We start from the raw sequence: 69895 nt of genomic DNA, 5'->3' as shown, positions 1-69895 counted from the left end.
AAGGCAGTCCCGGTGAGTTGGTGGGCTGCCAAAAGAACATTGTCTCGATCTTGGCATTCGAACGGCTCGAGCTTTCTCTGGATCACACGCAGCTAGTCATCTGCATCTAAGGGGTTGCTGGATCCGGCAAAGGTGGGCGGCTTGGTCTTCAGAAAAGCTGTCAGCTTGTCATTCATGGTCTGCTCTCGTGGCTGCTTGTTTTCGAGGGCATTGGCCAGTGTTTCCAGTATGAGGGTCTAGTTGTGTATTATCTGTGCCAGGTCCCCGAGGGGTGGTGGTGGTGGCAGTGGCACTTCTTGATTTTCTCCTCCGTTCTGGCTCACTTCATGTTCCTCCTGAGGATGGTTCTGTCCATTAGGCTATCCTCCCGCGCCAGCGGCTGTAGGGGTCCAGTTGCGGGAGGCCCTCGTACCACTTTGGGAAGCCATCTGTAGATTGGGTAGAGTTTTTGTGAGATTGGGATTAAGTGATGTTTTAGTTGTTTAATTCGTATTTTTGAAAAGGCAGAATCTATCTTCCGCCGAAAAACACACAAACTAACAACAAGCACACAAGCTAGCAAGCAACAAGCACAAACAACTTTATTACTGCAAGGGGGTACAACACTGGGGCAAGGCTAAACGCGTACTACACGTCCGGGTACAGGGTCACATTTAAGGGTACAACTTAGGCCAAAGGGGCTGGAGTGGCTTCGGGGCATGCTACTCGCGGGGCGAGCCTTCTTCGGAGTGTGCTTCCAGGGGAACGAGCAATCCTTGCTCGCCGTCCTCTAGGTTTCCGTTTTCCCGGGGTTGCGTAGCAGCCTCTCTTTCAACGGCAGCAAAAGACCCTTCAGGGTTCTCGGGTGGGGCTTGTGGGGTTCTCAAGAGTGGTCCCCATCCTATGACGGGCGTCCCGAGTAGAACATGGTCTTCCCCAATTGCCGAGACTGGCATTCCACTTCTGGTCCATTCTTGCATACGCCGGTCCCGGGCCTGCCTGAGGCTCTCCTGGGCAACCGCTTCACTTCTGACCGCGGCTGCGGCTCTTGCCTCGGCTTGGGCTGCCTGGATCTGTTGCAGTCTTACCGCGAGCTCTGCTTGCTCGGCTCGATGGGTCTGCTCCCTCAGGATGCTGGCTTGCTCGTCAAAGAGCTGATCCAAGGAGGCTAGGTAAATAGCCACTTGGTACAGGGGGTCTTCTTCATGGCGGCGCCGTTCCAGGCTTCTCATACGAGCTTCCCAAACTGGGGTTCTGATGGCCGGAGGGAAAAACCTCATTGGTGTAGGGGATAGGTGTCTTTCAAAAATCCGGCATAGATAACGGAGCGCCTTCCTGACGGCCAAGGGATAGGTGTCTTGGTGCCTAAACCCTGTGGCGGTCACTTGCCATGGCTGAATGTCAGGGTAGTGGTCACTTCTGGCGATGACTAGGATCACCCTACAGCGGAGGGTACCATGGTGCTCGTACTCTCTGATGTAGTACCTTGGGCATTCCGTAACACCAAGGCTTTCCAGGGCATTGATCAATAGGCTGGGGAAGCCAGGCGCGGCTTGGCAAAAGCCCTGGGTCCATCCTTCCTTAGCCATCTGAAAACAAAGATAGGGTGAACAGGCTTGCACAAATATTTGTGTACAAAAGGATAGATGGTACTTATTATTACAACATGGTGGGGTACAGATTCCATAGATACACGATTATTAGGATAGAGGCTCTAGCTTAGGTGTGCTACTCTCCTCTCATGGGGACTCTTCCTCGATCCGGATAGGGCGTTTCTTTGGTGGAAGACACTGCTCCATCACATCATCTTCGGTCTGAGTACCCCTATCCCAATGGATTTCTTCGGGTTCTTCTTCTATCCATCCACCTATTCCTCTGTGAGCCTCGTATTCTTGTCATTGGGCTTGGAGAGTGGCTAGGGAATACTCGGCTCGTGCGGCTCTTGTCCGTTGTTCCTCCAATTCTTGGGTTGCCTTTTCTGCCCTGTGGATTTGGTGCTTCAGTTGTGCCGCCTGTTTGCGGTAAAGTTCATCTAGGCCGGTGAGGTAGGTGGATAGGTGGGAGACCGTATCTTCTAGATCTTCTTCTTCTCTTCCAAGTCCTCTCATCCGGGCAATCCATGAGCATCCTCTTCCTCCGGTAGGCGGGAAAAATCTCATAGGAGTCCGCTGAAGATGATGCTTGTAGACCACACGCAGACGTCACAGGGCTTTACGGGCGGCCTTTCGGTAGGTGTCAGGGAAGCGAAAGCCAGTGGTGGAGATGAATCAGGGGTCCACGTCAAGGTAGAGGGTGCTCTTTCCCACGAAGATCATCAGGTCACATCGAAGAGTGCCCCTGGAGTCGTACTCCCGGTAGACGTACTCTGGTGGGTCCACCACTCCGATGCGTTGAAGGCTGATTCCACCACTCCATCCATTGTCAGCCATCTGGAACAGGGCAAGAGTCAATGGTGAGTGTATGAGTGGAAAAAGGATTAAGCAAAGAAAGTCCTAATGTGGAAAGGCTCGAAAAAGGGGTCTCGATCCTACAGTCACGTCCTATGGCCAACCTACGGCTCTGATACCACCTGAAGCATCCCTCATAAGAGAAGACTTAAAAGTGATACAATATCAGTCCCAGGAGGCTGATAATACTTTTATTACATCATATGGTACATTAACGTACAACTCTACACGAAAGTGGGCAGTGAAGCACTACTATCGCGAGGATAACAACTAACACCCACACAATGATATTAACTACGAAGAGGGGGTCATCAGAGTCTTGTGCCATACGGAACTTCTTGCGGGTGACGCTATCCACAGGCAAGGTTGGGTGCAGGACGGGACCTCTACTCAACATCTTCGGGAACGAAGTCTGGATCTTCCTCTGTAAAAATTAAGAATGGGGTGAGTACAAACGTACTCAGCAAGTCCAACCACACCCACGGAGGGGGTATAAATAGAATATAATGCACAGGGTAATTCAAGGATAAGGCTAGGGTTTAATTTGCGGAAAGCAAATTTTTATGTAGGGGTTCATTTGAAAGAAAGGATTTTCAAAGCAAGTTTTTCTTGTACCGGATAACACGTAGTGTTGACCCACACAGGATCCAAGTTTTAAGCTGCTACTGGACTCCTCATCCGCCGTAGCATACGGCACAACTGCCGGACACTTTACCAAAACCACTCACGCCAACCCGTCCATTCTCAGAAGAAACACTAGTTATGTGACCACACCGTAACTCGCCCAGTACCGTGGGCACGGCTATTCGAATAGATTTTAACTCTGCAGAGGTGTGCAACTTTACCCACAAGCGGGGTACCACAGCTCGATCACCGTAGTGTCGGTGCAGATCCCAACAAAGTCATTACCCACCTTAGCTAGACCTGACTAGCCATCAAGGGGCCATTGACCAATCACTGAGGTTTAACTAGGGCATAAGTCACACATAGCTAATCCCTTCTCCTTAGTCACCCGTTGCTCTCAGCTCTCCTGATGGCTATCAGACTAACCAGTGTGGTTTATGCTAAGCTGTTGCCCATACAATGGTTGAGTGGTTTGCACGATAGTGGAGTTTGGTGAGATGACACACCAACTCGGTCCTTAATTGTGATAAGATGGATATCTCCCTTCCTTGCCCAACCACACAGGTTAGAGCACACCATTCGGCAATTCACACAGAAATGCCATCCATCCCATCTAAACTCATCTTTCGAAAATTCCACATTTTTTCCTTCCCACTCACTCACGCATTTTCCTTTTATAAAACAAGTTGGATCGTGTTTAAGGTCCTAAGCGTTCTAGCATCTATTAATGTCCAAACAATTCACATTCAGACATTAATCTAGGTGGTCAAGGAATGGTTATAACAAATCAAGGGGTGTTTATCCAACCATGTTTTCAGTAGGTAAAACCTATGCAGTTTTGTAAAACAGGCTAATAGGTTGTGTTTATAAAGACTGGGACAAAACATGCATCAAAGGATGAGATTGAATTTGCCGTCTTCGAAGCCTTCTGGGAAATCCTGGTCGAGGTACTGTCCTTTGGGTTCAGGGTCGCGGAACTGGTCCTCGTTCACTTGCTCGCAATACTGCTCGTCGACGGGTTCTCCCTCATTCACACCGTGATCTACGACGCATACAGACAAACACACAATCAAGAAAAAGAAATAAAAGTTTTATCGTTGAGCTCGAATCGAAAACAAATAAGATATGGGGACAGGAGTAATATTTTTGGGAGGTTCCCTAATGGCATGGCCAAAATTATGTCAAGAAGGGCGTGCTAAAGTTTCAGGTCGATCGGAGATTGTTTGGCGCATGAAATGATAAGTTAACGAGGTGTTTAGTGTCTAAACATGGGTCTAGGGACTTGTTTGTAATTAGTGAAAGGGCCTGATTAAAATTCTGGAGAGTGTTTGGGTTATTTTGGAAAAAAAGTAGCGGTTTATTTATAAATATGTTTACACAGTGGAGGGTTTATTTGCAAATAGAAAAGTTGGAATGGTTTCTTTTGGAAAAGGATTAGAGAGTGGAAGGGTTCTATAAAGAATAAAGGGAAGGGGAGTGGGTTTTTGGCAAATGTGCCCTCCTTCTTCCTCCTCACGCACAAAACAGAGGAGGGGGCACTGGGCGCCGGCGGCGGCCCTCGCCGGCGGCCGGGGTCAGGGGGAAAGAGGGAGGGAGGCTCGTGGGGTCGATCCCCCCCTCGATTTCAGGGAAGAAGGCCTGCAGGGAGGGGAGCCATGGCGGCGGGTGGCAGCAGGCGGCGGCGGCCGTGGTGGCGCCGTTGCGGGGCTCGACGGCTGCTCGGAGCTGGGGGGGAAAGGGAGAGGGAACCAAGGAGGTTCTATCCCCTACCTTGGCTCGGGCTGGGGCGCAGCGAGGAGGGGGTTTCCGCGGTGGCCGGCGTCCTGGAGGAGGCGGCAATGGTGGTGGCGGTGCTAGGGGGCTGGAGAGGGAGCTAGGAGCGGCGGTGGAGGCCATGGGGGAGATGAGCTGCGCGGGGAGCCTATTTGTATGCGGAGTAAGGCGGTGGGGGAGCGCTACGGCCAGCCGGTGAGCTCGAGGTCGAGCTTTAATGGCGGCTGGTCTGGTGGTGGCGCTGTGCTGCGCAGGCGTCGAGGCGAGCAGGGGAGGCGGTGGTGCGTAGCGGGGAGGGCGGTAGCTGGGAAGGTGCTCGGTGCAGGGGAGGTCGATGCGCGGCGGCACTGTTGCTTGGCGATGGGCGGCGCGGCGAGTGCACGTGGGAGCAGGGGCCTGGCGCGCGTGGGTAGGGCGCGCGGGTAGGGCGCGCGGGCGAGTGGGAGGGGCTGGGAGCAGAGGCGAGCGGGACAGGGGGCGGCCGGCGTCGAGCCGCAAGCGGCAAGCGGCACGGCGGGTGGCTCGGCCGCGTGGTGCATGCGCGAGGGCGCTCGCGTGAGCAGCAGGCACGTGGGGTCAGCTGGGAGTGTGGACAGGAGCGGGGAACGGCCGGGGTGAGGCAGTGGCCGGCGGGCGGCGCGCGTCGCGCGTGTGGGAGCGCAGCAGAGGAGAGGAAGGAGAGAGAGAGGGAAGGAAAAGAAAATGGAAAAAAAGAAAATGGAGGAAAAAGAAAAAGGGAAGAGAGAGAGAGAGAGAGAGAAAAAAGAGAGATCGCTCGGCGGATTTCGCGGCGGCGACCGCGGCCGGTCACGCACGCGCACCGGTCGGGCGTGGCGCGCGAGACGAGAAGAAACAGGGAGACGCGATAGCGGTTGGATGTCGGGACCAGATTTTCGGGAGATCGGGCGGGGAACGATTTTGAATGGACTGAGCTCAACGATTGAAAAGAGATTTTGAAATTATTTAGCGCGTAATTTATTCTTGTAGATTTTTCGGGATATCACATCGGGGTAGACCGGTCTGACCGGTCCGGGGTTCTGCCCCTGACTAGATTGGTGCTGACCCAATCGGTCGTGGACCGGCTGCTTCAACATGTCAAATACAAGTCCTCTGGAACTTCCCTCCCCCTGTAAGTGTGGTGGATACGGCATCGGATAACATTGCATCCAAAATCCCCCGTTCTCCCATGCGAGAAACTGAGAATCCGACGCCAGTGGAGCCCATGGCATTGTAGCATACATCAGCTGCATCTGCTGAGGAGGGAACAAGGTAACCACATCACCCCTGCGCTTGCTTGATTCTCCCCTAGGAGATGAAGGTGCACCTTGACGCGGAGGTGACCTCAGTCTCTTTTTTAGGGGCCAATCGCTTCGAACGGCCTTTGAGTACTTGTTCAACAGTTGGCCAAAGGTAGGATTCTGGTTTGCAAGCTTGCCCTGCACCTTTGGCTGATTAGTCTTCCGTTTTCGGACGCTTCGGCTTGAATATCCGGGGCTGACCACCGGGGCGGTCTGACCGGCCACCAGGACCGGTCTGACCGGTCGGAGAAACCGGTCTGACCGGTCTCGGCTGAGTAGCAGACCGGTCACCTAAAGAAGAACCCTCTTGCTGCCCCCCCCCCCCCCCGAGCGTGCGATGCTTAAGTATGATCTTCATATTCTTCGTCCCATCAGGAGTCTTCTCCTGAATCACTTCACTGGCCAGAATTTTGTTATCAACAGTCAACAGTCTTTCATCACCAACGATCACATTCTTGCCTTTTGCCCCTTCGGCTTGATCCGGCAGAATCAGCACCTTTGCATTGTTGAGATCAATGGTATGAACTGAAAATGAAGCTTTATCTATCTTCATCTCCGGAAAGGCCAATCGTCCTTCATTTATTGCCGATTATACCTGTCGATGAAACATGTTGCAATCATTAGTTGCATGAGATGAAGAATTATGAATTTACAATAAGCACGCCGCTTTAGCCCCTCAAGCGGCGGTATAACATGAGTAATCTTTAAATGCCCAAGTCGTAATAATTCATCAAAAATGCGATCGCACTTGGACACATCGAAAGTAAACTTCATCTGCTCTTGCCGATTCTTTTGAGTTGGCTTAAGAGATGTACAAGTAGATGGTTTGGCCGAGGTGGGCCAAACAAACTCAGTAGCATATACCTCTTTATTCTCATCGTCCGATGAATCGGAATCATATTCAACAACATGAGTGTTTGAACGATGGGACTTGTAGGTATCTTTATCTTTTTTAAATTTAGTTTCTTGACTCAAAGCTTTAGGCTGAAGTTGATTTATAAAATAAAAACTCGAACCATCAAGCTTCTCTCTATAGCTAGACCGCAAACCTGCAAGAGCCAAATCAACCAAATCCTTTTCAAAAAGTGACAAATTAAAGCATCGGTTCTTAATGTCTTTAAACTTTTTAAAGTACTCATGGATAGATGCATCTCTACCCTGTCTAACCGATGTCAAATCCATCAACTTAGTTTCGTTATCTCCACTATAAAAGTGATCATGAAACTTTTGCTCTAATTCGTCCCAAGAACGAATCGAGTTGGGAGCTAACGACGAAAACCAAGAGAAAGTCATTCCAGTCAAAGACAACGAAAACATGCGAACGCGCAAAGACTTGCTAGAACCGACTTCTCCAAGTTGAGCAATATATTGGCTAATATGCTCCCAAGTTGATCGGTTATTATCACCGCTAAACTTGACAAAGTCGGAAACACGCCAACCAGTGGGGTAAGGAATCAAATCAAAAGCATCAACATACGGCCTACGATATAGCCGACTTCTACCCGCAACAAAACCAAGTTTTTCTTTAAACATGTCAGCCAGATCTTCTCTCATCCTAGCAAGATCGGCCTCATAGTTACCGGTAGATGTTTGGCCAAAACGATGTGTCGTAGGATCAGTAGTGGACATCGCTTGTGCGGCATATTGCGGATTGGCCCTAAGCCAATCATCCCAAAAATCCTTGGGCAAGGGTGGAGGAAAAGGGGGTTCACCGTATGACTTCGTCGTATACGGCGGCACAAAATCCGCCAATTCTCGCTCCAGGCTATAATCAGCCGAAGCAGGAGGAGGCGCGACTTGTGGCTGTGACGCAGAACCGAGCACCATGGCACCGGTCTGGGGGACCGGTATGACCGGTCCACCCGCCGGGGCACCGATCTGACCGGTCGGGGCGACCGATCTGACCGGTTCGGCCATGGACGGCCAAACTGAGCCCGGCAGGGCCGTCTGTCCCGCGAAGAAATTCAGCAGCATACCATAATGATAATTCTCTGTTGATGTGGTCGAAAGACTAGGGTTTAGGGAAAAATTAGAATAAATCGTTGACAGCTCTCTTACCCTTATTTTGCATACTCAAGTCCATAAGTATATCTTGTGTAAGCTTTTGGGACTGATCGAATCTACTCAAAAAGGCATCGGCAAACTGCTTAATGGAGTCGAAGTTAAAACTTACCTTGCTTGGAGTGGAAGCAGATGAAGCAGCAGCTGTAGCCGTAGTAGATGGGTTCGGCAGAGGCGGTGTGAACGTAGGTGTGTTGAATTCCTCCTTCTTGAACACGCCTTGTCGAGTCTTCTCGAAGCATGCAAGCAATCTCTTCTTGGCATCCTCCTGTTCCTTCTGGAACGCAGTCTCGAATTGCTTGCGCGTCTCCTCAGATATGTCTTCGTACTTGATGTCGATGGGAGTTGCATCTACCTTGGGATCAACCTTCTCACCGGCCATTGCGCCCGATGAACTCAAATTCGTCCCCAGCGGAGTCGCCAAAAAGTATGTTGACGCAGAATTGGTCAACACACAAGTGCCAGAACGCGCAGGATCGCAACGATCAGAACCAAACGAAGCTCGCCGGCGACCGGTCACACCGGTCGGACGCAGAGAAGCTTCGTGAAGACCTAAAACCACAAGCTCGGGAGGGACCCCGTCGGAGCTCGCAGATCTAGGGGTGTTTTGAGGTCAGCATGCCACTCAAGACGTCCTTGAATGCCGTCGAGACGAGCAAAGAACAGCACGAGGTTGGAAAAGTTAGGGTTTGGAGAAAATAGGAAAATTGTAAATTGATTGATTCGATTGGGTAGAAGGACCTCAATCGACCATGGTCTTTATATTTATAGGCCGGGGAGGACGTACCCCTTCCAAATCGGGTTACAAACGGACTCTACAACTCAGATCTAACTTGATTCGGACTACACAAGACCAGACCGGTCGGCCTTCGGCAATGCCAATTTTGGCAACCAACAACGATGTGGCACAGCAGCGCTATCGTGCCATGCCGCGTAGTGCCACCATGCCGAGGGATCGACCCAAGCACGACCCCTGCGAGGGCACCAGTGTGTCGTGCTGTGCCCGTGGGCACAATAGCATGATAGTGCTCAGCAGCGGCCGGAGGGGTGGTAGAGGCGGCCGACGCAGAGCATGGGGAGGAGGGGAGGCCGGATGACGGTGGTGGCGGCCTGCGCGGGGATGATGGCAGCGACTGGGGAAGGCGAGGGCGAACTGCGACAACGGCGGCCGGGGATGACCTGCGCAGGCAGCTGTCGAGGGCAACGGTAGACGCGGGCGCTTTAGGAGCGGCGTGTGGAGGCAGGGTAGGCGCGGTGCGAGCGGTAGGAGCGGCGGCGGAGCGTGAAGAGGGCAGGCAGGGCGGCTGATGGAAAGAGAGGAGGGAGAGTAGAAGAAATGGAAGGGAGATAGGTTTCTATGTGTTATGTGGGATGTGGACTATTGGAGGGTTAGATGGCCTTACCGAGCCTTTTTCGTGCCTCCCCCATGCCGGGCCATTAAATGTGCCGCGTACCGTACATGCGGCCCAGGCACGACACTGGTCCGATTGGCCACGGACCGAGTCGTTCTAGGGGCTTGCTTTTTAGGGCCGTGCCGGTGCTGGCCTAGCGGGCCTGGCCCATTTGGCCAACTATAGCTCCTACCCGGAGTCTAGTATTAGAGTAGATGCCTCGATACATGTCCAGCCCCCGACGAATAGATCCATTGGTGGTAGGATTGATCCAGCTATCGATGAAGTCTTTGACCAAAATTATGGATTGGGCTGTATGTTTCTATCTATCTATATATATGTATATATAATTGTGGGCCTAAATTAACTGTGGTAGTGGATGTTAATAGGCCACGACTAGGACCACGGCTCGGGTGGATCTAGTAATAGACCCGCCACTGATCGATGGTAAAAGATCATAACCCTAATGGTCTCTTCGCAATCGAATTTGGCTCATATATATTTAGCTCAAAATTGTACTAAATTTAAGCTCGATCCTTTTAGAATCGGACCCTTACACTATTTAAATATAAACTTTTAAATCTCTTTACCACCCCTAATTTCCATGCTAGCGGCTGGGACCTTCTCGCTCATCCGTGCGTGCGGCGCACAGACACGGCCAAACTAGCACCAAATGTTTCCCGGTAACCTATTTCAATCAAAGAATAAAAAGGCGCAGTGGGAGAAAGAATGACACGGAGCACATGCCACGAGGCAAAAGCAAAACACCGTGGGCCGGCGGTCCGACTGGGAGGCACGTCGTACCCAGTGCGCGCACCGTGCTAGCTGCAGCTTTCGGAGACACGCCAGGACGATTGAATGCTTAACGAAGATCTCTGCACCACGCCCTAATCCCATGCATGGACGTATGTACGGCCTGCTCGACCTCGTCATCGATCGGTACGAATGAATGCGACTGTTCACAGTCATCGTACTGTCGTAGTGGAAGTGTGGAACGCGTGCGCGGACGGATCGGATCGGATCGAGCTAGCACACTTCACACATGTTTTCAGTTCGAACCGCATCATGGGCGCGTCGTCGTCGTCGCCGCTGCAGTGATATGATACAAGCGTGCTCGTCTCTACTCTCTAGTATACGTACCATCATACGTACTAGGAAGAACAAGAAATACTCACACTGGTTCGGCCATGAGCCCATGACCATGAAGATGATCGATGCACGGACTCTGCTGTGCTAGCTGTGCATGTGACAGTGCGAGCACGAGCGGAGACGGCGATCGAGCTCATCATGGGGGCCGTCGCGGCCTGCACGCGGGAAGGCTGCATGGTTGCTGCTGGAGTAGCGCTGGTCCAGTAGTGTCCTGCTGCCAGAGGATGGATGCAAAGGATGGAGATCGACGAGCGCGTGATTCGCGGGTGCTCTGTCTGCTTCCTGTATCTCCCACTTTCCGCCGGTGCGCGTGCGTGCCTTCCATTGGACGACAGGAGCACTCGCGATCCCATCGGCCGGCACACTTGCGCTCCGGCCGAGGCAGCGACGCGCCACCCGCCGGCGGTGCGGGGACCGGCCGGGAACATGAGTTAGAGCCGCCCTCCGATCCCTGGCTGGCATCGATGGTACGCGCGTCGCCGTTGCGCACCCTAAAGCGTACGAACGGCGACTGTTGCACCCGCCGCCGACCCCGGCGGCCGCACAGTGCGAGCGCGCGGAATCGCCGATCGCCGCCGTCTCCGTCTCCGATCGGGTCGGCGGTGCCAAAGCCAGGAGCCCACGCTCCCACCGGTACTTTTGTGTGCTCCCGAAAGCAGCGACCGTGACCGACGCACGGTCACCACTCACCAGCGGGCAGTGGCTTAAATGGGCCTGCGGATCCGTGAAGCCCATGGGCCTTGGATATCAATGTGTACCAGACATATACTACTAGTTGGACCCTAAATGGGCCCAGGCCGGCCTTTCTCCGGTGGAGTGGTCGCAAATCCGACCGAAAGGATCGGGGGCAGCAGCTTTTAACAAAAAAAGGATCGGGGGCAGCGCCAGCACATGTTTTGACGGATTTTCGGCCGCCTGCAAGTGGAGGTTGTTGGGAAACTTGACCTCGCTCCGGTTAGTTTCAAAGTCTACTCGGCACTGCTGGAAGGTCCAAAGGACGCAGCACGCGCTCAGCGAGAAAAATTTACCACTCCTCACGCAGTCAAACGGCATGGAAATCAACAAGTTGACAGTGCCACAAGCATAATTCATCAATCGAATGGGGAACGAGATCTCAAATTCTCAATACGTTCCAACCGCTAACCCTTAATCTTTTGGTACATCTTTTTTTTGTTAAAGAGGTGGGCCAAGGAGGAAGAAACAAGTGGTCGAGTCGAACCGACCGGGCCTCTATAAATGCCCAGCTCCGTCCGTCTTCCAGATCCAATCATCCAACCAACAACCGCAAACAAGCAGGTCATCGAGCTCGGAGCCTCGGAGACGACCGCCAGCGGAGCCGCCGTCTCTCTCGGGAAGGAGGGGAAGCCCGACCGGAGCCATGTGCTACCAGGTGAAGTGCGGCACCTGCGGCAAGCCCACGTGGGCGGGTTGCGGCCGCCACGTCGCGTCCGTGCACGCGCAGATCCCCGAGGGCCAGCACTGCGCCTGCCGGGACTGGCCCGGCGTCGCCCCGCCCGTCGAGAAGAAGGCCGCCGACGCCGACGCGGCCGGTGCCGGGAAGACCTCCGGCGCCGCCGCGGTGGAGGGGTCTGCCGGTTCCACGGAAGGCGGCGCTGCGCAGTGAGATAGATGCGCGTGGTTCCCCCGGAGGCCCGGACGAACGATGATGCTCGATTCGGAACTGCAGCGCGTGTGGCCGTCGTGCTACCAACGATGCCTATTGTGTTGTGGTGTAATTTCGTATTGTACCCAATGGGCTCCGGTGCGGATTGACTGAATAAATTAAATGTAATAAATACTCTTTAACATTTACTATGCGAAAGTGTTTCTTTAGCGGGAACATATCAGGTGCAAATCGATTTCTCCGTGCAAACCGTGCAAACTCTAATCTGTACCACTGGAGCACCATACAAGAGGCTTGGAGTTGGGTAATTTTACAATCTCCCCTCCCACTCCCTCTGCCCCCCCCCCCCCCCCCAATGTTGATCTGGTTGCACGGTTTGTGCGGAGAAGTTGGTTTGCATCTGGTACGTTCCCTTATTTAGCTTGTAATAAGATCCATCTAATTAAAGCAATACCAAGTAACAATTATATAGAAAATGCTTAGTAGATTCTATTTTTCTAGTTCTAATTGATACTATGCATTTACTAAAAACTAGAAATTTAAATACTCCCTCCATTCCAAATTATAAGTCATTCTAAGAATCTTGGAGAGTCAAACCATTTCAAAGTTTGACTAAAATTATAGAGAGAAGCACAAAGATTTATGACATCAAATAGGAATACTATGAAAATATAGCTAACAAAGAATCTAATAATACTTAATTAGTATCATAAATATTATTATCTTGTTATATAAATTTGGTCAAACTTGAAAAACTTTGACTCTCCAAGATTCTTGGAATGACTTGTAATTTGGAACAAAGGGAGTAAATAATACTATGATTTTCAATTACAATTGCTATATTAATTAGGAGCAACCAGAACATTTTTTAGAATGAGTAATATGTCTAAAATTTTCTTAAAAAAATGGTCTTTTTGGATATTGGGAGTAATCTTGTACTTATTGATCATACGTATTTAATTTGTAATAGACGACATCAAGTATGAGTGCAGCGCTACTTTTAAGATATGAAGAAAATATATACACAATAAATTAACGGGTCTCTGAATTAACAATCACATGATTTCACCACCTTTTAGTCAGAATAAACTTATGAAGTTTGGTTATTTCGATTATAGTTTGAACTTTGAACTTGGCGGATTGCTTTGTATCATACACGAAAACTTTCCCAACACCTTTTGATCATTGGAGTCTTTTGACCAGAGACGTGTAAAGGACTCTGGTTTTTGGCTGAATTAACTTCAGAATTGTCCGCACCCGAGTTAAATTAATATAAACCGTAGCAAGAGCCATGTAGAGTTCATTGTTGTAGCTTTTCAAAAAAAAAAAGAGAGAGAGAGTCCATTGTTGTACATTTTCTTTGGGTTTAAACTCAATCGGTCGCCAGGCCGTGAATGTGTGGTTGATACAAGCCGACCTCACATACATACACTGCATATGTTCTTCTTCATCCATGGTGGTCTCATCCTGAGTCCCGAGCCGTACGACCGCGAATTGCCAGCTGGTCACATTTTGGTCCAAAGAGATGGACAATCGTTTTTTTTTTTGGGCACGTTTTGGACGGTTGCTAGTGGCGAGGTCGTCGTCGTCGTCAAACTTGAACGTTTCCTGATCTGCTTATGGAGCGTAAGGTATGGAGCGCTCAACGGGAAACGACCGCCCTGCCCGCAGGTCAACGGAGTTACAGGAGCAGGTTGACACCGTGACAGAGAAGCCAATTGGAACAAGAAGAATTTATACTCCATCCCCAAGTGGCTCGTCCAACGGCATGCCTGAGGTAAGCGATGAGTTGCCTGGCCATTTGCCCGAGAACTAGCAAAGCTGCAAAGGCTGTCAGCATAGGCCAGCCGTATGGGTATGATGATACTCCTATATTCCTTCGTATCCCGGCATCGGTTTCGCCGGTCAAAACGAAAGAGGTTGACAAGCGGACCACGCGAAGGGCGACAGGCTAGGGATGGCCGAGAGCATAAATGATCGGTTCCGCCGTTCGCCTTCCGGCATCAGCCATTGGCCACATCGATTCAGATTTCAGGGTAGCTTTCTTCTTCGAGCAGCGCGATAGCCTTCGGGGAGACGGGGGAGGAGAGGAGGGGGAAGCGCCGGGGGTGCGCCAAGCCGTTGCCATGTGCTACCAGGTGAAGTGCGGGACGTGCGGCAAGTCCACGTGGGCCGGGTGCGGCCGCCACGTCGCGTCCGTGCACCGCCAGATCCCCGAGGGCCAGCACTGCGCCTGCCGCGGCTGGCCGGGGGTCGCCCCCGCCGGCGACAAGAAGGCGGCGGCGGCGGGCGACTCCGCCGCAGCGGAGGGGTCTTCGTCCACCTCCGCCTGCACCATCCTGTGAGGGACGCGGCGGCCTCGGTCATGCCGAAAGGCATCGTGTTTGAAGAAGTACATGGGTTTCTCGTGTGCAGGTCGGTCGGTCGTTCTAGTACTTAGGATTTGTATGATTGGGTCCAGCGATTGCTGCCGTGTCGTGTAACTTCGCTTTGAAATACATGGGTGATTTTGTTCTCTCTTTGCCACCGACGCCGTTCCATCCCGTCGTCTTTGCGCTGTTGACGCGGAGGGACCCCCGCCGGCTTCGGCGGTTCGGCCATCGTCTCGTCTACTCGTCAGACTCCCCCGTTCCCTGCCGGCATGGGCACGGCTGCACAGTTGAGAGAGAGAGAGAGAGAGAGAGAGAGAGAGAGAGAGAGAGAGAGAGAGAGAGAGAGAGAAGAGAGAACAAAAGTAGGCACGCAGCAGGATAAATCGAAAGAAAAAGGCGAACACAATTGTACTGTACCCAAGGAGCGGATAACATAACCGGAGGTGCCAGGCAGGATTTTGAAAGAAACAAATTATGAATTCGATCCTAGTATACCTCAATGTCATTCGAGCGTCAATTGGCGCATCAAAATTTGTACCCTTGCAAACGGGTGATATACTGTATGATTCTCTTCCATTTCTGTGTACCTTCCCCCTTCCTATACGTGCTATGAATATAGCTTGTGTGGTTTCTCGGCCGTGAATTTACATGGGCGGGCGGAATAATGTGCTATACAGCCAGTTCTCTCCTCTGCGGTCTCAAAAACGAGCCCAGCGATCTCACCGCGTTCCGCAGCCGGCTAACAGGGAGTCCGTCCAACGTTGGGTGAGATAGGTCATCATCGGCGGTTTCTTTGCGACTCGATTCACCGGAAGTGCCGCTTCCATCTTCATCTCTACCAACAGAATGTACTCCTTCCAAAGGTATGTCGTCCGTGTCAGAAAACTGAAAGTAGGCGTTATGAAGACGACGGTGAAGGTCCTCTGGCCTACCCATTTGCTGATCTTCCATGTCCATGTCAATTAAATTCTGTGCAACCAAGTATCAAGTGGGAGAGTATTTCAGTACCAAAAGATTCATTTCAAGTGGCTAGTAGACAGTGCGTTAACAGAGAGCTTTGCCATGGAAACCAAGAGAAACATAAGTGAGAGAATAATCATGGTAAACAGGTAAACCAAACAATAAGGTCGTGCATGACTCCTCGACCAACTTTTGCCTAGCCTAGCTCTTGTGCAAGGAAATTTGAACTTTTGCAACAATTCTCTCGCTTTTGTTGAAGAGCCAAATGGAATTTCCACCCAAAAATGGTTCTGTTGCCTTTGCAAGGCTAGGCAAGGACGGGCAAGAGTTCCCCTTTGAATCCTTCAGTGGAAACGTACGTGAACTTCTACAAGCTACTGAAGAAATTGTACTGACCTGTGCAGGGAAAGACTTGAATAATGGAAGATGGCGCTTTCTGCAATACTGGTAGAACAAAAGAGTAAAGATGATAAGAGGCACAGTGAAGCCTGCGGCTACTGGGGATTTTTTTAGGGCAAATACACCAAGACAGATGATCTGAGTCAGGACTAGAGAGAATATTGTAGTATTATGTGCAATTGGCCAATATAGACCACCTGTGTCGTATTTTGTGCAGTAAACATTGAGGAACTGAAAAGGAAGAAATTGTGAACTCGTCAGTTCAAAGAAGACAGAAAAAACTACATCAGTTCAAAGAAGACAAAAAAACTTTTTGCTAAGTTTTTTTCTGTTTAATTTTAATACACTTATGAGAAATGAAGGAAAAAAGTTTTGAGTTATTGTTCACTCCAGAAATAACAAGAAAATTTTGCTACGAAGCACTTTTGTCTTTTCTCGTAATGTAACTGCAAGTTATGTGCAGAGTATCATAAGCATAAACAGAAGTCGTGAAAGCATGTGCAGATATTTTTCATAACATTTTCATCAAAAATATGAAATTTGGAGAATTTATACCATCAATTTTTCAGGTTTACTCGCTACGGAGTATAAAGGAAAACGTGTCCATGGTAAACTATTTTCATGATAATAGTCATAATTAGACATATAATTGTGTTTATGGACTCCAAGAAGAATTTCATCCCTAGTTTCTCACCTGGTTGCGATACACAACATAGCCGAGACAAAAGTATAGCAGTAAAAATGGCAAGATTAGAGGTGCTAGTACAGAGAATGTGAAGCCCAACAATCCAAACAACAGAACTTTAGGCACTTCTGTGTGATAGGGAAATGAGTAAAGAAGATAGTCTTCTTCCATTCTCAGAATATATCTTCTTATGAAGTTCCATGTAAGACCAAAGAGTTGCATAAGTTCTGATGATAGACTAGCCCATCCAGAAGTAAGAACATAGGTTGTAAAGAATGTAGCCTGAAATGGAAAGGAAGTCTTTAGAAAGTTGCAATGAGTTACTGAAGAGAAAATAAAAATGAATATTGTATACATATTAAAAGGCATAATCTTTTTGCCTCCTTCCAAAATAAACAAATAGGTGATTCACCTGCACAGGTACTGCTCTGGCCAACTGCATAGGGATCTCCTTTGGCCGGGATAAAGCAATCACTTGGCTAATTGCAGAACCAGACAAAACATTGACAAAGAAGACATTCCAAATGGTGAAGTATAAAACTTTACAGCATGCACTTTTCTTCCTTTCACTGTGAGAGATAGGCCCCTCTAAAGTAGAAAACAGCATCATGGTTGGGGGGGGCAGTATACAAAAATATTTGCAAGATCACACTGGGAAGGTAACCAGTTATTAACTGCATCATATAGTTCCTACAAACGAAATAATAGTCAATATATGTTGCTGAATTGATGAATAAAATACTACTATACAATGCCTGAATGGAATGCTAGCAGTGACTATCGTGATTTATAGGAGTTCTTTGCTTAGTTGTTTTCTCCCCATTTCACAAGTAAATGGAAATCATCAGTTTGAGCCATTGCCTGCCTCTATTACAATGTCCTATCAGGTGCTCAAGGTAGATTTATCCTAGCTGATAAATTGGGTTGGGTCATTTTGTAACCATACATGTGCTAATAAAAGACAAAAATACTACATCTATAATAAGACCAAGTTTTTATTTGAGAAAATAAGAGGTACATTGTAAGTATTTACAGAACTTACTTTTCTAATATACCTCTCAGGTAAGGGAGCCTTTGCTGCAGCTGCTCCAGCTGAGTCAAACCTTGTATAAACGTCACTGGTATAAGAAATAAAAACATGAAAACAATAGAACCCCCAAGTGTAGCTATGTGCCGAATCCAGATTTGCTTGTAGGGTAACCAGAGATTGGACCAATAAATGTCATCACGTTCTGGAGCCAGACTAGTGACCCATCTCATAGGGTTGGATGTCTGAAGAATTTTCGCTACAACAAGCGCCGCATACCGAGTTTTGAAGAATATGAAAGCAGCACCACATTCCTGTGATAAAATTCACACATATTGATTGCTTATCTACAGTAATCTATTAAGAATAGTAAAAATTATGATTGTTCCTAGTTTGACCTCATCAGTTGAGCTGAAAGCTGAATCATTCACATCAGGTATTTCACTCTCTTGCTCAAAGTCAACGGGCAACAACTGGAATGAATTAGAAGACGCTCCACAAAAGCTACATTGAAATGTAATGGATCTGCATCTCCGCTCAACTGTGGTGCCCTTAGAATGTCTGAACTTCCTGTAAACCTTCTTTGCACCACTCTGCAAATAATAATAAAATTACTACTACAAACAGGAATAAAATATGGAAAGATGCAGTGACGCTTTTTATTTGAAGATTTTCGGATAATTCCACTTTCATATTAGAGACTAAAAGAACAGAGGAAAAGAACTACGACATACAACACATAAATTCCATTTGTCACACATTTCAGTTATTCCGCAGCTTCTGCCTCATGAATATTAAATGAATTTGAATTTCGCCCATTTGAACGATCATCAAAAGACAACAGCCAATACAACTGTAAGCCCATAGGAGCATATTTTTTAATTAAAGACTACGTCATTTATGAAAGGGAAAAACTGCTGTGTAAAATTGCAAGGATTATGGATTAGTCAATAGGATATTACATTGGGTTCAGCATGAATGTGCTGGACAGGCTAATAGAATATGCATAGATGTTTTGCCTAAATACATGTGAAGTTCTTGTTGGCTAGTGGTGAAACCACTACTGATTATACCTAATGGAAGTTCTGATGCGCTTTACAGATAAATTATCTTGAGTGGATAAGCAACAGCATGATTTTGGGACTCTCTTAGAGAAGCCAGCAGGTTTGCATTTCCTCATGTAACCAAACTAATTTTGCAACTTAACGTGATACATAATTTATATGACTACACAGGTATTGCTTACCACTATTTTCTGAACTTTCCCAACTTTGTAAACAACTTGATGAGATAGGTAACTTGATGCATGGTACTTGGTAAAGAAACCCTGAACCGTCCTGCTGAATGATTCTGTACTTGATTTTGGTATTCCTCGGGCAAGGACAGTAAAATGGCTAGGATTACTTGTTGCTCGAGAAATGTGACGTAACCTAAGCCTGGAAATGTGCTTGTACTCCTAAAGGAATATGTCAAATAACACATAAATAATACAAGTAATTTCTTATCATCATACTGTAAAAGAACAATGCCTGTCACTTTTTTAGTAGCCAAACTACTTGATCTTACCAAGTATTGAAGCACGCAAGCTACAACAGATATGATGTACAGTACAACACAATGGACCCAGAGCCTGCAATTATAGCTAGCATGTTAAAAAAATCCAAAGGAATCCGTAATTTTCTAAATGAATGCGCCAACAGTTCAGTGGTCAGTACAGGTATAAAGGTAGATCTAATTAGCAGGGCCTTAATTAATGATAGCAGTGCCAAGTACAAAAAAAATATTATTAACACAAAACTAAAATATATATAAGGTGTCATGTGTAACAACTGAAATTAACCACCTTATAACCAGGTAAGATAAGTTTTAATACTTACCATCTCGACCGTTCTTGCACATTTCCTATTGTAAATGTCTCTAGTGATGCCGAGGGAATCCGAACATGAAGCATATCTTGTCCAAAATAATTCAACGGAAGGACTCCAAATATACAAAGAATGGCAGCTAAAGAGAAGATGCGGATGCTGTTGAAAATAAATGCATCAGCAGGTCCTGTTGTACATTGGGAATAACAAGAACTGGAAAACTACAGGAACACAATATGGTAGGACGTGAAAGTAGCATATTAAATGGTTTTGCTATGTCCTACTGAGGTCACAAGTTTACTTCCCTTTTAGTTTATTTACAGATGTTTAAAATTCAGTTAGAAGAAAAATAACCCACGCATCTGCAAAGAATTGTGACAAAAACCACCTATGCCATAGAAGTGACTAAAGTAGAGTAAAGTGAAACAATATACTTGAATAAATAGGTATGCATATTCAACCTAACAGATCTTCTGAAATGTTTAACTGTTTCATTTTTCCAGTCCATCTGTTAGGATATCGGACCGTAGCAAGAATGATGGTACAAGGTCTAGCTCTGTGTGACGCGCTAAGAAAGCATACCGTGTGAGTGTGAATGATATTCACTCTGTTCGTTTGGCTTGTCAGCCAACCAGCCAGCAGTACTGTTCTCTCATATTAAATCAGCACCAGCCACCAGCTACCAGCCAATCAGCAGTATTGTTCTCTCATAATAAATCAGCACCAGCCACCAGCCACAGCCAAGTGAACACAGCGATTAAGGTGTTTGTTATATTTGTGTATCATAATTTTGTGTGCACTGTTTTGTTTCATTTAAGTTCCCAAAGTTACATTAATTTATGACATTTTTTATATAACTTTACCCACAATTAGCAGCAAAATACAGTGCAGATTTGAAAGCCTCAATAGCGGACTTGTAATTCTCAAAATAGTGTCGTGAACCTTTCAGACCAAAATACAAGCTGATAGCTTCAAGTAACAATAACACAAACAACTTAAAATCTCATGCAGCAACTGTTAGTACTAACCAGAAACTGAAGAAGCACAACATGTTAAAGTAAAGATGCAAGTACCTGAATACTATAATTCTATTGAAAACGACAGCATCCAACCCAGCAACATCTAAGATTTCATCCTCTGTGCACCGCAGACTTTTGACAATCCAGCTAGGTGATGGAACAAATCTCTCCAAGATAAAAGCATCACGGAGCCGGTTGCGCTCCTCAGCAATCCTTCTCCCAAAATAGACCTTAACATTTTGTGGCTGCTTCCTTAGAATAGAGTACAGTGACAGAAAAAGTACACAGAGCCCAATGTTGATTCCAGCAGAGGCAAGGAGACCACCAACTTTCATCTCTTTCTAAAACATGTATCTGAGATCCAAAACTCCTCCTGTCATCCAAATATGAAAAATTTCATGATCGTGTTTGTACCTGCAGATACAGAGTGATTGTTGAAATTTCACATTTATAGAAGTCATACAGAAGCGAACTGTTAATTTTGCATATGTAAATAAAAGGTTTTAGTTCTATCTGTTCAGTATCTGTGATAGCGAGTTCTGCATGAACATTTAGCGAATGTTGGTGATCCTCCAAAAACGAGAGAAGTATTTTGATTTGCAATAGGTCGACTGCATCACAGAAAAGTACAGAATGGAGTATCTGACATATCTCGCGGGAGACATGAATGAAGAATCTAAAGAGAATTCAGAGCCGGCGTTTTGTCAGCTTGTGTCAGAAAGGACAAAAACGGGAATCCCTAATCCACTCTCCAGGCTATGTTGTAGACTTGTACTCTTGTAGTAACAACTTAACTACAGAGTTCATAGCGTTGGGTCGGCATCCAAATCTCTAAATCCAGATATTTTTATCTCCCCCGGTTTTTAACTGAAAACCAGTTCCTTAACGAACCAGAACAGCCCAGTCCGTGATGTCATACTACAAATCATCTTAACTTGTTGGATGCTAGGAGCCTAGGATACTCAACCAAATTAAGAAAACGTAACCCCTAAGGCACTGGACACTCAAAAATCAAAATCATCGCCAGGATCGCAATCTCCGTCCCCGTCCAATTTACGGGACAGCGTACATTACCAGAAGAATCTCGAAACGAAAACATCAAACCGGCACGGCGCCAATGGTGTCCACACTTTGCTCTCACTCCGCACGAAGGAACTCGGAATCCCTCGAACCGATCCTAATCTCAGAAAACACCGGGAGAGAAGCAGCCTTACCTCCAACAGACCAACACCCGCCTCCCCCAGGACTGAATCCGCCAATGCCGCCCGAACTCGACTCCGCAAAACCCTACACCACCATCGAGGAACACCAAAAAAGTCAGGGGAAAAGGCGGCGAAACTCTGAGACTGGAGCCGTGCGCGGAGCAGGGCAACCGAGGCGATCACCTCGAGTCGAGCCGAGCGGCGACGCCCCACCGACTCCGATGGCAATGAAGAACCAACGAAGAAGACGCACGAAGTGGAGAGGCGCCGCGATTGGATTCGGGCGGAGGGTCGGAGGAGCGATGGTTATAGCAGTAGGAGCAGTTGGCGGCGGTCGGGATTTGGTCTGGTTGGTCAGATCGGAATTGGAAGTTTCGATCGGAAGGAAAGGATGGCAAATGGCATGGAGGATGGGCCAGACCCGCGCGGAGGAAAGCGACGGAGGAAGATTTGGCGCATGGCTGGGAGTCAAAATGCCCCCACGGGAAAGTAGAGGGAGGGAGGCGGGCCCCACTGCCAATGGGATGGCAAGGAGACGTGGCGGGCCGTGGTTGGCCGAGGCCGGAGGCCACAGGCGCACGGGATGCCGCCATGGCGGGATCTTTTGAGGATATTGCATGATTATTAGGTTCATTTTGCAATGAAAAACTTGTCTAAAGTACTCCTAAGTCCTAATCATGTAGCATTGCCAGTATAGTGGTTCTTCTTTCACCCTGTATTAAACAGAAAAGTATAATTTGGAGCAAAAAGGTGGGAAATAAAGTGTGGCCAATCGACATTCCACGATAGAAAGGTTGAAAAGAAGTTATCGACTCAAGAAATCTGAGACGTTGGATACCTACTCGACAAATGACATTCTTCTTTTTTTTTCTTGACAAGTATTAAATTCACATTATGTAAACGGGCCTGCAATACTTATTTTGTTTCAAAGGGGTGCTCGGTGTCATGAATAATTACAAAAATCGATCACCTAGGAAATCGGCAACTATCTAGTGTAGTAGAATCACCCGAATACGCTAATTGTTCCACATGGATAGGATTCGAAAATGTGGCTTCATGCATTTTGAGCACCTGATAGAAAAACGCCACCTACTAGGCTCTCCTAGGTCACTTTCCAATAACCTCCCAAAGTGAAAGCACTGCCAACTAACCAAACCTAACATTCATTTTCCTCGTGCCAGTTTTGCTACTCTCTATCCAATCAAAGTGGACAAATCCTGATTATCATAAATAAACACATCAAAACAACCGTGCTCCGTGCTATAGCAAGTCGGAATAATGAGTTATTTTCACTAGAGAGTGCCACATGCGCGCGCTCTCTTACTTTTCGCAAGGAAAGTGTCATGGACCTGGATATCTGGGAAGGGAGAGATAGAAGAATTGGAGAGATTTTGGGGAGGAACTGAGCAAGAACAGGGCGAACTCGAGAAGAGAGAAGGGAGGGGATTCAAATGTTCAGTTGTCTTCTTCTATAGATGATCCCTTATCCAATCCAGTAGTACATATACATGCCCGATATGGGTCAACTCACTCTGGGCTCAGCCCAACACGAAAAAGAGCACGCAGGCCCATAGATAACCCAACACATTGATCCTAATACCGGCCCAAGGCCTGGGTCATGACAGAAAGTAAAGGACTTTTGCCAAGTAGAGTGATAGTCGCACCCAAACCCAAGTGTGTACAAAATATGCAGAATCAAATAGGAATTCCAATCAAATAATATTAGACGGTTACAATTTAGGTATCTAGGCCCAATTCGCCTCGAGGCCCATTCTGTGCTATGGCTGAAACATGTAGGCCCAAATAGAATTTGTTCGTAAAACCATTTGGCGTTGCTTTCAAAATTGGCTTCACAATCACAGTTCACTGACTAGCAAACAGGTTCTCCGATCCTTTAAACGATTTCAAGGAAAAAGTTTTTCTCCGTAAAGTAGGAACACAACTGTTGCCTCGTCAGCATAGACAAACACGGTAACCGCGGTGGTTAGAAACTCACACGGCAAACTTTAGTTGATGAGGTAGATTCATCTTGGTATGTAGTATGCACGTTCCACATGACTCATGTCTTATAATGGAAAGCCTAATTCGATTGTTTGGCGATGCTGCCATGCCACGCATCGTACAGGGTGTTGCTGACAGACGAGGAGCAAGATGCAAACAGTGACACCAATGGCTAATTCTGGGACACTTCTTTTGACAAATTTACAACCTAAAAGTTAAAAATGTAATGCTGATTCGGCCGAAGAGGAGAAATTTGCATTCTAGATTTCTATGGGTGGAATGCAAAAAGGTGCTCCTTTAAGCGTCCCCATCGATTCACTCTACTTTAATAGAACGAGTAGCCTTTTAAATGTGCATTTATATGGATCGGCACGTCACGTTTTTACCAACCTAAATGCTACACGAGAACCCTCTCCGTTTTGGACTATGTGGAGAGCCCTCCTGTTACTTTTATGAATACACACAAGGAAGTAACAAAAGGGGAGAAGAAAGCAACTACGCTGCACTTCTTCTCCGATGAGCACCTTCTTCTTCGGCGAGCTCCATTCGGTTTAAGGTTTTGGGTTTAATTTTTTTTAAATAAGATGAGTGGCCAAATTTGATGTCAAAAAAATCAAACAATATATAGTTTGGAATGGAGGGAGTATGACTCAAATTCACAAATACTGCAAAGCTGAAAAGTAATACTCGAGATCTCGAGGGTGCCACGTGCTAGAGTTGAATTTTCAGACAGTCACATCAGCACAGGGCACGTTGTTACGACAAACTCGTGGCTTGTTGTAAGAAGTCAAGTTGCCTAGCTCCACGGAAGATCTTAGTAACTGATGCCACCGCTCGGAGCAAGGACAAGCCAAGTCCAATTGTCCGTATTTAATTATTATGAGACAGGCGTTCCTCTTCGAGCCATCATCACTCCCGTATGCATGCAGTAGCGTTCGGTTAGAAGCCTACAGCGCGATCGTTTTGCGACGCGTAACCACCCAACTTTTTGCAGAAGTCATCATCATCATCACCATCACCATCTCGAAATCTCTTCAGCTAGCTGGTTGTGGAAAGGGGTGGCACGTACTGATCAACGTCCTCGCACCTTGCAAGCTCGCACCTTCTCGTTCCATGCAGGGTTTGAAATTTCGCCGAAATTTCGCCGAAATTCGCCGAAAAATTTCGTTTTCGCTAGTTACTGGGAAAAAAAATTTCGGTATTTTTCGGAAATTTTCGGTTTTGAAATTCAAAATTCAAAAAAATTCGGATAGAATTCACCGAAATCCGCCGAAATCCACCGAAATTTCGGAACGGAATTCCGTTACCGCCAATCACCGGGATTCGGGAAAAAAACGAAATTGTAAACCCTGGTTCCATGCAATGGGCCGTCGAACCGAAAGCGGAAACCTCCTGTCGCCGCTCGCCTTTTCCGTTCGGAATTCACATCACACACACCTTTTCCCGGCCCCTAGCTACTTGCTACGCGTGTGGGGACCGCTTCGTGTGCGATTCCTTGCGCAAAAGGCAACGTGTCGGTGTAAAGACGATTAATTATTATTAAAGAAAGGGAAAATACGGCGGATGGCGACGGATTCCGTTTCTATCTGGTTTGCAAATGGAACGCTTCTATGTGTCGCGGAAACATGAAACTTTTCTCCCGTGCATCCGGAGAGCTCCACTCGTCAACAAACAAAAACACACAAAGATCATGTGCGACGCGCGGTTCTGCTGATGCACGGGCGAATTATTTGCGCGAGGAACGTCCCCGTTCGACCGCGTGGAAACAAAAAACAAAGAGACGAAGCTGTGACCCTGACCCTCTGAGGATCCAGGGGGCAGGGAACAGCAATTGAGCCACCTGATGCGGTCACGAGTTCAGAGTTCTCGACGCGCCGTGCTTCCCGACTCCTCGTACTCCATCGGGGCGCCGTACGCCCGTGCCACGCCGCGGCGGCCCCGTGCACACGCGCCCCGCATGCAGGCGACGGAGCCGCGCCGTGCGCAGACGGCAGAGCACCGAGATGTTTGTCCCGGGCGCGCGTGCTGACGCGCTCCGGTCTTTTTCCGGCGACGGAGTTTATCGACTTCAAAAATACTACGGTACCAGTACCGTATGCCGCACGCTTTTTGATTTTGAAGGAGATGCTCGCCGCCAGGCGGCCGGGGGGCCACCACCTGTCAGTGGACCGGGCCCATGGAAGCGCCGGTGCAGGTCGGCAGGTGTCTTCCAGCAATTTCTTCTGGTACCCCGCGTGACGAACGGCTACTTATCACTAAACTTGTGTTTAGTTGACGGAAATTTTTGAATTTTGGTAGCGTAGCACATCCGTTGTTATTTGACAATTAATATTTAATCATAAAATAATTAGACTTAAAAGATTGTCTCGTCATTTACAGTTGAATTATGTAATTAGTTATTTCTTTCAACTGTATTTAATATTTTATACATGTGTCCAAAAATTTGATGTCACAGATGCTATAAGAGGAAAAATTTTGGGAACTAAACAAACCTTAAATTAGAGCCCGTTTAGTTACAAAAATTTTTCACCCAAAAATTTTCAACTCCCCTTTGAACACATGCATGAAGTACTAATTGTAATTAAATAACAAAACTAATTACACAGTTTGGATGTACACGACGAGACGAATCTTTTGAGCCTAATTAGAACATGATTAGCCATAAGTGCTACATTAACCCACATGTGCTAATGATGCGGTCAAAGGCCTCAAAAGATTCGTCTCGCGGTTTTCAAGTGAGTTCTGAAATTAGTTTTTTAATTAGTGTTCGAAAAATCCTCTAATATCTGATCAAACATTGACGTGACAACCCATTTTTTTTTTACGGCCACGCCTCCGCCACCCCCACCACGGTCCCACGGCACCACCTCACTGCGCAGCTGACACCCACCCACGCCCACGCCCACGCCCCCGCCCCTAAAATTAAGAAGGGAACTCGGGAATCGCTCGAGGTGGTGGGGCGAGAGCTCGCGCGAGGAGGGGGCGAGAAGCTTCTGGCGGTGGTGGTGCGGACCCTCGCCGTCGAAGCGGGCGGGGGAGAGAGAGAGAGGAGCGGGGATCGCGCGGCGGAAGGGGGGAGGCGGTGGATGGCGGTGGAGTACCACTGCTGCTCGGCGCCCTTCTTCGAGCACATCGTCATCATCGTCGTGCTCGTGCTCTTCGCGGGCCTCATGTCGGGCCTCACCCTCGGCCTCATGTCCCTCAGCCTCGTCGACCTCGAGGTCCTCGCCAAGTCCGGCACCGAACAGGACCGCAAGCACGCAGGTACCTACCGCCTCGCCGCGCGGGTCCGTTCGCTAGCGCGTAGGTGGGTCGCGGGCAGGCGCGGCGCCTGATTCAGATGCGCGGTTGCTCGGGTTTTCGCTGATGCACTGTTACCCTCGCTGGTCTGGCATTTAGTCGAAAAGTTTCCGGGTATCGGCTCGATCGATTTGAGTTATTAAATCCATGAATCATAGAATCAGCGTGTGGCTTACTGGCTTTGAGGACCCAGTGGATGGCGAAAATAGGAATTCATCAGACTATTGAACATTTGAGCTGATGGGCCGTTTCCCTTTGGTTTTTCAGTTTTCACAAGCTCCTCCTAGTCATCTGGCCCTTGTCATTTTCTCTAGACATTATGAAATGCTGCACTGGCTCGGCTTTAGTGTCTCTGGAGTCTAAACAGACAAATCTATACAAAGCTTGTTTCAAAATAACAGACAGATCGTGTTCTTGTTGCTTTCTAGTTTACTGAGGCTTATCATATTTGTTGGTGAAGATATGTGAGGCTGTGGGGTTTTATTACATAGCAAAAAGCTGTGGTCGCCGGTTAGGTTTTGTTGATTTTTTGTGGGATTTCACCGCATTAAAATAGTTGGAGATCAGCCCTAGGATACACTTTTCACAGAACTAGGTGCACAACTATTAGATTTCTATGCGACAGCTCCACATTATCTCGTTGAATGCCTTCTCCAGTGCTACTGACACACGTATTCCCCCCTTTATTGCAGCTAAGATTTTGCCTGTTGTGAAGAACCAGCACCTTCTGCTATGCACTCTTCTGATCTGCAATGCTGCAGCCATGGAGGTTTCGCTCTTCACTTTCAGTAATTCCCAGATGGTTCGAGTTTAAGACATCCCCATAAATTACTAGTGATGAAATGGTTCTGTCTGTATATTAGGCTTTGCCCATATTCCTTGATAGCTTGGTGACTGCTTGGGGTGCGATTTTGATCTCAGTGACACTGATTCTACTGTTTGGTGAGGTGAATCATCCAAAATTCGCTTACTGATGCTCTGCTTCAAGCCTCAAATTTGGTGCTGTATGCTAATATTTTGGTATGAGCAGATCTTACCACAGTCCATCTGCTCACATTATGGGCTGGCTATTGGTGCTTCAGTTGCTCCATTAGTCCGTGTGCTTGTCTGGATCTGCTTCCCCATTGCCTATCCTATAAGCAAGGTAATAAACATTTGGACAAATTGATCATGTTATCTTTGCTTAACATATTCTCCAATATATATGGGCTCAAATTCTGTCCTTCCTGTTGTAGCTACTAGACTGTGTACTGGGTCATGGTCAAACAGCTCTCTTCCGCAGAGCTGAGCTAAAAACACTTGTCACTCTGCACGGAAATGAGGTATGCTGACCATTTCATCTTCCAAATAGCAAGTACATGATGTAAATGTTCCCATGCTGTAATGCAGCACTGGTCCTGGACCTCCCGATAGGATATTTATGTGTTTATCATATGTAGCTTTTGAGGCATGATTTCTTATGGACCCACTAGGAAACAAGCACATGGGCATCCACAATGTCCACTTAGTATATCACAATAACAAGCCAGTCTGGGAGAGTTTGTACATCATCTTAATCAAATTTTCCTTGCTTTAGTGAAGCATCTCATTGTGTGAAGGCAGAGAATGATGTAACTCTATATTATGTGACCCATCAAGTCTTCACATAGCTGATATTCAGCGTATGTCTAAACTGTGGTAGGGCATGAAGAAGACCACAGTATGTCTGTGATTATTTGTGATTATTCCAGTTTGCATCACAGTGAACTATGTGTGATAGGTTTTACAGTGTATCATAGGCTTATCTTGCTATTTTCATTCCTCAAGGTTTAGTAATCTTTTTTATGCATTATCTGTATCAAGGAATTAGTGAAACACGCTAGTTGTTTGGGGTGTCGGTTTTGCTTATCAGCACACTAGATTGTTTTAGAAATGTATGAAAACCTGTTATACTTTTTCCATCATCTGGCTAAATCCCAGTGCAATTTGATGATCAACAAGAGATAGCTGTTGCATCTTTCTCAAGGGAGATAAACTGCTGATACATAGTGTAGACATGGTTATTGATTTGAAGTGTTTCAACTTCTACTCTAAAAATATAAAACTACCTTACAACAGTGATTTAACTTAGGATATCATTTGCATTCACTATTATCTTACAATTTGAGACATGTCTGAGTGGGTAAGGATTGACGTCTGAAGTGTGCTGGATAGAAGCAGAGGCCCTAACAAACTCTGCTAGATTCCGAGTCTAAAGTGTGCTGGAAAGAAGCAGAGGCCCTTAATGAACAGACTGTTCTAGATTCTGAAGATTGTAGATGTAAGATGACAATACACTATTTAAGTAACCTCTATTTGCATAGATCTATTAATTGATAAATTTATTTATGCTCTTGAAGCCATATATCCTAGGCAGTAAGTCTGTAGAAGTTTTTCTGCCAGTGGATGATATGTTCATGTAGATGCGTATTCAATGGAAGACAGAAATTCTGAAAGTCAATCCTACTTTAAGTATCCACCTAGATATGGCTAGGATGTATATGCTACGAACAATTTATACTAGCAGTATATTGTTTTGCTTGTTAGGAATAGGATAGTTTTTGCTTGAATCCAGCTGGTCAACTGGTTAGATACAAGCTCTAGGTTAGTGATCAGCTGATGGTACCATGTCTGTATCATTAATTGATTCAATGGGATGTCAAAGACAGACCAACCTAGGGATTTATTACATGTGTATGCACTATCATAGTATATTTTAGATTGGATGTCTCTGGTCATTTAGTTGTGCAAGTTGTCTCTTAACTGTATTATTTGGTAATTCAAACAGGCTGGTAAAGGTGGAGAGTTAACCCATGATGAAACTACCATAATTGCTGGAGCACTTGAACTCACTGAAAAGAAGGCTAAAGATGCTATGACACCGTTATGTCAAACCTTTGCAATTGATATAAACGCAAAGCTTGACAGGTACTATGTTATATTGAGTTTTATACATGATTTTTGTTAAATTGTGTTACTGTTTTGCAGAAACTTTTTGGGCTTTCCTATTGCTCACATTGTCTTTCGTACAGAGAACTGTTGCAAGAGGTCCTCGAGAAAGGGCATAGCAGAGTGCCAGTTTATTATGAAAAGAAGACAAATATTATTGGATTGATATTGGTAATGTTATTGCCTGTCAAAAATGCAATCCCTACCTCTCTTTCTTATTGAATAATGATCTTTGGGTAGCATACATTCTACATTGTCATTATCAATCCTGCAGTCAAGTAGGTTGACAACCAAATTATTTAAGTATGCAGAGTTGGTTTGGAATGAACTGTTACTTGTATCCAACAAGGATTGCGACCTTTGGAATGAGGAAATTATGAATCGTGCATGTTCCCTTACGTAAACATAGCTTCATTTGTAGTTTTCTAGAAAATACATACTTTGAATTTACCTTGAATTCATGCAGCTATAATGCAGAGACTTAATATTTATGGCATGGCTTCACTCTGATTTGGAAAAAGCTGAAACATGTTGATATGTTAATTGATATGATACCAATCAACACAATCAGAATCAGCACTGGCATGTGTGGCACTTACAACAAATGCATAATTTGCTGTAGTTTCTCTTGTATAATCAACCAATACAATTTAAAAGAATGGGTGTTTCAAAATATATGTTACTGTTAGTTGGTGTTTTGTTATTTAGAGTATATTCAAATTGTATTTTTGTTAATCCTTGAGAATATAGTTGTACTGTATTTTTCTAAAATATTATAAATTTTCAGGTGAAGAACTTATTATCAGTTAACGCCGATCACGAGGTTCCCATAAAAAGTGTGACTATCCGCAAAATTCCTCGGTAATGTATAAAATCTCTTTCTTCGAAGATATATCTGTGCAATTCTTGTTTGTGATTTCTGTAACTTACTATAACACTATTTCCTTTTACATTTGTATTACTGGAAAATACAAAGAAAGACATATAACACTACCCATGATGCTCCATGAGCAAACCTGTTTCCTCTAGTGTTGGGCTTCTTATAATATGGGTCCTAATTTAATTATCATGGTATGTACTACACTAACAGCTAGTTTGGTTTTTTGTTATTGTCGTCATCTACACATAATATTGAAAGACATACGTATCTCTGACACGTATAAGTTAGTTATGATTTAAGTCCCAATAAGTAGCTGATTATAAAGTGGCTTGTAAGTGGGTTATTATACAGGTGGTGGCTATACAGCCTATATATTAGGTGCTTTAGTTTAATTTTGAATATAGGAATGTAAATAGTTTATTGAGAAATTCTAAAGTTGGAGACCTTTTGCTCCTGTCATCATATTTTGGAACATATTATGATAGGAAGACCTTTCTATATATTCTACTAACACATTTGTGTCTTGTTGAATGTCAGTGTTTTTGAAGATATGCCCCTCTATGACATCCTAAATGAGTTTCAGAAAGGCCACAGCCACATGGCAGTGGTCATAAGGAAAAACATTCCCAATGAATCAGCTGAACAACCTACCAATGATGGAGGAACTTATGGTGAGCTCCAACGCTATTTTTACTCAGCATCCGGTGTGCATTATCTTCTCATTGTCAATATATATTAACTTCTCATCGCTTTCCTTTTGTCGGGTGAAAAAAAAAGAGGTGTCCATTGCTATTGATGAAAAGAACAACGAAAAGGTCGTGAAGAACCTGCCGCCACCACTGCGAAGATGGAAGAGCTACCCTAACACTCAGAACGTATCAAATAGGGGAAGCAGGCCTAAAAAATGGTCCAAAGATCAATCAGATGTCCTGCAGATACATGAAGAGCCCCTGCCCACATTGAGCGAAGACGAAGAGGCTGTCGGTATCATAACCATGGAGGATGTCATTGAGGAGCTTCTGCAGGTCAGTGGTCGCAAATTGCTTAATTTTTATTCAGACTGTTGGGTGAACTGTTCCATCGTCTATAATCTCTGGCATAGATGTTTATCATGACGTTGTGACAGTCTTGACAATGATTTTAAAGACATTCTGAACTTCAATGCCCTATGTTCCACTCAACGAACTATAGTAAAGTTCAGGGATACTAAAAAGGAAAAAGTCTATTTTTGACCCCTCAACTCTTCGCAAAATTCAACTTTAACCCCCAACTACAAAATCGGGCACAACAGACACCCCAACTTCTAATACCGTGCAACTTTGGCACCTGTGCTCGTTTTAGGTGGTTTCGTGCTGACGTGGAGTGGGTTTGACCCGCCACGTTGGCGTTGACCCACCACGCTGGCTCTCCCCTTCTCTCCCGTCACTTTCCCTTTCTTCTTCCCCATCTCCACCCAACCCACACCCCCTCCGCCCGATGCTGCAGCTGGCCAGCGCGCTCCGCGCGCGGGGGCTCGCCGTCACCGTCCTCCACACGGCGTTCAACGCACCGGACCCCGCGCGCCACCCTGGCCTCGCCTTCGTCGCGGTGCCCGACGCCATCCCGGAGGCCGTCGGCGCCAACGGCATCGCCAAGATCCTTGCCCTCAACACCGCCATGGAGGCCTCCGGGCGCGTCCGCGCAGCGCTCGCGTCTCTCATGGCTGCGGCGGCGGCGGAGGGGGAGCCCCGGCTGGCGTGCCTGGTCCTTGACTCCACCCTCCCCGCCGCCCAGAAGGCCGCCACCGCCCTCGGCCTGCCCACGCTCGTGCTCCACACCGGCGATAAAGGAGCTGCCACCACTGAAGGTGAGCGACCTGTTCGACCCAAGCAAGCTCCCGAACAAGAAGATCGGGCAGAGGATCCTGAACCTGGCCACGGAGACCACGACGAACTCCTCCAGCGCGATCCTTAACACATTCTAAGCCCTGGAGCCCCACGAGCTCGAGATGATCCGCGACAAGCTCGCCCCCAAAGGCATCCCGCCCTTCGCCGTCGGCCCGCTCCACAAGCTTGCCGGCGATGGCGCCGCCGCCGCCGAGACCATCTCCAGCCTGCTCGAGCAGGACCGCAGCTGCGTGGAGTGGCTGGACGCGCAGGCCCCCGGGTCCGGTCCGTGCTGTACGTGATCTTCGGCAGTGTCGCCCGCCGACGAGTTCACGGAGGTCGCGTGGGGCCTGGCGGCCAGCGGCGCGCCGTTCCTGTGGGCGGTCCGGCGCGGCCTCGTGCTCGAGGCGGAGCCAGAGCGGCCGCCGGAGCTCGTGCCGCCTCCGCCACCGCGTGTGCCGCCGATCTACCTGCTCCGCGCCGCCGCCCGCGCCGCCTCGCCGTCGAGCGAAGATGGTGGCGTCGGCAGTGAAGAAGGGAGCGAGAGAATGGGTATGACATGTGGGCCCGGCCACGTCATAGCTTAGTTGGAAAAAAAAGCAAAATCGCTGCCATGTCATCACAATACCACCCAGAAGGGGTCGGGGGGCCAAAGTTGCACGGTATTAGAAGTTGGGGTGTCTGTTGTGCCCGGTTTTGTAGTTGGGGGTTAAAGTTGGACTTTGCAAAGAGTTGAGGGGTTAAAAATGGACTTTTTCCTACTAAAAACATATACATATATGTCCTTGGTGTTGTACCTAGTCCTAAAAGGATGCTCCCATCTTGCGCCCCTAACACTTGAGCAATGCTATTGTTATAAACCCACTATCCTTATCCCTTTTTCTTTTCTTTCCATGTGATGCAGGAGGAGATATATGATGAGACAGACGTACATGAGGAGCAATGACACTGGCTTCACGGCCCGCTGTTTATAGCTGCTTACTGGACAGAGAAGCAGCTGTTAGAAAAGTGCGGCATACGTAATATCTGTACTTTATGTTGATAGGTATATACATTGAGAGAGACTAGCCATCCATTGTAGTACCAGGTGGCTGTCTAGGATATCATATTGGTAAGAATACTGTTTGGACTTTGGAGTATTTCGGTCTCAGGACTGCAGGATTGCCCAGGTCCGGAAATTATGCCGGGTACCCTGGTAAGAAACGGACCGGAAACTGTAACGAGCATCCTGGTGGTAAGAAACGGATGCGTTTGACGGATCCGTTCGGTTCAGAAGCCCCAATAAGATATCAGTTTCTTTACGGTGGCTCACATCTGCAGGGGATTCCGTCAGTATTTGTAGAGATCTCACCTTTTCAAGCACCAAGGCAGGTACTGTCAAATGGAACACAGCAGCGAAGTGGGGAGCCATGATGGATCGCCGCTGGACTGGAGCCGCAGCAGCCCGCATGTACCGCGCGTGCGCCAAAGTCCTTTGAGCACGGTGAATTATGGTACGTGTGTTCTCTTCATAATCCAACTTAACTTTTATAATTTTTTAACTTAAATTTGTATAAGATAAAGATTATCTAGATTAAAATTTTGAGACCCTTTACACCACCTCTTCGGTGGATACGGACGGTGCAATTGCATAGCCCCCCGTACGCCCCGCGTCCTGTGTGTGCTCTTCTCACAGGTGACACACAGCTGAGCTTCGACGGCGGCGAACCAGACGGTGAAAACGATTCGTCTCAAAAGGCAATCATACCTTTGGCATCACCTAGCACTAGCAGATGCCACTACAGATATCAGCGCTGTTAGTTTGTGCTTGCATCTTTGCACCCGGGCCGGCAGCTCAAGTGACCTCATGACGGTAGCGTGCTAATAACAGCTTCTCCGTTTCCGGCATGATCTATCTTGGCCATGAAAAATCTCCCGTGACTCTCACCACCTGCAGGCAGCAGCCCTCCTGCTGCTGCATTGACGGCCTGAGACCCTGAGTTGTACCGGCCGCTGCTGCCGCCGCCGCCGCTAGTGCCAGTACCAAGCACGGCTGTACGAGGGCCACGGGGCCCGCTTCTCATCCGTCAAATTTAAATTTCTCGTTCAGTTCGAGCACACATAATTCAGCCAAAAACGACGTCAGCAAGGAAGCAAGCGTTCATCTGTTGGGGGCGACTTGATGAAAGGCTAATCAACATTCAGCCGTGACCTGACGCAGTTCCGGTTTTCCTCGTTGGATCGTCTCATCGAGAAAATAAGCTGGCCAGCACTGTACTCCATGGAGTGTCGAGTACCCTGGCGATCTGACCAGTGAGTAAGTGACCAGTGCCCCCCACCACTGTCGTTTCACAAGGCGCAGGGGGCGCGCTCGGCCTGCAAGTTGATGCTGTGGCTGCCGCGTGCGTGCGCGGCCCGACGAGGCCCGATCGACCTGGGGCGCCTTGCTCCCCGGCCGGGCACGTGCGCGGACCGTGTCGCGTGCCGGCCGTGAGGGTGCGCGCGTGTGGAGGTGTACGTGCCGCCGGTGCGCCGTGCACGCACATGGACATGGGCAGTGGCGAAGCTAGAGTAAATTAGAGGGGGGTGTGCTTGCCTCGTGAGTGCATACATAAGGTTGAATTATGGGGCGTGCAAATATGATGAAAATTTAAGCGTGATCACTATTTTTTCATTTTTAGGGGGTGCATTAGCACCCCTAATGACAATATGGCTTCGCCCCTGGACATGAGCCTCTATAGGATAGCGTACAGGCTCCCACCGTCGCAGAATAAGGATGCGTTTGGTTGGAGGAATCAACCAGGACGGAGCCGCTCCATTCCGTTTTTTGCAGTGTTTGGTTGGAGAACTAGGGATGAACTCATCCCCGAAAGAGGAATATTCCTTTAAGATTCGGGATGAGTTGGTTCGACAAAAACGACCGAACCAGTTCATCCTACTTCGACGGCGTTCAACTTCCGTCACGCGCCCCTCCCTCTCTCTGCTTCCTTCCCTCTCCCGTCCGGCAACAAGATGCGGGCTCCTGTGCGATTGAATCGGCGAGAAGTGCGGCCGGGGCAAGCGGCGCGCGGCAGGTGGGGCAGCCGAGCGGTGGCGCCGCGGTTGGGACGACCGTCGCGGCGCAGGGGCCGGGCGAGGCAGGCGGAGGGGCCGCGCGGCCGGGACGACCGCCGCGGCGCAGGGGCCTGGCGGGGCGGGCGGAGGGGCGGCGGCGAAGCTTCTAGCGACGCGAGGTGGACCCTGGGTGGTGCGGTGGAGGCGCGGCCGGCGCGCGTGGAGCTCGGAGGCGCGGGCGGAGTGCGGCACGGGCGCGTTGGAGCTCCGGTGGAGCAGGAGCTTCTTCCGCGGGCGCGAGCGGAGCTCAGAGGAGGGCGGCGCACACGGAGGTCGACGGCGGGCGGAGTGCGGCCGGCTCGGGCGGAGCTCGGCGGCGGGCAGGGCGCGGCCAAGCCCGCGACGGCGGCGGGCAGCGGGTGCGCCGGGTGCAGAGGCTCACGGAGGGGAGGGGAGGAAGAAGACCAGTGCATGACATGTGGGTCCCACCAAACGGGGGCTAACGGAATAAGAAGTCTGTTAATGCTCATCCTTCCAACCAAACAGAAAATGGAGCCACTCCATCCCTCCAACCAAACATAAAAACGAAGCCACTCCATTCCTCCAATCTGGAATGGAACCGCTCCATTCTACCTCGCTCTCCAACCAAACGCACCCTAAGCGAACAGGCTCCCACCGTCGCAGAACAAGCGAACAGGCAGTATGATTCGCCACCGTTTCAGAAAAAAAAAACACGCTTGGAGAACAAGAAAGTAGAGTACATGTATTTTTTCACCTGTTTTATTGGTTTGTGTGAGGAATGCTATAGTTGCATTATTTCTAGGACAGAAGTCCTACTAGATGCAGTGGCGGAGGACGGATGAAAATCGAGGTATGGCGAAATTGAAAACTTAAATCAACAAAGTAAGATTTAAACAAAAACACCTATACACATGTAAATGCAAGATGTGATCTGATAAATGTGAAATTGCCGTGCTTGCTAAATTAACCAGCCAATCAATAACAATTAAATAACTAAAGCAATAAAGTACTACTTCCGGTCTTAAACATAAGTCGTGGTTGACTTTTTTTCAAAACTCTAATCATTCGTCTTATTTAAAATTTTTTACAAGTTATCATTTATTTTGTTGTGAATTGGTTTATCACTAAGGTTAGTTTGAGCATGACTTTTTATGTGTTTGAATACATTTTTTGAATAAAATGAATGATCAAAGTTTTGAAAAAAATTCAAACGCGACTTATATTTAAGACCGGAGGGAATACTAAATAAGATTAAAAGAGTCATGAGATTAGGGGTGTGAATGTGCGTATGGGGCACGTATGTGCGTGCTGCTGCGTCATCGGCGGACAGAGGATGGCTGCGCTGCTCATCTTTTCTCATGTCGAACTTGACGGCTAGCAGCACACTCACACGCCGGCTTGCGGCCCCAACCGCCAAGCAGACCCACAAGTTTACATGGGCTGCAAGAATAGAAGCCGAAATAAGACAAGCAGTCACTGAGCCCACGGCCCACTATCCTGCTGCCTCTCTTCTTCATCGAATCGTTTTCTGCAGCCTTGAATCTATCTCCAGGACCTCGTCGGCCAATCCATGGCGGGCGGACGCCAGCTTGGAAGCGGAGACCAGCTATTTGCAGGGGTGTCCGCGCCAAACAAGGTATGGCGAGCGCCATAGCTCGCCATAACAGGTCCTCCGCCCCTGACTAGATGCTACCTAGTAGTAGGTACTAGCACCTAATGGTCTGTGCCTACTCCGTATGCGTACGCGGCGTTACGCGTAGCCACGTATGTGTGCGCGCATTCTCGCCCCGGCCACAACGGCGCGTGATAGACCCGAACGAGGACTAGCATGGCTGCGCTTGCCGCCTCCGCGGCAACGCCGCACCATCAGAACGCTAAGGTGCAGCACTGGAGCTAGCGCTCTGGCCGTAGCGTTTGTTTTGTGCTCCTGCTCCCCTACCACCCTAGCTCCCATGGAAGTGCCCGAACAAATTTTGATGAGTAAGAAGAAAAGGTGAGGATCGGAATTTTGGGGAGCAAGAAGAGGAGGGAGGATGAAGGAAAGAAGAGCCCCCTAAACCCTAGCTTTGGAATCACATCGCACTGGCAAATTCTGCGTCCAAAACTGTCCAGTTTTGCAAATTTTGTATCAAAAGTAATCATATTATTGATGCACGCTCCAACTGGCTTTGCTGATTGGCATGTCACGTGGAACCGTGCACACGCGGCACGTTAACTTTGCCGAGGGCCGGACCTGAGCAGCACACATCAGGTCGTCAGCAGGAGGCCGCCTGGGCGTCAAACCACACGTCGTTCGAATCAAATGGCCGAGGACTCGGCGCCGGAGGAAAAGCAAGTACCCAATTGAAAACTAACCCATGAATGAACCACCACCGTACTGTACGAGCACCCGAGCCGAGTGCCCCGGTCGGCTGTCGGAGACGCGGCAGATGCTCGCAACGCGACGCGATCCTGCCGAGATCGATCGACGACGCTGACGCCGGCCGGGGCGCGGCGCCGATACAGTCCCGTACCGATTTACGCGGCCGCGCCGCCCGCCCGGCCTCGTTGACGACACCAAGGTCGAGCACGACTGCACGAGCAGGGGGGAGGGGAAGAAGCAGGGACGACAGGCCCCGCTAGCTGCGTGCTTGCCGGCAGGCGGCAGGCACCCACGAGCGATCACATCGCACTGATGGCTCGTGGGTCGCCGTCGCCACGTACGTACGTATCGTATACATATACGTACCAGGTACCATCCTGCAATGCAAGGCGCGGGAATTGAAAGGGGGAGTTAAAACGGGGGGCGTGTATCCAAGCGCGCCGTGCAGACTGCAGAGGTTGCGTCAAATCTCCCCTGGCCTGCCTGTCCTGCTGCGGTCCCCCTCGCAGATACTAGGGTCGCTGACCGGGCCGTCCCAACATATAACAGCCAGCTTGGCCAGGCCAGCCCAGCTAGGTCCCGCGTACGTGGCATCGCTCCCTCACAGATAGTCACAGCGTCGACGCCACCTGCAGCTGCATCATTGTTTTTCGCTACAGCCAAACTACGCCGTTCCTTCGTAAAAATGCCGCCGAAAGCGACGCGTGCCCCTACCGCTTTCGCAGGTACGTACTCCTGGCCTCGGAGCGTGACCGCCGCAGCGAAACTACTCCAGCCGCGGCGTGCGCCACGGGGACCCCGGCCCGACCGAAGAATGCCCTCGATCCCTGGCCTAGCCTAGCCCCCCCTTGGCAACTCACATGATGCTTGGCTGCTCGCCAGAGCGCGGCAGCAGCCAGCCAGCCAGCATGCAGGCACCGCCGAGGCACGTACGCCGCCGGCCGGACCTGGGCTCCCGAAGCAGCAAACTGCCACGGCAAAATGTGTGCTCCAGCTTTCAAGAGGATCGGAGTCGGAGCCACTGGTCCATCCGCTCCGCCTCCGTCCCCGCCTGGCGAGCGCGCGCCCGGCGCCTCCCTGGGCCTGGAGCCCTGGACCTGGAGTGAATAGCCCCTACCACCCGCGTGCTCCCGCCCCCAACCATTTCGCCCGCCCCCGCCGGCTTCCCGGTCGCGGCAGCAGCGGCACGGACGCGAAACCGGCCGCGCCGCGCGGCGGGCAATGAATGAAGCCGGGGGGGCTTTGAAAAGCGTCACCTCTACCTCGTGACCGCCCCGCAGCGGCAGCGGATGGATGCCATGGCATGGCCCTGCACTGCACCCCACCCTGTGCGCTGCCAAAGCGGCCGCCGTACTTTGCCTCCACCGGGCCGCCCGGACCCATCGCCATTGTTGGCGCACAGCGCCGGGCTGTAGCGTATCTCTGGAGTAGGATGCGTCGTGATTGCGAGCCTACCACCAGGCGGCCCACTATGTAAGAACACCTTATTAATGACACTTTTTAAACCTCATCACAGACTCAGAAAATCGAGCGTTTGTAAATTCATGTCTGTGATAACAACGCATCACAATGCGGATTTCCATGTGATGTGACCACATCAAAGACGCGTCTAGTAAATACGCGTCTCTAATGATGCATATCAGAGACGCAACCAGTTAAAAACAAGCTGTTTAGATCTGATTACAACAAGCGTAGCAAATCACTGTAACTCCCGATGACCAGCACGACTTGTTTAGATCTGATTTTTTAGATCTAAATGTTGTGTCGATTATTTAAACACTAGAATGATTCTAAATAAAAAAAATTTGAATTACAAAGCTGTAGATCTCGTCGAGATCTATAATTTTCGTATAAATTTTATCTCCATCCGAATCCATATGAATTTGTTATAATTTTTTGAAAATGTGCTACAGTGATTTTGCTGCAGCAACCGCCGGTTCAATTGGCGGTAATCTGCTACAGTGCCTCTGGAAGTCGTTACAGTAACCATACCGCCGGTTCATTCGGCGGCACCTACCTTCCGCCGGATGAATTGGCGGCAGGATGACATTTTTGCAAAAAAAAATTTCGACATATATTTTTGATAAATCGGAAAAAAAATAATTTAAAAATTTAAAAAACTCCACCTTATTAAAGACACTTTTTAAACCTCATCACAGACTCAGAAAATCGCGCGTCTGTAAATTCACATCTGTGAGATGTGATCACATCAAAGACGCATCTAGTAAATACGTGTCTCTGATGATGCATATCGACTAGTTAAAAACGCGCTGTTTAAAACGCGTCTATGATGACCCACATCAGAGACGTGGCTACAAGAAAATGCGTCTGTGATGATGAGTTAAAAAAACAAAAAAAAGAAAAATAGGACATGAAATAGGTCTTATTTACATCACAAATATATAGGATCTATCCATATATACATTACAGATACACATACACATACACAATCTTTTGAAGTCATTCATATCAATCGACAACTATCTCTAAAGTCACCATAATTATCTAATCTGCATCCTTATTTCCAGCCAGGGACTTCTGCTTAAATGACTATTGATGAACATCATGAACTTCAAATGAGCTTCAATAATTATTGAACTGGTAGCCAAAAGAATAATCATTTTGTAGATGATTAGTTAGCTGCAACTGCAAAGGCATGAAATAACCTAACCTACAAGACCACAAAGTTCAAATATAAATTCAAGCATTCAGTTCACTAAACAGAACCAAAGAGGAAATACAAAATCCAGAGATATGATAGCGTGGAGATAAGGCATCGAACTTTTGTTACCGACTGCATCAAAAAATAATGATCAGGTGATAACTGAGCTATATATTTATGTGTTTGTAACGACCCGAAAAATTCACCAAATAAATCACACGCTAAACATATTTTTTTTTCAAAACTCTTTTTCATTGTTGAGCTCAGTTATCTATAAACCCAATACCTTCCCAGAATCTTTCGCCGTTCCAACATCTGATTCCATTCGTCGTGTCCATCTTTTCTTTTTCGCCGACCGTACCTCGCTCTCTCTCTCTTTCCTCGCCGACGTCCCGTCCCGCGCCGCTCGGCGGCCTGTCGCCCACGCGCAACCGCCGACCGCGATTAGCGCCGGCCGCACGCGCCACTGCCTCCCCTGGCCCGCGCACCCAGCCGCGCACGCCTCCCCTGGCCAGCGCACCCCGCCATCGCCGCCGGCGCGCACTCACTCCCCCTCTCCCTCTTTCCTTTTGCTTTTCCCCATTTCACTTTCCTTTTTCCCTTTTCTATTTTCTTTCTCTCTTTTTTTCTCTCTCTCTTCCCTTTTCCTTTTTCATTTTCTTTTCATTTTCTCCATTTTCTTTCCCTCTTTTCCCTTTTTTTCTTTTCTCACTTCTCCCTCCTCTGCTCCACTCCCGCGCGCGCCCCTCCCCGAACGCCGCCTGCCCGCGTGCGCCTCCTGGCCGTGCGCCCCGCCTGCCCAGCCCGCACGCCACGCCTTCCCTGCTAGCGCTCGGCTCGCCGCCTGCCCGCGCGCACACCTCCCCTGCCCGAGCACCGCGCCACGCACACCCACGTGTGATCACGCGCGCGCACGCTCGCGCACCGTGGCGCACCTCTGCCGCGCACCGCGCGCTCCCGAGCGCCGCTCAAACCGCCGCTGCCCTTGCCCCACACTCTGCAGTGCGCGTCCTGGCCGACCCCATGGGCCTGCGGCCACGCGCACGCCGCCGCTGTTGCCCGCGCCGCTCGCTGCTCCCGGCCCCGCGCGCCACTGCTGCTGCCCACGCCGCTCGCTGCGCAAGCCACTGCTGCTGCCCGCGCCGCTCGCTGCTCAAGCCACTGCTGCTGCGCGCGTGCTCCCCGCTCCGCTCGCGCGCACGCGGCCGCACGCTGCTTCCCCCTGCCCCGTCCCCGCACGCGCATGCACGCCGCGACGCCTGCCGCGCCGCTCGCCGCGCACCGCACCCCGCCAAGCCACTCGCCGCCACCCTCTTGCCCTCGAGCACGCGCACGGCCGAGCCGTGACGCGCGCGCACCCGCACGCCGCGCCGCCCCTGCCCTACTGCTGCTCCCACGTGCGGCACCCCGCCGCTCGCGCCGCCGCAGAGCCACCGCCTCGCCGCTCGCGCCAAGCACAGCGCCCGACCCCCCCACGTGCCACAGTGCGCGACACACCGCTCGCCGCTGCCCGAGGGGTCATGTCACCCCTGTGCCGCCGCGAATCAGGCTGCCGCGGCTCCAATCGCCATTAATGGCGCTCGCGCCGCTCGCCGGCCGTCGCCACTGGCGCACCCCGCCCTCTACCGCCTCACTTGCCCTATAAAGGGACCATCGCGTCGCCCTCGAGCTTCACATCCCCACCACCACGAGCCACACCGCCAACCCTAGCCCCCTCTCCTCAGCTGCAGCGCCGCCGCCGCTAGCACCTCCACCCGCCGCCGCTGGCCGCCGCGGCCAGGCCGCCACGCGCCACCTCCGCACGAGGTGAGGCCGGGGATCGGATCCTCTCTTTCCCCTCTCCCTTTTCCCTCACTCCGCAGCCACCCCCGAGCCCCCAGGCCACCGGAATCGGCACCGTCGACGCCCCGATCCCCCTCCCCTGTTCTGTTCGGGAGGGAGGAGGAAGAAGGGGGGCATATTAGCCCAAAGCCCCCTCCCCTCTCTTTTATTTATTAAAGAGACCCTCCACCTTTTTGCCCCTTTTCAATAGAAACCCTGTCTAAGTTTCTATTCCCAAATAAACCATTTCCCATATAAACATAATTCTAAGTGAGCCCTTGACCCTTTTTAGAATAACCCAAATAGTTTCTAAAATACAAACCAAGCCCCTACCTTCTCAAATATATTTACAAACAAGTCCCTGGACCCATATTTAACCCCTAAACCTTTATATAACCTATCATTTCATGCGCCAAATAATCTCAGATCGATCTGAAACTTTACCACACCTCTCATGTCATAGTTTTGGCCATGACATTAGGAAAACGCTCAACAACCCCGAACTCCATATCTTAAATATTTTCGATTCGAGCTCAACGATAAACCTTTTATTTCTTTTTCTTGATTGTGTGTTTGTTTGTATGCGTCGTAGACCACGGTGTGAACGAAGGAGAGCCCGTTGACGAGCAGTACTGCGAGCCAGCGAACGAGGACCAGTTTCGCGACCCCGAGCCCGAAGGACAGTGCTTCGACCAGGACCTCCCCAAAGGCTTCGAAGACGGCAAGTTCAAACCCATCCTTTGATGCATGCTTTTGTCCTAGTTTTTATAAACACAACCTATTGGCCTGTTTTATAAAATTGCATATGTTTTGCTTGCTGAAAACACGGTTGGATAGCCACCCCTTGATTTGTTATAATCATTTCTTGACCACCTAGATTAATGTCTGATTTTGTTTGGACGTTAATCGCTGCTAGAACGCTTAGGATCTTATACTCAACACAACCTGTTTTATAAAAGGAAAATGTGTGCGTGTGTGGGAAGGGATAAAAGTGGATTTTCGAAAGATGAGTCTAGACGGGATGGATGACATTTCTGTGTGATTTGACGTTTAGTGTGCTTGTGCTTGTGTGGCAGAGCAAGGACGGGAGATATCCATCTTGTCACCACTAAGGACCGAGTTGGTGTGTCATCTCACCTAACTCCACTATCGTGCAAACCACTCGATTGTTGTATGGGCAACGGCTTAGCATAAACCCCACTAGTTAGTCTGATAGCCATCAGGAGAGCTGAGAGCAACGGGTGATCAAGGAGAAGGGATTAGCTCTGTGTGATGTATGCCCCGGTTAGAACATCTGTGATAGGTCGATAACCCCTTGGTGCATCCCGTGATGGCTAGTCAGGTCTAGCTAAGGTGGGTAATGACTTTGTTGGGATCTGCACCGACACTAAGGTGATCGTGTTGCGGTACCCCGCTTGTGGGTAAAGTTGCACACCTCTGCAGAGTTAAGAATCTATTCGAATAGCTGTGCCCACGGTACTAGGCGAGTTACGGTGTGGTCACATAACTAGTGTTTATGGTGGGATGGGTTGGCGTGAGTTGTTTTGGAGATGTGTCCGGCAGTTGTGCTGTGTGCTACGGCGGATGAGGAGTCCGGTAGCAGCTTAAAACTGGGATCCTGTGTGGATCAACCCTTCGTGTTACTCGGTACAAGAAAACTGGTTTTGGAAATATTTTCTTTCAAATGAACCCTTGCATAAAGTATTGCTTTCCGCAAAAGTAAGCCTTAACCTTATCCTTGAATTACACTGTGCATTATACTCTGTTTATACCCCCTCCGTGGGTGTGGTTGGACTTGTTGAGTACGTTGTACTCACCCCATTCTTAATTTTTACAGAGGAAGACCCAGACTTCGTTCCAGAGGACGTTGAGTAGGGTACCGTCCTGCACCCAGCCTTGCCTATGGATTTGGGTCACCCGCAGGAGATACTGCATGGCGCAAGACTCTGATGACTCTCTTTATGTTTAATATCGTTGCGTGTGTGTGGATTGTAATCCTCGTGATAGTGGCGCTTCTCTGCTCACTACTGCGTAGAGTTGTACGGTAATGAACCATCTGATGTAATAAATGTGTCATCAGCCTCCTGGGACTGATGTTTGTAACACATTTAAGTCTTCTCTTACGAGGGGACGCTTCAGTGTTCGATCAAAATTAACTGAAGCTGTGGAATGTTCAGACAGTTATGAGCCAACCTTTCTCCGAGCAAACGTCTTCTTGGAAGAAACCATTTTAGGTACAATCCTCACAGGAAAGGGAAAACTTAGAACAAAACAGCAAATTGAATCCAGTACCAAGCACCCAGAGCAACTTAATTGCAATTCACTATCCCTTAACCTGAAAAAAAGATTGCAGTTCACTACAATAGGCATCTAGACTTGTTAAACTGGTAATTTAACCAGTACTAAGCAGTACCAAGCACTAATTATCTTGCAAGGAGATCAACCCAAGTAGCTATTGTCAATCTATCATGAACACAAGAAAAATCCATGAGAGCTACTTATCAAGGCAAGACAAACAAATAAGTGATTTAAGTATTAGCTCGTGCATTCAGGTTACTTGTCCTGTAATGAGTAGCTGAATATTCACTCAAGTAAACAAGCAACATGCTACTACGCAGAACAGAGATATAAAAAAATGCATGCTGCTCTTGTACTACTAACCTGGTGACCAAGGTTCACTAAAAGTTGTCAATATCTGGTGACCAGGGCATGCTGCTCTTATGCTGCTTACCTGCACGAAATTCAGATATGTTTAGTTAATGGACAGAGATGCTACAATTTCAGAGCTACGGTGCATCACTAACTTCAACTCCATAAGCAGAAGCACGGAAAACATCTAGTTTACTGGCCCACAGGAGGCAATCAAGTCCACATATAAAAAATCTGAAATCTGAATCACATCTCAGTTGCACTAATTCATCAGCTACTCCTCTCACCAGGCAACTAAACACAGATAAGAACTACCTATAAAGAGCAGAAGGCATACCACTGGACAGGACTGAATCAGACAATCATAAATCTGGAAACAAATCTACTGCAGCAGCTTAGGTGACTCCTAGTAAAGAAACCATTCTGAACCCGCAAAAATCATCTCCCTGATCCAACAGCACCCACTTTGGAGTGGGAGATTTGCACTAATCACAAGTGGGGAAACCAAATCTAGCACAAAATATGCAACATCGAAAAGGCTAATGCCTGGCCTATCTCGATTTTTGAAAGGGATAACGTTGCAGGAGATGAAGGAACAAGATCTCAGTCTCAATTTGGCTAGGGTTTCGAAAATTAGAACTCCAATCCCACTATCTGAACAGTTCCTAAAAAGCTAAGCTACACAAGACTCGAGGTTGAACTCTCCATGATTGAAAATTTCATCGATCTGACGTAGAATCATACCCCACGTAAACCCAATCCGGCGATTGCTACCAGAACCAACCCCAATAAATTGTAGTGCCAAGCTGTCCCGAAACCATTCAAACCCTAGCTTATGCCGACATCACAACCACCACCTACAAAATTAACTCCAGGATATGGAACCTCTGATCCAGCAGCACCGTGCCCAGATCCGCAGATCAGGACGCTCAGACCACAGGATCCAAAGCCTCGAGAGGCCGCTACCTACCTACCCCCCGCGGATCGAATCGAATCAGAACGGAACGAGCATAGCAAGCAACCTACGAGCCAAGCCGTGGACGGACGGGCGCACGTGTTCTCACCTCGGCAGCGGGGCGGAGATCCGGATGGGGGCGACGGCGAGCCGGGGCCGGCGCGCGATTAGGGCGTGAGGGGCCAGGAGCAGGGAGGGGAGTCTCTTATCCCGGAGCGGAGGAGGATGAGGAGAGGCGGAGGTCGGAGGGCGGCGCGTCCCCAGGGAACGAAACCCTAGCGGTTGCCTGTTCGCCTCCCGACCTCCGGAAATGAAGACGCGGGGGGTTCGCGGGGGAGGAGGAGGAATGACTGGTGGGACCCATGTGTAGGTGAAAGGGAAGTGGGATGGGAGAACGGTTCGATATACACTACTTCATCATAGACGTGTTTTCAAACTGCGTCTGTGATGACATCTCAAAAAAATCACAGACGCGTTTTGACTACACGCGTCTCTGATTTTTCACGTACATCCATGGGAAACCAACACATCAAAGACGCGTGTAGTTGACCCGCGTTTCTAATAATAAATTACAGACGTGTATTGATTCCGCGTCTCTGATGAAGGTGTCTTTTTTGTTACTTTCTTACATCGCGGTAGGCAGCGCCCCAAAGCTAAGATGCTACAGTGCTACTGCTCTTGCTGTTGCTGTGGCGATTACTTCTCGAGTCCTCTCTTCGATGCATTGAGAGGCCTAAGGCTGGATATCGAGCTGGATCGGCTCGGCTCGGCTCAGCTCGAGCTGGCTCATTATGATAACGAGCTGGCTCGGCTCGGCTCATTATCAGACCGAGTTGAAAGTCAGGCTCGGCTCGGCTCGTTTGGCAGCTCGAGCTGGCTCGTTTGGCTCACGAGCCAGCTCCAAAAAAGCCAGCCAACTAGCAGAGCCAGAGCCTAGAGCCACCAGCAAGCAAAATGCATATATGAATATGGTGCAACAATATAAATTACAAGTATCCAACACACATACAACACATCTGCGGATCTGCCAATACATATGAACATAACAGATAACACTTAACACTTTAACAGCAAGTCCAAATGAGTGAATGACCAATTGTTTAGGTCCAGTCCAGTCACAGAACCAGGTCAAGGTGCCCACTGGCCACTGCCAAGGCCCAAGGCAGCCAACATAGGTTCAAGTGTAGGAGTTCAGGAGTTCACACAAACAAAATTTAACAGTAGCAGCCAACAAAATAATAAGGTCTTCTCCTATTCAGGTGATAAGGTCATCGGGTGTCCGCTCCTCTCCATCTCTCCATCTCCCCATGACTCCATTGGCCAAAATTAGTCTACAATTAATACGAAAAGAGTTCAGCAATTATTTACAGAAATGTACAATTCCAAATATAAGGTAATGAGCAGCACATAATGGAAATATCATGGCAGCATAGGTGTACTACGTACATATACGTGGCAATACCAAGTTACTAGTTGTCTAGTTGCTAGCGACTATGCATTTTGGAAACTCCACGGACTCAATGTCACCATCATCACCTTCTCCCATTAAAAACAGTCCAATATTAGTATCTTATAGCACAAATTAACAATAAATAAAATTAGTTGAAGATAAGCAACACACATTCACATACCAAAATAATAGGAGAACTCTGAGAACCCCGTATCCAACTAGAAGCACAAACTAATGCTTGAACTGTTGATGATTTCAAAGAGCTCCTATAGTCATCAAGAATTCTTCCTCCAGTGCTGAAAGTAGACTCTGATGACACACTACTAGCAGGGACAGCCAAGAACATCTTTGCCATACTAGCCACCACAGGAAATCTATGAGTGTTGACCTTCCAATAATTGAGTAAGTTGAAGTTCTTCTCTTCAACGAAGACATTTGGTTCATCTAGATAGATAAGTAACTCTGATTTTGAACTTTCTGTAGCACTAGATTCTAGAAAGGTTTGGAATCCACTTGGAATAATAGATGCCAATGAGCTGCTAGTATCTTTTGTAGAAGAGGATGATTGAGCATTGCTTGGGGTAGTTTCACTTTCACCCAACTTGCGGCGATATATAGTCTCATACTTCTTGTACAACCTTTCTAACTCCTTATAAATGTCCTCTATCTCTCTTTGAAACCTTAAGCTGCCATAAATCTTAGCAAAGCACCATCTAATGTACCTCATTTTGAACCTAGGATCAAGAATTGTAGCAATAATCATGACATTATTTGTTTCCTCCCAATACTTATCAAATTTATCCAACATTGCATCAGCCATACTCATCACATATCTATCACCTGACTGTTGTGCCTCTTTCAATGCAATCTTTACTTGAATTATATATGGATAAAATACATTGGCAGTGGGATAAGTAGATGCTGAAAATGCAGTTGTTGCTCCTGCCATTGTTTTCAATATTGGTCTAATTTTGTCATACAATTCCCATTGAGATTGTGAAGGTTTCCACACATATGTGTTATCTAATTCACAATAGTAACCAAATGCATCCTTATACACATTGCAACAATCTAGCATTTTGTATGTTGAACTCCACATTGTTTTCACGTCAAGAGTCAACTCTTTTCCTACTTTGATAGCATATTGGTTGCAAACTTGCACAAACTTGTACATACGGGCTGGAGACCTCTTAAAGAACTTCACTGTATTTCTAAGATCACTTATCAAAGACTCTAGTGGCTGCAGCCCATCATTAACAACCAAATTGACTATATGGGCAGCACAACGAACATGAAAATAAATGGAGTCAAAGTTTGTGTTCCTTCTAGCAAGAAGCTTTGCCTTCAAATTTGTGATAGCAGTATCATTGTTTGAGGCATTATCAAGAGTTATAGTCATCACCTTATCCTCTATTTTCCATTCCACCATACACTCAAAAACAGCTTGAGCTATTACAATCCTTGTGTGGGGAGGATCCAACTCCATAAAATTCAGGACACGACATTGCAAGACCCAATCAGCATCAATGTAATGTGCCACCAAACACATGTACTGAATATTTTGATTAGATGTCCACAAATCAGTAGTTAAACTTATCGATTCAGCCTCTCTCAGACTCTTTTTGAGCAGTTCTTTCTCAGACTCATAAACCTTCATACATTCATTCTTAATGGTCTTCCTACCAATAGATTCATAGTTTCTGTTCATCCATTTCATCAAGATATTAAACCATTTATGCTCTACCATCCTAAATGAATACTCATAGACAATTATCATCTTAGCAATCAAAAGTCTAGTGTGATCATGATCATATTCAGTAGGATTAACAACAATAGAACTGCCATCCGGAGAGAATGTTAGTGTACCTTGAGCAAGATTAGCCTTAGCCTTAGCCAACTTGTTCAAATATTGTGTGCACTTGGTTAGGTGTCGATTTAGCTGTGATGTTGCCCCCCCTTGATGGTACACATAGCTTTTGGAACAGAACTTGCACTTGGCCTTTGTTATTTGGACCCCAAACTCTTTTTTTGATGCAACACTGATTAACTTAAAATACTTCCAGCAATCAGCCCGCTTTACTCTACTTGCCTTGCTCTTGGAAGGAGACAATTGAACACCAGCCTTCGATCTCTTTGCTCCTCTCTTTCCCTTCTCTGCCTTTGACACCTCATCACCATCCCCTCTTGAGTTATAGTTACACCATCAGCTGAAGGTAGGCTAATAGATAATTCATCGTCATGGTCAAAGCTGTTCTCCTCCTCCTCCTCCTCCGACAAAACCTCTAATGCCACCTGCTAACCATAAGACATAAAACTCAATAATGCACTACTGCATACAGTAAGAGCTAACAACGCATTTCAATTTTCTATTGCACTACTATCTACATGCCTAAGTGGCTACGTATAACAGATCGAGCAAAACTTGCACAATAACATATCAATCAAAACTAGCAATAGAACACTAGATGCATAGAAAGAACAAATACCTTATCTACAGATACAGATCCAGCACCAGAAGGGGTTGCTGAAGGAGTTGCAGCAGAGGATGGGTGGTCACGGTTGCCCGGAATCACCCTCCGCACTTGGATCCGAGTTCTCATGCGCTTGGATCGTGATTCAGAGCTTCGCGGCGGTGGTGGCGCAACAGGAATGTGTCCAGGGTCTTCCTCCATGGCTGCGAGGAGAGGGGGCCTCAGCTAGAGGTGCCGTCATCGCGCTAAGCAGGTCCTGCCGTCCTGGCGAGGGGCGAGGGCGCAGAGGCGCCGGCCCCCGGCCGCGACCTGCGAGGCGCGCAGGGGCGCCGGCCGTGGCGCTGCCTGCCTGCGCTGGGCGGCTAGGGGCTAGAGCCTGGAGGTGGGTCGGGCGCGGCCAGGGACGGGCGGACAGGCGAGGCAATGGGGCGATGAGGTCGGGGGAGGCGGAGGCAACAGGGCGAGGTCGACTCGACTCGCAGCCGCCGCGCAGGGGCAGGGATGAGGGAAGGGAAGGGAGTGGGAGACTGGGAGTCTCTGGAGAGCAGCCGGAGAGGGAGCTTAGGGTTTCGTCGAGTCCAAGCTGGGCCGTTGGGCACTTGCACTTGGGCCGGCTTTAGATTTGAGCCTTGGCTCGTTTTGGCTCGCGAGCGGCTTGCGAGCCGGCTCGAGCCAGCTCGATAAAAGACCGAGCCAAAACCTTGGCTTGGCTTGTTTATATTTTTCTACGAGCCGAGCCGAGCCGAGCCACTACTGAGCCGAGCCAAGCGAGCTACCGAGCCACGAGTTTTTTATCCAGCCTTAGAGAGGCCTACTACTACTAAGGCCTCCTCCAAAGGAGTAGCTTAAAGCTAGCAAAAATAGTTTTTTTATTTTGTAAATAGTAGCCAAAGTGAATAGCTAGCGAAAAGTTAGCAGTCAGTCTATAACGTTTTTCAATGTACTTCTCTCTCACTGCACGAGATTCAATACTAACTTACAGCTACTCGCTGACTCTAAATTTATTGGCTTATAGATAGCTGCTGACTTTTATCATTGGAGGAGGCCTAAAGGCGTCGCATTTAGTGCAAACGGTGGTTAGACTGACCTCAGCAGCCTACGGTGCTCTTGTGGAAGTTGTGCATGTCAGCAGGTAAGAAGACAAGCAACACAGGCTCCCGCCGGATGTTTTCAAATTTGGGCCGCTCCACTTCCATTCCGTCGCTGACAAGGGCTGCTAGCGTGGACAATATACACGCCTGCTAGGTAACCTGCTGAGGTCAGTCTTACCTAGTAGCGGTACCTGGAGATCTCCAGCCATCCTATCCTCAGCATCTTATCTTAAATGGTCAAGTTAGCCTTCTCCAGACGGGTTTAAGGCCCCATGTTACACCTTGGTACCCTGACTACTAGTCTACTACACACAAAGTCTACGAGCTCTTCTTTAATATGTCTGCATTTACGGTTACACAAGGGTAACGACGACGCGCACAAGCACCAGACATGCACACCACACTCGTGCACCTGCACTCCTGCAGGGCACTCCTGCAGGCACACCTTGTACACACACGCCTTTGAAGTAAACCACGTTCGCGCCCAAGAAAGCATCTCTAAATATATGCATGTAGTATGTTTTTTTTTTATAAATATACGGGAATGTTTGTCTTTTACCATCTAAAAAGCAGTCACTGAAGATCCATCGTCTCACCCTCTCGGCCTCTCCAGAGGCCAGAGCCCAGAGTCAATAATGCCCCAGTTTACGGCGTGTGAGCGTCACATCTCCCCTCAAGCGTCCTGCGCCCGTCACATGCTCCAAGCCCGGCCATTTACTCTCCTCATAGTAGCAGTAGTATTTACCTGCAAGGATACAAAAGAGGGGCTCCTTACTGAAGTAGAAGTACCGGTACTAGCTCATAGAAATTACTCGCACGCACGTACCCGCCCTGTTCACAGTTATTACCCACACGTAATTGCTCCAATCAATCCGCCTCATTACCTCACAACAGTGATGCAGTTAGTACCCCTCTACTAGTACTACATCACAACCTTTTTCCTTGATTGAGGTTGAAGCGAGTACCACACAGCACAGCACATCACTCGGCTCACATGCACCAATGGCCTCGCAAGAAAGCCCAAACCATTTCAAAAGGCAGTGCCGTCCATCCGGATGGATCTGATCACGGTACTACCCCCGTGGATGGAGATTGAGATCCTGCTTTAACAACTCACTGCCACACCGGCCGTGGTACTCGCCGGCGGTCATAAAAAAACCCTAGGAAACATTTGCGGTGGCATTGGGCTCAAAAACTGGAAACCCTCTCGAAAAGAATCTTTCAGAAAAACTCGTCTCAAGGCCAGAAGAATGGGTGAAAGAAAGGACTGGTGCTATTTAAGGGCCATCCCCTAGTTCCCCAAAGAGCCACCACACATACCCCTGACTGTGCCTCTGCCTCCCACCAGAAAAGCACACCCACCTTCTCTCCCCCCATCCACCATCCTCAAAAACTAACCAGGCTGTCTGTCCCCAACGATGCGCACCACTTCCACCTTTGTTCCGCTCACTCTCATCAGCCTGAGCCTCCTCTCCTCCCCCAAATGAGTGCCACCGAGTTCCGTTCTGCTGGTGCCGCGGCCATGGAGTTCGGAGAAGTGATGGGGCTGCAGCAAGGCATCGCCGGCACCGCGCCTTCACCCAGGGAGGGCGACCTGGGTCTCCTCAAGCGAGCAGGCCTCACCCAGGCAGCAGCTGCAGCGGCTTCCCACCCCTCCCCCTTCCTTGACGAGCAGAAGATGCTCAGGTTCTCCAAGGCTGCACAGGCATTGCCCTCAGGTGTGTACGCCTCTTAGCAACCAAGCCTTCTTTCTTGTCCATTCCTCCTTCGTTTCGTAAGCTGCATAGAACAAAGATGTTAGGCTGCATGTTCTTGGATGGATATGTTCTCTGCAAATCATGATAGAGAGAAGTATTGCCATTTTTTCTCTCTCCCTGTTGCAATGTTCAAAAGAAAAGCAAAAGTAAAAGGAGAACAGAGGTGCAGCATTCATGGAACTTGATGAGCTCTCATGAATGCTACGGAGGGGGGGCCTAGCCTAGCGGCCATAGGGATTTGCACAGCACTACACCGCTCACTGGGCCCCTCCCTCCCAGGCCAAGGCTGCCTGTAGCATTTCACCTGCTTTTTCACCTTTACGCTTTTGTCTTGGCACTCCCTTCACCATGCACGTCTCTGGAGATAAGGTTGCTGCTCGCTTCAGCATTTCAGGTTTCGTCAGACTAAATATTCTCCTTGTTTCATCATCATCTAGGCTTGGATCTTGGAAGGCCAAATGAGCAGGCTTTCCTGCTATCCAGGACCAAGAGGCCCTTTACTCCCTCCCAGTGGATGGAGCTGGAGCACCAGGCTCTCATATACAAGTATCTCCATGCAAAGGCCCCAATACCTTCCAGCTTGCTCATTTCAATCAGTAAAAGCTTCAGGTCATCCAATAGAGGTATGCATATTCTGAAACAGAAAGCTACATTTTCTTATCAACTACTTAAAAACTATAGTACTTTCAATGAACCAAGACAGAGAGACACTTTGCACAAATCGGTACCTTTGCAGTATTACCTGTTGAATGACACTTCGCACAAATCGATACCTTTGCAGTATTACCTGTTGAATAAAATATTGGAACTGTGATAATATCTAAAACTAGCAATCATCTAGTTCATTATATGCATGTCATTCTCTTCAAAAAAAGAAGAAGCATGTCATGAGCTACAAAGATATTAATTTGAACTGTTGCCACACCAGAATACTGTCATTAATCTGTACACAAACAAGTCATTATGCCATAGAGGATAACCACATTAATGTTCTCGATATAAATGAAATCAGAGCTTGACATACTTCTCCAATGCAGTGAGCTGGACACCTCTTTATCAAGGGTACACCAATGCAGACTCTGATCCAGAACCTGGAAGATGCCGTCGAACAGATGGAAAGAAATGGCGATGCTCCAAGGAAGCAATGGCTGATCACAAGTACTGTGAGCGGCACATCAACAGAAATCGTCATCGTTCAAGAAAGCCTGTGGAAAACCAACCTAAAAAGACCGCCAAAGAGGCACCTGCTGGCTCGCTGCCATGTGCTGTGTCACAGGGTAGTTTGAAGAAGGCAAAAGTTAACGACTCGAAGCCAGGCACTGTCAGCTATTGGACAGATAGTTTAAACAGGTAAACGACCTCACACATCTCCTTGTACGAAGCAGAACTACTTATTTATTACTTGTGCATCACATTAATAGAACTTTTAAGATTTCAGATTATTTTTCATAAGAGAGAACATCAGTGACTGGTTTAGAAAATGTAGCTAAAGTGAATAAAAAAGTGTCAAAAATATCATACTCTGAAACACAAAATGTTATAACCTTACAATTATGTTGTTTTAGTTGGCACTAGGCAGCCATAATAATTTCCATTTGAACCTTATTGCAGGACAATGTTGAGCAAAGAGAAAGCAAACCAGTCAACAGAAGACAACAGTGCTCCATTGCTAAATTCTACAAATCGACAACCCACCTTGTCCCTGCTCTCTCAACTGAAGCAGCATAATAAACCAGATAAGTTCAGCCCTGCAGTGCATAGTGATACAATATTGAAAGCCTGGGAAAGCAGAAACCAGCCAATCCATAAGAGCATTTCCTCCACACAGCTGCATGATGCTGAATCCCTCCAGTCAGTTCTTCAAAACTTCAGCCTGGAAAAGAATGAGAACATGGATTCTGAGAGAAACAAATATTCTGATTCCATGCTAGTTTCATCAACTTCCTACCACTCCACTCAAGGTCCACAGACAACCTGCCTTATACCTAACATGACCCAAGTGCAGGCTGATTGCATCTCAAGTTCTTGGGAGATGCCTCAAGGTGGACCTCTGGGCGAAATCTTAACAAACTCCAAGAATAATGACGACTCAAACAAAAAGTGTGAATCTAGGTCATATGGTTGGTTATTGAATCTTGACCATTCACCATGACTCCTCAATTTATGAGGAGCTTGACATAGATATCTCACCATGCAAGTGACTCAGAAACGAACATTAAGATGACCTTGAGTCCTTGATAGTTGTTCCATGCATGCTCGCTACTTTTTTTGCTTTCGTTTTGTAGTTTTCAGCTAGTTGAATTATCTGTAATTCTGAATCTGTTTGTATCTTAAACTAGTTTTGTCACATATTATATCTTGCTGGACTAGTTAGCTGCTTAGTGGTTTGACTTACATTGAGAAAACTTGAAGAAACAGCTCTAATTTGAAAAGTTCAGGAGGACCACTGAACTTCCGCACATTTTTCACATAAATCAAACTATTACATTAAAACGATGAAGTTACCTTCTCAAGAGCACCATAGGATTAGAATGATTAGTAACAGAGTACCAGTGGTAGGAAACCCTAACCCACAAACAGTCATCTGCAACCACATAGTCACTCATTTCGAAATAACTTGAAAAGGTAGTTGATAACTTTTAGATCACATGTTTCAAGACCAATCATGCAGGGTTCTAAACAAGTTCTTTATGACAGATAGTACCAACATATAAATTCATGTATGGCAATTCAATGCTAGAAAGAGATTGCTTTCCATAGCTATTTTGCTCGTACTAATCTGATAATTCAGAACAGCGATGATAGTATTTATGTTATGTAGATGGATATTTTGGGGTAACTAGGCCTTATGCTTTGCCAAGAGCTTGAGAGATTGAGGGGGACTAGAATTGTTTCTTCATTGTTCCTTTCTTCCTTAGATTGATACATCTCCTCTCATTATATAGAAAGGGTTACTTGACCTTGTAAGCAAGGCTTACTTGACCCCTAAGTAATATCCTAACCTAATCAATCTATCTTATTCCTTTCCTAACAAACCAAATCCATCTAATCTAATTTGACGGGTACTGTTCACGCGGTACTGTTCCGCGTGGGCCCTTGGGCTGGCTACGCCTGCCATCTCGGTGGCAGCCTGCTGGCTGCCCATGACATCTCCCCCGCCCTTGGAGACCCAGCTCGCCCTCGAGCTGGATAGTTACTGGTCGAGGAAGGAGCCGACAGCGTCCTGGATCCCATGGGAAGAGACGAGCAGTCAGCTGGTCGCCCTGGTGGTTGCTGTGGCCTGAGCCCCTTGAACCAGGGAAGGATGCCCACGCAGAAAGCACTTGCAGCAAGGCAGCGACCTGTCCTTTCGAGTCACTGGTGGGTGCGGTGAGGGAGTTGATGAGCTTGGCCAAATCAGGCATGGTGGGTGCTGTCCGTGGCGACGAATTGGAGACAGCAGAAGGGTTGGTCGGCGCGACGGCAGCTGGAGTGGTCGGCGCGATGTAAGGGGTGGTCGGCGCGACGAAGAGGGTTGCCGGCGGCGGCGGTAGGTGGAGATGGTGAGCGGGAGCGAGTAGGGTAGGTTGGATTGCTGCACGCAGCTTCCTTGTGGCGTGCCTCGCCAAGAATCCTCGCGCTGCCGCCTGTAGCCGCACCGCAGCAAGGCGTTCACGGCCGGACTTCTCCAGAGATTGCATCCGCCGGCGTGACAGGAATCCCCGTGCTGCTGCCTGAAGGCGTACTGCCACGAGGCATTCACGGTCCTCCTTATCCTTCGCCTGGAGACGCGCCCTGAGGCGATCCAGCTGTGTGAACACATCAGCAAAGAGGCGTGAAGTGTCGTTGGCAGCAGGGGACACATGATGGAGCAGGTTGGAGCGTGGGGGTGATCCGAAGCGTAGGTGCAGTAGCTTGGTGAAGCGGCGCCACGCCGGGGTGCCCTCATCCCGCTGGACTTGGAGGAACCACATCCGGGCGTCCTCCGCCAAATTACGGGAAGCCATCCACACTTTTTCTTCCTCCATGATGCGCTCCCGGTTGAAGTAGGTCTCGCATTGGTTGATGAAGGCGAGCGGATCAGATTTCCCATCAAATTGAGGAAAATCCATCTGGAACTATGGCATAGGTTGTGGTAGTGGTAGATGGCGGCGCAGATCGATGGCCGGCCGGGGAGGATAGATCGGGCGGCGTGGAAGAGGATCGCCGGCTAGCTCTGATACCAGATGTTATGTAGATGGATATTTTGGGGTAACTAGGCCTTATGCTTTGCCAAGAGCTTGAGAGATTGAGGGGGACTAGAATTGTTTCTTCATTGTTCCTTTCTTCCTTAGATTGATACATCTCCTCTCATTATATAGAGAGGGTTACTTGACCTTGTAAGCAAGGCTTACTTGACCCCTAAGTAATATCCTAACCTAATCAATCTATCTTATTCCTTTCCTAACAAACCAAATCCATCTAATCTAATTTGACGGGTACTGTTCACGCGGTACTGTTCCGCGTGGGCCCTTGGGCTGGCTACGCCTGCCATCTCGGTGGCAGCCTGCTGGCTGCCCATGACAATTTATCACCATGACATGACAATAATACAAGACTGGCGAAGTGGATCAGAACAATCTACTCCGATTCAGAAGATTCAAACATTCATTTTGGCATAACGGATTTTTTTTTTGTAGTGCCATACTGATATCTTCATTCAGAACAGTGCGATGATGTGGACCAGAGCAACTACTCCGGTTTGAACTACCTAAAAAACACAGGAAACATGCATCCACTAGCATCATTTGATAGACAAATTGTCACCACAAGTGAACCAGAAAAACATAATTGAGCCCGAGTTCGGAATGGATACACCATGGATAACAAATAAGGATCATACTGTTCACACAGTGAATAAAGGTGCACTGGCTCAGACACGCACAGAGCTCATCAAAATTTGGTCCTTGAACAATCAAGAACAATGATGTTTCAGCATCGAGAAATGTATGTTGTTGTCATCACAGCCAAGCAAAAACAACACGGATGCATGAGGAAAACATAACAAGAAGATAACTTAGGAACAGTGAATAAGGAAAGCATGCATTTGCACTGGCTCAGACACGCACAAAGGTCATCAAAGTTTGGTCCTTGAACACACCAAGTATCAGGATCGAGAAACGTATGTTTTTGTCATCCCAGCCACGGAAGAACATCCAAAGACACACCACCAAGGAATCCAAGCTGACACACAGAGAAGGAAGAGAATATCTGTCTCCTTGCCATTTAGCCTCTCAGTTAGAAATACAAGGCTATTTGCACCCTGAATCACCCATCCAATGAACAAACTCGAATACAGAAGTAGGAAATCCTCAGACAAGCGCACAGAACACAAAAATCAGACACCAAATTGCCTCGAATATTCAGCACTTGATCAGGAATAAAGATAAGCGATAATAAAAACAATAGAAACAGCTTGAGAAACAATGGACGCTGCACTGCATCGGCTCAGACACGCACAAATAAGGTCATCACAATTTGGTCCTTAAATGGCATTAAGAATCAGAATCACCAAATCCTTTTGTCGTCACAGCGACGTAGCAGCAACCGCAGATGCTCACCACCAAATCCCAAATAACATTGAGGGAAAAAATTGCATGTTTAAGGGTGCGTAACCAGAAGCCCATTGTTTGGTCGGGCTGCGGCTATTAGAACCCCAAATTAATCTAGGAGCGATTCGATGAAGAACGCCATGGCTATCGAATCTGGAAGGCACAGTTCGCGGAAACGACCAAAGCTACCATGAATAAATCGACGACGATAATAATTAAGCGAAGCAACTGGAGTGAATGGAAAAGAAAATACGATCGATTACAGTATTAGAGCATCTTCAAGAGACAAGCTAAATTAGGTTAGCCAAATTTCTATTTAGCTAGCCAAATTTCGCTGGAGGTCCTCCCCTTCCCTCGCGCTCCAACTCCGATCTCGGCCATCGCTGGAGGAGGAGGGGCGGCGGCTCTCGCCGGATGAGAAGGGGCGGCGGCGATGACCAGCCCCTCACACCGACCTCTCCCGCCGCCGAATCGAGCTGCACCTCCGCGTTGGCGGCCTCCAGCTCGGCGGGAGCAGCAGGGCGCGGCGGCCTGTACACGGTGAAGCGGCTCAGCGGTGTGCCAGGCAGCGGCGGGGCGGCGGAGAGCCGGAGACGTGGGTCGGCACAACGCGAGCCGGCGCGCAGCAGGGCGGAGCAGCGGTGTCGTGGCTCGGCACCACGGAAGCCGGCGCACAGCAGGGCGGAGCAGCGGCGCCGTGGCTCGGCACCGCACGGGCCGGCGCGCGGTGGGGCGGAGCGCGGCGCGGAGGGGTGCGGCATGCGGGCGGGCAGCAGCGGCGCGGAGGGGTCCGGCGTGCGGTGGGGCGGAGCGCGGCGCGGAGGGGTGCGGCGGAGGGCGGCGGGGCGAAGCGGAGGGGGGCGGCTTCGGCGAAGGGTGGGTGGGAATATTTAATTATAAACTAACTAGATTTAAAATATTCAGTTGGTGCTAATCAGTTAGACTGTGTAATTAATTATTTTTTCAACTGTATTTAATACTCATATATATGTCCGAAAATTCGATGTGATAGATACTGTGCAAAATTTTTTTAGAAACTAAACATGGTCAGTGGTTTCACCGGCAGGCCGGCTGAGAAGTGCCAGGTCACGCGCAGCAGCGGCGGCCCCACCAAGATTTAATGCTACGCTGTGATGTGGACGGATCAGACTGGAGAGTAGTTCTCTTCGTCCGCTTCTGCTGGCGTGTGGTGAACCGTCTACTCCTGTTTTCTCTCACCTCCCGATTGAATTTCGCCAGCTTCTCACCCACTATAATACTTGCTTTAACGGAGGGGGATGGATAGCGACCCAGATGACGAGCAGATGACTTTAGAGAGACTGTTGGATTTAATTTTTACTCCAGTTTTGTTATTTTTAGCTAGTCAATTTGTTTTACAAAGTCTCTTGGAGATGCTCTTCCACGACGAACTGAGCTCAAACTCCTAGTAATCTGTAGAGATGACGGCCGAGCTCAAAATCCCAGCAAGGTGGAGGCCTGGAGGGCGTTGGGCGAGATTTAGCTGCCGACATGCGCCCGGTGAATTTATGCGAGAGATTTGGCGATCTAGGGTTGGCATTTTGCAGTGGCCACAAGACCCGATGCCATCCAGAAACTTCCGAAAACCTAAGTGTGGCTGAACTATTCAAATTAATCTAACTTAAGTGCATTAACCATTATCATAAAGATAATCAGGACTAACTTTTTTCTTTTTTCTTTTTTCTCAAACATGCAGAAGAGCTGTGTATTATTGTATTAATAGAAGAAGAGAGTTATACATAAACCCGAACACACACCCACACTCTATTCCCACAAGAACTTAATTACCTGTGCTTTTCAAGAAAGACCTGACCACACCACCCCCTAAGGCACAACAACTATACAACACTAGTTGTGTGTAAGGGCAGCCCCTTAGCACCAGCTAAACTCCACAAATGGGCTTCCTCCCTAGCACGGGTAAGAGCCACAGAAATGCTAAGAGAAGCACCGCTGAGCACACAATCATTTCTAAGTTTCCAGATGGTCCAAGCGTCGAGGATTATGAGGGAATTCAGGACCTTTCTTGTATCTCCATCAACCGTCAAAGCTGCCTTGTCCCACCAGTCATCAAAGGAAGTAACATCAGATTGTGGAGTAAGAGCTGCAAGTCCAACAATCTGTAGGAGTTCAAATCAGAATTGTCTTGCAAACACATGTAGGTGTTGAATGTTCTCCTCTTGATCACACAACAGACATCGGTCTGTATGGGTGAGGCCTCTCCTAGCAAGCCGGTCTAGTGCTGTCCAGCACCAGTTGTGAGCAGTCAGCCACATAAAGAAACAACACATAGGTGGTGCCCAAGATTTCCAAACGCGCTCATAGGGAGCGAAGCTGATGGCGCCCTCAAAAAGTGCATCATATGCAGATTTGGCTGTGTAAACACCCGAGCTAGAAAGTCTCCAAATGTGCTTATCCGAGGCTCCATCCTGTAGCTCCACCTCTGTCAAAGTATCCCAAAGATCCAAATATTTCCAAAAGGTTTCCAAAGAAACCCCCCCTGAATGTCTTCTACCGAGTTCTCATCAACCAGGCCATCCACCACCTTGCGTCTATTTGCTTTTCTTTTCGGCACTAAAGAATACAGAGCCAAATCCTGGATGCTTCTTCCAGCCAGCCATTTGTCTTTCTAGGAGAGAATATTGGCTCCTTCTCCAACCTCAGTAATTATGGCCAGCGAGAGAAAATACTCGACCTCCTTACTAACTTGGAGTGGCAAGCTCGCCCAGGGTTAATCAGGTTCAGATTTTTTGAGGCAAGGCCGTCTTTCCCACAGAGCAATTCCTAGTGATTTCAAATCAGAAATTCCTAGTCCCCCAAGTTTCTTTGTTCGGCAAACTTTGGGCCAAGCAATTAGACAATGCCCACCTTTTGCATCCTTGCGCCCTCTCCACAAAAAAAACTTCTTCTGATTTTGTCAATGGCCTTCACTGAGTCTAACTCCTGCTCAGTCTATCCGATAATATCTCGATTAAACCACTTGAATTTCAACCAAATCCAAAACATACATGTAGCCCACGCGAAGGCAAACCTAAAATTTGCAACAATCCGTAACTTTACATCACAGGGTCCAATATTAGTTATTATTACAAATCAATTTCAAAATAAACGAAAGTACTTTAAAGTTCAAGTGTAGAGGAAAATAAATGATAACTCTAAACAACAATATAAGATATCATGATGAAACCCGTACATGATATCATTCAATGTTATCATCATTGGCCAGGACACATCCCATTCCATCGATCAACTAAAAGAAAGAGTACACGGTCAAGTCAAACTAGTAACTATGCCCCCAAACTTTTATATGAAAACAAGCCATAAGTAAGGTTGTGTATACTAATACTCATCAAACCTTATCCAACTAATGAAATATACTTAGCCGACTTCTAACATGCAAGGCTTTTGCCTAATGGGTTTATTTTTGCCAAAAAACGTCTAAGAGTGAGCCCTTCCTTTCAAGTTTTAGCATTAGTTCTAGATTATTAACCAGTCGTAAATGACTATTCAAATCACACATGGTGAAATTATTTTAAATATACAACGATATTAATCATCATCATCAATATTTCCTTTCTTACTAAGGGGTCAAACAGTCTCAATGGCCGCGAGAAACATATGATTCAAATTGAATTTCTTAATGTTGCAAGACAAACCTAAACATACGTCACGTGGTTACTCCAAGAGTCACACATGCAACTTTTCCCCTTTATTCCTGTTTCATAGAACAGGGCCACCCCCCTCGAGTACAAGAGGTCCACGAACCACGGAATGAAGCCAGGCGTGGATGCTCCTCTGCGCCCCCCTTATGCTTTGGCTCTCGGAATGTTTGACGGTAACTCTGATTGCTGGATCCTGAGGAATGATCACCAGACTCCAACCACTTCATCCCGACACTGACCGATTGGAGGTGATCGCCAACCTCCGTCATAGCCTTCTGCAGATCAAGAACCATGCCTAGTGGATCCGCCAGATCAGCCACACTCGAGGCCTGAGGCGCCAGATTATCCAGGGTGGAGTTCATTCGGGTCATCATGGTGTTCATGTCATCCATCGCCTTCTGCAGGGATTCCATGGTCGCCATGGAGGAGGAACTAGAGCAATCTGATACCAGATTGTCATGTGGTGGGATGTTTGGGGAGGAACACTATGTAGATCGTAGCTATGCGATGTAGAGGGGCGAGGACCCGCACCTCGGCGCTTGGGCGCCATCGGGGGATGGCTGGAGAGTCACAGAGGAGGAGAAGATGGATGAGAAGCAGGGATAAGGGAAGCTAGATTCAATTCATTGCTTAAAGTTCTCACAGTACACCAATCCTTTATTTAAGCTAATCAATATCTTCCTTCCTAAGGAAATAAATAACTAAACAATCTGATTACAAGGAAACTAATCCCCTCCATTGTGTGCTTCTGCATTCTTTCTTTCCTTATTCTTGCACCTTTGATAGTATTTTCCCGTCATAACAATCCACTTGCTCGCGGCAGGTGAAAACCCATCCAACATGATTTTTTCTTACAAGATGTGAGGTCATGAACACAAGATTTTCTGTCTCATTTAGTTTCTGTATCCCTTATGTGTGACAAGCTACATGGTATTGTGGTATTGTACTAACTCTATGCTAAACCTGAGAAGAATACATGATCCAAGACATCCATGAAATTTGGCAGGAGGCTGCCTATTAGACTAGCATGCCGCGACAGTTGTGGAGTAACTTCAAACAGCACGACATGATATTCTCTGTTCTGCAGCAACAGCTAGTAGAGAAACAAAATCTGAATATGCTAAATGGCTGCATGATTTGATATCTGAAGACTCTGTCGGGAACCACAGTGGTTCAAATAAGAATTTAGAAGGCACAAGTCGTGTGCAACTAATTTTGGTGGTGTTTGGATCCGGAGGGCTAAAAAATAGCTCTTCGGAATTGTAACACCCTAGGTATCACGCAACCCTGAGATATTACACTCTACACTACTAAATGCTGAAAATTAAAATTTCAGCAACACATACCTATAAACAAGCATGACGCGGAATCAACAATATATAGATGTATATGAAAAGCGTGATTATCCAACTAGATAACTCTACATCATGTACAAATATGATTTAAGTTACTATAAGATCTAACAAACTCAGAATTGTGCACTAAAACATTATGAGATCCTAGAGAAGTGTATGATGTGCAACTAACCCATTTCCCTTCATGCTAGCTTCAAGGATAACCTGAGGAGGGATAAATAAGGATGAGATTGAATAATCTCAGCAAGTGAACTACTTTAACAAGTTATTTAAAGTGCAATAGATTAATTAATCATTTGACAAAGTAGCAAGTATCAAAAGATAGTTCCACCATTCGTTAGATGTACCAAGAGTATAGCAAGGATAAAATGATATTATTTTGATATAGAGCTGCTAATAATGAATAATCTAAGATCCAAATACGGTGATGGTAGTAACCCTCAACACAACCATAACATATAGGTCTCCGTAGTAACTAGAAATAAAAGTAGCAATGTGCTTATCATATAATAATAAAAATGAAATAATATTTGTGATCCAATTAGAGTTCAAAGGAATGCAAGGAAACAACAAATGCAATATATCCATAATCCCGTAAGTCATCCAAAATGCCCATCACCATGGAGAAGTATCACTATCAAATTACTTTCATTGCAATCTTATCCACCAATATCCAAATACCCATAGAATAAAGCAAATAAATGTAGAAGGCACACATATTGTATATCAAACACTCATAAGCCACATCACAGTGCGTGTCACCATAGGCCACAATATATGTAGGTAACAACATATCTCCATCATGTCCAACATTAAACCCAAAAAAATGCATATGAACTCCTGCCTTCATACCCATCAAGGTATGTGTCGGTACACAGTAGCAGGGATACCCACTCTTACTGCAGCAAGGCAGGACTCGCGTAATCATCTGTAACTACGTGGTAAGGGGCGGAGCAGCCGGGCCCCACGGGTCAGGCACTTACCTCCCCGGGCCAACGGCCCCGGACCCGTTCCCCGCTCTGGGACAGGTCCGGTGACGCCACGTGTCCCTGAGGAGGGGAAGCTCTGAGCCAACCACCGAGATCTCGGACCCCCCATAGGGTTCCGGGACCTCCTCGCGCCCGTCCGGACCTCCCACGCGCGTAGAACCAACATACCGCCGGGGGGGGGGGGTCCGGAGCAGCCACGTAGGCGCGGGCGCGAGGCGCGGGTCTTCCGCTGGAAGACTCGCCCACCCACCGCATTCAATGAGGGTGGTTGAGGCGTGCTCTGCCGCCGCGGCAAGCGAGGCAACCTTTGTCAGGCCTCACTGTAGACCGCGTATTACCGAGGTACACAGTGGGGCCGCCTGCGCCGCATCCGCTCAGGGCCTGTCTGGCGCATTAATTGGATACGACGGCACAACACTTTTTCATCATGCCACCTACGCTGCAAGCTACACGGCCCGTTCAGTTGCGTGGCAGGCGACGCCGCAAGCTACGCCTGGCGCCGTTTCGACAAGACAGCGCCTGGACATGCTGAACGGGGGATTCCAGGAGCAGGCAAGGAAATCCAGGAATGAGATCTCCTTCGCCTGCAACACCATAATGTATGAACTGTACGTTATTTTATACTACACCGTTTGGGCCCACCTGTCGGGGACCCAACGGCCATGTACGCGCCTCCCTTGAGATATAAAAGGGAGGCGCTCGCTGTACACGACAAGCACACACAGACGCGCGCTGGACTCAGCTCCGAGCTCTTCCAGACTCAAGCAATACGACACACAGTGGACGTAGGGTATTATGCTCCGGTGGCCCGAACCACGATAAACCTGCTGCGTTCATCGTGTTCCTGAGCGAGATCGAACTAGTCCTAGCTAACCCCCGAGTACTCACCCTCTGGGCTTAGGCGGGTGCTTTCCGCCACCCGGCTGTGGATTGCCACACCACGACATTTGGCGCGCCAGGTAGGGGCACATTTAGCTGGTCTCAGTTCATCTCTTGCTCGTCTCCATGGTTCGAGTGGACGACGTGGAGATGACAGAGGGTGTGGCGTCCTCCACGCCTCACGCCTCTCGCGTTCCTGCTCCAGGGGCAACCGTGCCTGTGGAGCAGTCACCGTCGGCGGCGGGGTGCGCTGCACGTCGGCAAGAGTCAGGGCGCCCGTCAAGGGCCCCCTCACAAGCTGTGAGCGGCGGAGTGTTGGCGGCGGCTAGGGAGTTGCTTCGCAACCCTCCGGCTGCTGCAGCCTCGCCAGACGCCCTGAGGCAGTGGCGGGATGACATTGACCGTCTCCTCCATCTGGCTCAGGCCTTCCCCAGTTCTCCAAGGACTGGGCAACGACCTCCGCCTGGCAATGCGGTAGTACCCTACCACCGGCGCTAGGGCGGTGCGTCGGCATCCGTGCGCTCCCCCACAGTGAAGGGTGCACGAACAGAAGACCTACGGGCGGAGCTCAACCGCAGGCGCGCGGGTGAGGACGCCCTCATCTCCATGGGGAGGGCGCGAGAGCACCGCCTCAACATTGAGGGCCGCAACCTCAATGCCGACTTGGACGTGGCAGCACCCAAGCCTCTGGTGAATGCCCGGATACAGGCGGCCACCCCCCGTGGCTGGGGTGGGCTGCACTGCGCTGGCGGAGCACCTCCGCGCGGTGGCCTGGCCATCAAGTTCCGCCCGCACCTGCCGGAGAAGTACGACGGTACCACTAACCCATCGGAATTCCTGCAGGTGTACGTTACCGCCATCACAGCAGCTGGTGGTAACGATGCCGTCATGGCGAGCTACTTTCATGTACCCTTGACTGGGTCAGCCCGGACTTTGCTCATGAACCTCACTCCCTGGACGATTCAGTCCTAGGAGGAGCTCTGTGCGAGGTTCACAGCGAACTTCGCCAGTGCATACCAGCAGCATGGTGTGGAGGCTCACCTCCACGCCGTGAGGCAGAAACCCGGAGAGACGCTCCGGGCATTCATCTTGCGCTTCACCAAGACAAGTGTGCCAGGGCCGCTGAGGGCCACGCGTGGCACTCAGCCCCCCAAGACGGAGACGCCAAGGCTGGTGGCTCCGGTGCTACCGCCCAGGGCGGTGGTAAGAAGAAGAAGAACAAGAACCGGAGTCGCGGGGAGCCACAACCCTGCGGTCCAGCCGTTGCAGCAGCAGCACCAGCTGCTGCGGCAGCGGCTGGGGGCCAGAATGCACATGGCAAATGCCCCTGCCCACAAGGTGGCAGCGATTGTTCATGCCCAGTGCATCCCACCGCTCGCCACAGCACCGCTGACTGTCGCGAGATCCAGAAGCTAGCGAAGTGGGTCAGTGGGCGGCATGAGCAGTCCTCCAAGGACGGCTCACCCCCTCCTCGCCAGCGACCTGGCAAGGAGAAGGCCTCCGACAGCGAGACCGCTGCCAGGGAGAAGGAGCTGGGGTACCAATCCCCCGCACGGGAGCTGAAGGGCGTTTACCGCCCCGACAACTCCGACTCCGACAACGAGGAGCGCTGCAAGAAGCTGTACGTAATGTACGGCGGAAGCTGGGAGCTTGTCTCCCGGCGGGACGTGAAGACCCTTCGCCGAGAGGTCCTTTCGGTGAAGCCGTGGATCCCGAAGGCGGCGCCGCACCACAGGTGGATGAACACCACCATCTCTTTCGGCCCATCCGACTGCCCGGAGAACATGGCCGGGGATGGTGTGCTACCTCTAGTCACCGCCCCTGTCATATCCAATGTCAGGCTCTATCACGTGCTGATTGACGGTGGGGCTGGCCTCAACGTCATCAGCTATGCAGCGTTCAAGCAGCTGCAGATCCCGGAGTCCAAGCTGACTCCCTCTCGCCCATTCTCCGGAGTGGGCCCACATCCAGTGTTCCCTCTGGGGAGCATTGCCTTGTCGGTCACGTTCGGGACCGAGGAGAACTTCCGCACAGAGAGCGTTCAGTTCGATGTTGTGGAGGTGAACCTGCCGTTCAATGCCATCATTGGCCGACTGGCTCTCTACCGCTTCATGGCCATTGCCCATTACGGGTATTTGGTCTTGAAGATGTCTTCCCCTGCCGGTGTCCTCACCGTGTGGGGGTGACCGCACCGCTGCCATCGCTGCAGTTGAGAGACTGCATGCTCTGGCGGCAGAGGCTGCACGTTCCGAGGAGGACCCATCCACCTCGCAACCCAGGGCGCCTGCGAAAGCACCTAGGGTTCAGCCATCTGATCCGGACGAGGTTCCCGTGAAGACGGTGCAGATCGGAGCGGACTCCTCCAGGACCACCCGCATCGCGGGAAACCTGGAGGAGAAATAGGAAGACGCGCTCATCACCTTTCTTCGGGCAAATGTCGACGTGTTCACCTGGGAACCGTCACAGATGCCCGGGATCCCCAGGGAAGTGATCGAGCACCATCTGAGGATCTACCCCGACGCCACGCCAGTGCGCCAAAAGCCTCGGAAGCAGTCCATGGAGCGGCAGAACTTCATCCGTGAAGAAGTCCGCAAGCTGCTACACGCTGGCTTCATCGAGGAGGTCCACCACCCCGAGTGGTTGGCCAACCCGGTCGTCGTTCCAAAGACCAATGGGAAGCTTCGGATGTGCATCGACTACACCAGCCTCAACAAGGCATGTCCTAGAGACCCCTATCCTCTTCCACGTATCGATCAGATCGTGGACTCCACCTCCGGGTGTGACCTTTTGTCTTTCCTAGATGCATACTCTGGTTTCCACCAGATTCAGATGTCTAGAGAGGATAGGAAGCATACTGCTTTTGTAACAGTAGATGAGCTTTATTGCTATATTGTCATGCCATATGGTCTGAGGAATGCCTTACCCACGTTTGTACGAGATATGAACAAAACCTTCTGTAATCTAATTAGAGATATTGTTGAGGTGTATGTTGATGACATTGTGGTCAAGACTAAGGTAGGGTCAACACTAGCTGAAGACCTGTCCCTCGTCTTCGACCGACTGCGCACTACGCGCACGAAGCTGAATCCCGAGAAGTGCATCTTCGGCATCTCGGAAGGGAAGCTGTTGGGTTTCCTGGTCTCACATCGAGGCATCGAGGCAAACCCAGCCAAGATCGAGGCGATGAGGCCTCCTGGCTGCATCAAGGACGTCCAGAAGCTTAATGGATCTCTCGCCGCTCTTAGCCGCTTCATATCAATGCTGGCTAAGAGGGGGCTCCCCTTCTTCAAGCTATTGAGGAGGTCCGGTCCATTCTCTTGGACCGAAGAGCCTGAACAAGCCTTCCAGGAACTGAAGCAGCACCTCACCTCACTGCTAGTATTGGTGACTCCAGAGCCAGGTGAGACGTTGTTTCTGTATCTTGCTGCGTCTGCAGAGGCGGTCAGCATGGTGCTGGTCGCCGAGAGGACGGAGCAAGCTCGCCAGGGGGACACCAGTGTCTCCCCGGCCAAGGATGGTGAGCCAGACCCCGGACATGGGGGTCCGGCGGCCACTCCTCTGTCTGAAGGTCCGGACCCCGAACAAGGGGGTCCGGAGGAGCCTCATTCCAGTGGGAACCCAAAACCGTTGGGGGCCCAAGGACCTGACGTGGTGGATAAAGGCGAACCGGACCCGGTCGCCAGGGTCCGGACCGTCCAGAAGCTGGTCTACTACGTTAGTGAAGTCCTCCACGAGGCGAAGGCCAGGTATCTTGAGACGTATAAGCTTATCTATGCCATACTTATTGCGTCCAGGAAACTGCACCATTACTTTCAGGCACACCGAGTTGTCGTAGTGACCTCTTACCCGTTAAGAGCGATCCTGCACAACTCCAACGCCACGGGCAACATTGCCAAGTGGGCAGTAGAGTTGGCTGAGTTCCAGCTGGACTTCCAGCCTCGCCATGCAGTCAAGAGCCAAATCCTGGCTGATTTCATAGCGGAATGGACTCCTTCCCCAAGCAATTCCGGGGGTCCGGACTTCAACGCCGGACCCCCGGAGCTGGAAATCAGGACACCAGTCTTCACCGAGCCCCACTGGACACTCTTCTTCGACGGGTCCGTCCGCAAGAAGTGGGCTGGTGCTGGTGTGGTCCTCATCGACCCAAATGGAGATCAGCTGAAGTACATGGTGCACCTTGAGTTCAAGGCCACCAACAACATGACGGAGTACGAAGCTCTGATCTTTGGCCTGACACAAGCCCTGTCTTTGGGGGTCCGGCAGCT

At 48.7% G+C, this 69895-nt stretch overlaps 5 protein-coding genes, 1 long non-coding RNA gene, 3 other non-coding genes and 2 pseudogenes across 12 annotated transcripts; 5 read left to right on the top strand and 6 right to left on the bottom strand.

Moving 5' to 3' along the window:
* Positions 1 to 11975: 11975 nt before the first annotated feature.
* On the top strand, positions 11976 to 12577 carry LOC120687312. Its single transcript, XM_039969291.1, has one exon. It carries the CDS (start codon positions 12101 to 12103, stop codon positions 12344 to 12346), a length of 246 nt encoding a protein of 81 aa, XP_039825225.1. The 5' UTR covers positions 11976 to 12100; the 3' UTR covers positions 12347 to 12577.
* Positions 12578 to 14157: 1580 nt separating this feature from the next.
* LOC120691094 lies at positions 14158 to 15037 on the top strand. The gene has a single exon (XM_039974057.1). It carries the CDS (start codon positions 14320 to 14322, stop codon positions 14689 to 14691), a length of 372 nt encoding a protein of 123 aa, XP_039829991.1. The 5' UTR covers positions 14158 to 14319; the 3' UTR covers positions 14692 to 15037.
* Positions 15038 to 15190: 153 nt separating this feature from the next.
* LOC120691093 lies at positions 15191 to 22316 on the bottom strand (annotated as a pseudogene).
* A 4513-nt stretch (positions 22317 to 26829) lies between these two features.
* Positions 26830 to 34189, top strand: LOC120691304 (DUF21 domain-containing protein At2g14520-like). The gene is made up of 11 exons (XM_039974351.1): positions 26830 to 27140; positions 27869 to 27945; positions 28040 to 28123; positions 28207 to 28320; positions 28412 to 28498; positions 29983 to 30122; positions 30227 to 30314; positions 30931 to 31004; positions 31561 to 31694; positions 31801 to 32048; positions 33793 to 34189. Exons 1-11 carry the CDS (start codon positions 26963 to 26965, stop codon positions 33832 to 33834), a joined length of 1266 nt encoding a protein of 421 aa, XP_039830285.1. The 5' UTR covers positions 26830 to 26962; the 3' UTR covers positions 33835 to 34189.
* On the top strand, positions 32370 to 33479 carry LOC120691305 (annotated as a pseudogene).
* Positions 34190 to 40669: 6480 nt separating the features above from the next.
* On the bottom strand, positions 40670 to 46755 carry LOC120693216. 4 transcript variants are annotated; one of them, XR_005682932.1, is made up of 4 exons: positions 46501 to 46755; positions 45449 to 45518; positions 44981 to 45250; positions 40670 to 41098 (listed from the first exon to the last, which is right to left on the bottom strand). It is a non-coding gene; the product is annotated as an uncharacterized LOC120693216 (long non-coding RNA). The 4 variants fall into 4 exon arrangements; XR_005682935.1 differs by having other exon boundaries at positions 40670 to 40975; XR_005682934.1 differs by having other exon boundaries at positions 44981 to 45122.
* A 729-nt stretch (positions 46756 to 47484) lies between these two features.
* On the bottom strand, positions 47485 to 50102 carry LOC120687873 (zinc finger BED domain-containing protein RICESLEEPER 2-like). Its single transcript, XM_039969952.1, has 2 exons — positions 48013 to 50102; positions 47485 to 47927 (listed from the first exon to the last, which is right to left on the bottom strand). Exons 1-2 carry the CDS (start codon positions 49616 to 49618, stop codon positions 47869 to 47871), a joined length of 1665 nt encoding a protein of 554 aa, XP_039825886.1. The 5' UTR covers positions 49619 to 50102; the 3' UTR covers positions 47485 to 47868.
* A 2624-nt stretch (positions 50103 to 52726) lies between these two features.
* On the top strand, positions 52727 to 55541 carry LOC120690214 (growth-regulating factor 9-like). Its single transcript, XM_039972793.1, has 4 exons — positions 52727 to 53121; positions 53598 to 53783; positions 54198 to 54510; positions 54772 to 55541. Exons 1-4 carry the CDS (start codon positions 52887 to 52889, stop codon positions 55310 to 55312), a joined length of 1275 nt encoding a protein of 424 aa, XP_039828727.1. The 5' UTR covers positions 52727 to 52886; the 3' UTR covers positions 55313 to 55541.
* A 2505-nt stretch (positions 55542 to 58046) lies between these two features.
* Positions 58047 to 58148, bottom strand: LOC120693692. The gene has a single exon (XR_005683147.1). It is a non-coding gene; the product is annotated as a small nucleolar RNA snoR126 (small nucleolar RNA).
* Positions 58149 to 58230: 82 nt separating this feature from the next.
* On the bottom strand, positions 58231 to 58323 carry LOC120693693. Its single transcript, XR_005683148.1, has one exon. It is a non-coding gene; the product is annotated as a small nucleolar RNA snoR126 (small nucleolar RNA).
* Positions 58324 to 58621: 298 nt separating this feature from the next.
* Positions 58622 to 58714, bottom strand: LOC120693696. Its single transcript, XR_005683151.1, has one exon. It is a non-coding gene; the product is annotated as a small nucleolar RNA snoR126 (small nucleolar RNA).
* Positions 58715 to 69895: the final 11181 nt, after the last annotated feature.

This window comes from Panicum virgatum, chromosome 9N (genome assembly GCF_016808335.1).
Source record: "Panicum virgatum strain AP13 chromosome 9N, P.virgatum_v5, whole genome shotgun sequence".
NCBI classification, from domain to species: domain Eukaryota; kingdom Viridiplantae; phylum Streptophyta; class Magnoliopsida; order Poales; family Poaceae; genus Panicum; species Panicum virgatum.
Note: the sequence above shows the minus strand (reverse complement) of the source record. Positions and strands in the feature narration are given on the sequence as shown.

Excerpts from the sequence above, each read along its gene's own strand:
- LOC120691094 (XM_039974057.1), top strand. The coding sequence starts at position 14,320 with ATGATCGGTTCCGCCGTTCGCCTTCCGGCATCAGCCATTGGCCACATC.
- LOC120691304 (XM_039974351.1), top strand. The coding sequence starts at position 26,963 with ATGGCGGTGGAGTACCACTGCTGCTCGGCGCCCTTCTTCGAGCACATC. Across the intron at positions 27,946-28,039 it reads GCAATGCTGCAGCCATGGAG|GCTTTGCCCATATTCCTTGA; the intron begins GTTTCGCTCTTC and ends TCTGTATATTAG. Across the intron at positions 28,321-28,411 it reads TTGCCTATCCTATAAGCAAG|CTACTAGACTGTGTACTGGG; the intron begins GTAATAAACATT and ends TTCCTGTTGTAG.
- LOC120687312 (XM_039969291.1), top strand. The coding sequence starts at position 12,101 with ATGTGCTACCAGGTGAAGTGCGGCACCTGCGGCAAGCCCACGTGGGCG.
- LOC120687873 (XM_039969952.1), bottom strand. The coding sequence starts at position 49,618 with ATGATAATTGTCTATGAGTATTCATTTAGGATGGTAGAGCATAAATGG. Across the intron at positions 47,928-48,012 it reads TATTATTTTGGTATGTGAAT|GTGATGATGGTGACATTGAG; the intron begins GTGTGTTGCTTA and ends TAATGGGAGAAG.
- LOC120690214 (XM_039972793.1), top strand. The coding sequence starts at position 52,887 with ATGAGTGCCACCGAGTTCCGTTCTGCTGGTGCCGCGGCCATGGAGTTC. Across the intron at positions 53,122-53,597 it reads TGCACAGGCATTGCCCTCAG|GCTTGGATCTTGGAAGGCCA; the intron begins GTGTGTACGCCT and ends ATCATCATCTAG. Across the intron at positions 53,784-54,197 it reads CTTCAGGTCATCCAATAGAG|TGAGCTGGACACCTCTTTAT; the intron begins GTATGCATATTC and ends TCTCCAATGCAG.